General features: G+C 39.2%; 1 long non-coding RNA gene across 1 annotated transcript; it reads left to right on the plus strand.

Annotated features, from left to right (window-relative positions):
- Positions 1-8,297: 8,297 nt before the first annotated feature.
- Positions 8,298-60,715, plus strand: LOC116960013. Its single transcript, XR_004406142.2, has 3 exons — positions 8,298-8,359; positions 58,719-58,785; positions 60,630-60,715. It is a non-coding gene; the product is annotated as an uncharacterized LOC116960013 (long non-coding RNA).
- Positions 60,716-61,475: the final 760 nt, after the last annotated feature.

A 61,475-nucleotide genomic window follows, 5' to 3' on the forward strand; every position in this document is an offset into this window, starting at 1 on the left:
GGAGAGGAGAGGAGAGGAGAGGAGAGGAGAGGAGAGGGAGGGGAGGGGAGGGGAGGGGAGGGGAGGGGAGAGGAGAGGAGAGGAGAGGAGAGGAGAGGAGAGGAGAGGAGAGGAGAGGAGAGGAGAAGGGAAGGGAAGGGAAGGGAAGGGAAGGGAAGGGAAGGGAAGGGAAGGGAAGGGAAGGGAAGGGAAGGGAAGGGAAGGGAAGGGAAGGGAAGGGAAGGGAAGGGAAGGGAAGGGAAGGGAAGGGAAGGGAAGGGAAGGGAAGGGAAGGGAAGGGAAGGGAAGGGAAGGGAAGGGAAGGGAAGGGAAGGGAAGGGAAGAGAAAGAAGAATAATTTCAGTTGTAAGGTACCTACAATGATCATCTAGTCCAACTGCCTGATCACTTCATGACTGACCAAATGTTAAAGCATATTATGAGGGACATTGTCCAAATGCCTCTTAAGCACTGACAGGCATGATGCAGTCTGACACCCCAGGATGTGATTTGCCCTTTTGGCTGCTGGAGTACACTGTTAATTCATGTTAAACTTGTCATCAACCATCACCCTCAGATCCTGCTCTGCAGGACTGCTCTCCAGCCACTCGTCTCCCAGTTTATATTTGTGTTTGGTATTACTGGTATCTATCCCGGGTGCAGAATCCAACATTTGCTCTTGTTAAATTTCATACAAGCCGATTGGATTTCATCTATGGAAACTGGTTGGAAACACAGACATGAGAACCATATGAATTTAAAACTGATACCAAAACAATTCATCCTCACTTAATTTTTCACCTATATCAGGGAAAAGATAAGATCACCAACAAAAATAGTTTTCAGCTACAAAACAGATTTACATCTTCCAGCCAGTGGGAAATCCTGTTAAATTTCAGGGATTGCTTATGTTTTCTTTCTCCTGTCAGTCAGCTCAGAAGTAAAAATGAGAGGTGGTAGAGCTGTTCAATACACTCAGTTTCTTCAGTCTTGGCTAGATGGCTTGAGTGCACTGTGGTGCCAGGTCATCCCCAAAGCAAACACAGAAAAAACTCCTCCAAATCTGCTCCCTTGGGCAGACAAGCCCAAGTAACTCAGCCTGGCTGAACAGACTATATGTTCACCTCATACTAAATTCTGAAATGGACACTTCAAAAAAGATCAAAGGGGTCTAAGTCTAGATAATCTGTTTACAAAGTGTTTTGGTTAAAAAATGGCTTATAAATAAAATAACAGAAATAAGTGTTCTGTTTTAATAACTTGTTCCCCTTATTTGATGTTCAAGACATAAAATATAATGGCACAATTTAAATTAATATAACATTAATGAGAATATAGAACTAAAATAATTAACAATAACAGTAATGACAATAGAACTGCCCTGGGAAAATTCTAATTTGCTCCACTGGACTATGTCCTTCCAGTTCATTGACTTCTAGATAAGATTCCAGAAGGAAATATGATAAAAACATAAAAAGTTATATCAAAATATTTTGGTTAACACCACTCATAGAAAAATCACGTTTAGTGGGAGAAAAAAAATAGTAATTAGTACTTAGATGTGAAGCAGAAGCTAAACTATAAGTCAAGTGTAAATGTGTTTCCTTTTTTATCCATTGCAATAACAGAGAAATGAGTCTAAACCTGGAAAACTTTTGAAATGTTACGTGGTGTAACTGCTGTGACCAGCAAATCTCAGATGGGAAGCCAAATCTTTTTGCTACTTAATCCCCCTCCCACAGCCAGCGTCTGGGCAGCGAGTGGAAGGAGCCAAAAGCTGATCTGTCATTCTGTGAGTGTGCCCACCCCAGCTGTGAACCCAAGGTGGGTGTCTGCAGTCGGTCCAGAGACAGGCACCCTGTGATGTTCCTATGGCAAGGAACTCCTGCTGTGGGTGTCGTGGAGGTTTTATCCATCAGGTGAGAGAGTGCTGTGATCAGGTAGGCATCAAAAGCAGAGCTGGAGCGAGATGCAGGAAGCTTTCTGCCCAGGAGTGAGTTTCATTCTGTACCTGCATCTGATCAGGTAAGCTTCACGGATATTTCTCATGTGAATTTGTGTGAGTAATTCTCAAATACTGAGGATGCTGTGGATGGAAACCACAAAATCAACAACCAAACAAACCAGACGACAACAGGGTCTATGTATGATCAAAACAAATCCACTGAAAATAAAGGCAATATAACTATATACATATTTAAAAGATAATTTGCCTGTTTCTAGTCACTCTCATGTCTACATGTGCAACGAGTAGCTAACAGCCTACAGACTATTCAGACTTTCCTTCCTTGTATCCACCACACCCTTAAAATGACAGCTGAATGGGGCCAATCCCAGCCTTGTAATGCAGTATATATATTATCCAATTCAAAAGAAATCCTACAGTGATTTTGAAGAGAAAAGACCAGCTCACTGAGGAGAATGGTGCCATGCCTCTCTGAGTCCCATAGCACAGGCAATGCTTCCTAGTGGTAGTGGCTGCAAGGTAGAAAATAACATAGCCCAACCAGGACTCCAGCTGCTTTGTAATAATTAAGTTGCCTATTTCTTCTCAGTTATTTAATGAAAAACTACACGTTCATATGTCTTTTGCCACACTCCTCATTCCTAATTGTACTCTCCGGATCTGGTTATTAATTTGAGGAAGATACAATTATCCAGCAATGCAGGGGTCCTGCAATTTCTTTAAAAATCAATTTTATTAGAAAACAATAAAGTTAAACTGATGATTCTGAGGGGGGATGGGGGGCGGGGTGGGTGAGGAGAAACCAAGAAACCCCAATCAAACAAACAAAAAAACAAACACACACACAAAAAAAAAAAAAACAACCAACCAACCAAACAAAACCCAAGCAGAGCTAATTATTGTTAGCAGTGCTATGTCTGTACCTTTTCAGTAGTTTGGATTAGCTGAGAGAGGAGAGTTGGGGCAACGTAAAAATAATGACAAGATAGACCTGGAGTCAGAGACTTTAATTGAACAGCAACAGTAATTGGCAAAGTAGGTAAATTGTCTCCTTATGGTAACACAGTAATGAAGCTGCAACACGGCCTTTCTGTCCGACAGAAGTTAAGTTTACATCCAGGCACGAACAGGTCGCGTCACCCATCTCAAACATGTGGATTGCATCTTTGCTGGGCTCGCTGAGATGTGTGACTGCTTGGAGCAAGTTTTCATGTTAAACAACAGCCCTGTCCCCCACAGGACACACCTTCTGCAGGATTTTCCTGGCTGTTTACAAAGGCTGATATAAACTGTGTCTTCTATATATTTGCTTTTAATCCATCAGAAGTCAGTAGTTAATTCTGACTACGGTGCTTTTACTGTGGAAGTAGACAGCCTGCCTGCAGTAGAGAACAAAATTGAAGTTTAACAAGGGCGGTTGAGGAGGCTCAGCCACGCACAGGAAGCCACATGGACCCTTTGCAAAGCAAACATTGGTATTGCTAAGTTAGCAGCATCTTCCATGCACATGGCACACCTGCTGGTGTAGTGTTATCCATGCGGTCAAACATAAAGTTAACAATTCTGAGATGTAATTTCCTCTTTGACTAGTAAATTCCCTTCTGTGACTCATTCATACCAGGTCCTTGTCTGTGTATCTCAGAGGCTTTTGAGGGTTGGGCAACCATGACAAGAATAACTAGCCTAGTGCTGGCTTCCTCCTTTAGCAACCAGCTATCACTTAGAATACGTCCAGGTTCAACCCTCAGGAAATTTAGAGACATGCGACTGTCTTCAAACTCAATGAAACTGTGCATATGAGTCAGAATTTAGCCCCCTGACTCCTGTATATTCCTTTGAAACTGTTTTCCCCGTCTAAATGTACATAAATGTTGTATAAAATTCCACGTGCTTTCTGAAACCCCGCTTCTGTGTCCACTTCTGAGGCCTCCTGTCTGATATTTATCAGGCTAGATTGTACACATAGACACAAGCCTGATCCTCTCTATGGGATGCCTTCACAATCATCAAAGCAGATAACACCCGTAATTTCCATTTATTCCTCGGAGTGGTAATTAACACTGTTCTGATAGGGGAAGAAGAAAATACCACTCTTCTGGGTTGCCTTGAAACTCTTGCTGAGAAAAGGTAAATTTGTTTACTCCCAGTCTGCCTGACCACGGCAGCCAAGGAAGGGTCAAAGACATTATCAAGAAATGATCACTCCTTTTCAGATTCCATGTCCAGATAACTCACAAGGTTTGATGGCCTTTATACTTTTTTTGTAGATAAATAGTCCAAGCCACCAGGTGTTCATTACTGGTTTTGACTTATAGTACTATAAAAAAGTAATAAAAAAGTACCAGCGGTATGATTTAAAAATGTATTTATTGACACAGCATAAAAACATATGAAGAACTACATCTCTTCTATGTCCACAGCCATGGCTAAATACAAGCAACAGTCTCTGTCTCTCTCTACCTCAAACACCCATGAGAATGGAGGAGATTTTCTTCTTACTCTGAAAGTCAACAATTCTGGTTATTTTCAGATCACATTGGCAAGAATTCAAAAATAGGCCCTCACAGGGAATAGGTTTTGCAAAATAAAGTTCAGCAAGGTGCAGGGTGAAATTTAACTTAGCTTTTTAATTGTCATAATCAAATAAAAGTTATGCTCTTGGGCTTTCTCCTTGTAACTATATGCGCATACAGTACCAGATAATTTTTTGCAGCTCCTGAACTGTCAAATGTCTACTAATTGTTTGATTTGTACAGAGTATCTGTGTACACTGTTCAGATAGAGTTGTGGGTATTCATCGCCTTTGCAAACCCAGCCAGATGTTTCAAAGGATCAGTCCAGTCATGTCTAATGGAGAGTACTCCCAAACAATTACCTCCCATCAAGTTGTTATACTTCAACCATTCAACTGAAACCCTCTCAAATTAAGGGAATATTTGTGTCTCAAAGTGGACATTACATATAGTACAAGAGAGAACAAATATAGCTGAGACACTAAAATACTTAAACTGAGAGTATGTATTCATTTTTCCCAACTCTTGGTTTGGGGGATATGTGTAGAAAAAAGGTGCTGTCCAGTATGAAGTGAAACACAAGTTGCATTTCTTTATCATTAATAAGAAATGTAATTTTTAAAATGTACAAATATTGATTTAAGCAGTTCTAGTACCAAAATAATTGAAGCTAGGGGACATTGCTTTAATTTACACACAGGTCCATTTTCATCACTCTGGTTGTGTCAGATGGGTGTGAATTATACTTGTGTATTCCTTAAAGCTGACACGACATGCTAGAGCTCTGCACAGTGGATGCAGAAAAGACCGCAGAGGGTCAAGGAAGCTAATCTTTCCGAGGGAAAGTCCCTTTGAATATTCCAGAGGAAGTGGGCTCAGATTTGGATGATTTAGGAGAGCCTGATTATAACAGCTTAATTCATCTGCTGTGATGTTAGCCATTTGGACCTTGTCAGAGAAGGGGATTAAGAGTCTGTTTCTACATTTTCCAAATGCCACAGAAAGAGGTGAGGCTCCAGTAAGGCCTCTAATCTAGGGTGGCACCATGCTACAAAGGGAAAAAATAAACCTTTTTCTGCAGCTCTTTGAAGGTGTTAAGAGGTTTCAAACACTAGAGGATAAAATGGGTCAGTGGGCAGGGTTGAGAGAAGGTGATCAGTGGTGGAAATTAAAGCACTTCATCATGTAATTCTAAAATTTATTATATTAATAATATCGCCATACTGCAGCTCCCAGCTGCAATGCAACTGAAGCTGGCAAAGGGCAGCAGTAGATATCATGTGTTATCCTAGAGTAGTGTGGAGAGGAGGGAATTTTGGCTAAGTCAATAGGCACATTCTACTGCAGAAATGTTCAGAGATGTTCATCAGACAAAGCAAATGGACCTCAGTTACTGCAGACTTGTCTGAGAGTAACTATGCATTCAGTTTATCTGATCTGGGAGGAAAAGTGCCTGTGACAAGCCTGGCAACATTGCAAAATGTGGTGAAGGAGCCTGGCTTGGCAAACTTGCATTCATACCTCCTGTTTGTGTGCTTTTGCTTATCAGTCTGATTTTTAGTGTTATGAGACACGTCCTTGCAAGAAGTATTACTTCATAACCTGTGCTAAGCCACAGCTGAGCAATGTTGATGCTTGTGTCTTCAGCTGATAAATTTTGGGAATACTTGAGAACGGGCTTGCAAAGCTCATTAAACTGGTGGACAAAGGCTGGGCTAATGCTCCATGAAGTCAGTGGAAGTGGAGCAAGTCTTGGAGTCCCAAATGCCTGGGAACCTCTCCCTGTTACATAGGCATCGTTAACTTCGAGAGGCACTAGAGCATTTTTCACTGGGATATTCCCCTTTTACATATATTTTGCTTCTTCTTTCATATGAGAATAAACTTGCGTATGCTATCATGCTACATCCAAATGTTCCAAGTTCCTTAAAAGAATATTACCTCACTTACAATGCATAGACCATAGTAAGAGTACTGTTACTTGTGCTATTAAGGTAGGCTTTTCTGCTGTTTTTCATGTTGTGGTAGTGTCCAAGACAGTAAGGCAATCCTAAAGGTTTTCTTCCTTTTCCTCTTGGCAGGAAACCATGTGATCAGGACATAACAATTTTTAAACTCATATTAAACATTCCTAGACTGTTAAAAGTGTCACTGAAGTGCTGTAGGCTAATTTATATGAAAATTATATCTTCCACACTTAAGCGAGCCTCTGGTCGACAGTGTGATAGCTAAGGAGTGGGTGAGAGCCAGTGATGGAGTTTTAGATTTCCAGAAGGCTGGACTAATTGAGGCAGCAGTGAAGTAAATGAAGGACCAGGTCACTTGCAAAGAAGAATTCACAGAGAAAGAAGGAAAATAATTCTTTGCTGTCATTCCAAGAAAGCTAACAACTCACACCAGTCAGAATGGGAGCTTCTCCTAGTGACAGAGTCATGATGGCCAGCTAGGGGAATTTATTCACAGAACCGTGAGCAGATTCAAAGATGCTATTTAATTGTCTTTTTATGACCCATGGGATCATGAGGACAGGTAACTTTACTACACTAGAAATTCATACTCATTATTTATCTACTTAATATGGAAACAAGCAGTAATTTTTCTATTTAATTTAAAATGCAAACAAAACAATATATTTAAATTATTAAAAATGTTTAAAAGTTTTCAGTATTCAATGTTGTTAATGTTTAACTGAGTTTATAGATTAATTTTTTACTCTGCGGTTTGAGGGATACCTCTAGCAAAATAAGACAATTCAGATTTAATTTAAAAATAAAGCCTATATTATTTGAAGATTCAACATTGGTCCTTAAGAGTGTTTTGGTCTTAACCTGCTACATATTGACAATGAGAAACATGCAAAATTAATGGCATGGAAATAAGAAGCAAACATTTCAGCCAATTGGACTAGAAATCCTTAAAAACTGATACCATCAATAACATTAATCTGTGGTCTGCATGACACTCACCTTAGGGAAGTTATTAATACATTTAGTGTAGGTGGTGTGTTGAAAATGACTTGCAGAGTTACAGGGTTATATATTACATCCTTTACCATAACTTCTTTTAAAATAAAGGCAAAATATTTGTAATACATTCATTTCCATGACAGTCTGAAATACATACAAGCTTTCTCTCTTTTTTAAAGTACTATTTTGCAAGACTTCACATTAATCAATGACTGCGTTATCATTTCCCAATAAAGCAATAAAACATACTGAAAGTTGAGCTTGTACTGTACAAAGAGATCACATGAAGTAGTTTATTTTTTTTATCAAATCTGCCTCTTGAAATGGAAAATGTAAACATACCCTTTCAGTGGTGATTGGTGTTAGTGAGGTCTTTTTATGGCCATCACCTGACATGTTGTTTTTGTTGTTGAGTATAGGCTTGCATCATAAACCTGCCTTTTTCTCCCTATTCTTCACCATGTCTCCTGTAACTGTGTGCTAAAACGGCAGAAGTCAGAACCAAAACAAGATTCTTTGTCCAGAGAACTGCTCATTGCTAGAAGCAATACAGTTTTCCCCATTACGTCCCAGCACATTGCCCTGGACAGATTTGCTAGAGGAGCAAAGGCCAGAGGCAAGGCCTATTAAGAAAATTAAGTGTTTTCTGCTGGTTGCAGTGGTTTTCATTAAGCCAGAATTAAATAAATACTGCAGGCTCTGAGTGCATTCCTTCCTTGATTCTGTTCAGAAGCCACTCAATGGTGCAGTTGCCGATGCTAGTGACATGGGCACACCTGTCTGCTTTTGGTCTCCTTTTTAACAGCTAATAGGAAACAAATGGGCCAAGCCTACAACAGAGCCACGGTGACAGTAGTGTTCTGCTTTGACCAGGAGCCTCTTCCACAACTACAGGGTCTTCTGTGCCTCGCAGTCGTGGACCTGCAAAGCACCAGGTAGGTCCTATATAAGTCATCCAAGTCCAAACTGCAGAGCATTTCAAAGATTTGAAGGCTGGGGCTGTGAGGAGTGATAACAGCTCATTTATGCTGAACAATATGTGAATTTGCTGTCAGTTGTCTGGCTTCTTTTCTTAAAAATAAAAAAGGAAAAATATACATTTCTCTTTTTCTCCATTAGGATAAGTATATATGGTCCATGAAAATGGAAATATGTTAATGAAACATGTCAAAAGACCAACCATTCTATAACAAGATTTTAGCATCAGCTGAAAATGGAGCTTACTCAGGGAGACAATTGTAAGTCCTCAGATATATCTTATTAATTAACAGGAGAACATCATTGCCAGCGTCTCTGAATAATTTATCCACTCTATTAACTATTTTGATCCTAAAATTTTTGTAGATATTCATCCTCTGTGAGTGATTGCAGGAAGAATATTGATGCTTTAATAGTGATATCGATCAATTTTATAGAGCTCAACAGTGATTCTTAGCATCAACTCATAAAACTGGTAGAACAGAGTGATGAATAAGGACTTGTAAATTCAAAGAGCTGCACAGATATTGGCTAATCAGTGCAACATCATGGTGGATCACTAAGCCAATATGTTATTATACTGATGGGAATATTAAAATAGAGTGACTTTCCATATCTTGAAAATCAGAGCTCATGACTTCCCACTTTGTTCTCATTCTTTTCCCTGCCATGCTGCCTCTGCTTGATGTGCACTGATATTCAGTGATAACAGCCAAGAACTGCTGAGTACCTGCAGTAATTTGAGGGATGTCCACCATCTCTGAATCTCCCGCAGACCCTGCAGGGTTTAAGCTCTCAGATGCTAACAGTCATCCCCAACTGAGGAACTGAGACAATGGACAGCAGATTATGTTGGTGCTCCCCAGGCACACTCACACACATGTGCATCGCTTTGTTGCTCTCTCCCATATCCAACTCGCCTCACTTTTGATACAGAGGGAAGAGATGAGCATTGCACTGAAGCTGGAAGGACGGATATTGAGAGAGGAGACAGCAGCATGTCTCCTCATGGAGGTGCAGGAAAAGCCCTCCTTCTTGTTTCACTGCCCCCAGCCCGTGTGAAGGAGCGATAGGGTTCTGAGGGCTGGACCAACAAACGGCCAAGGGCTCTGGGCCCTGCAGGGCATGCACCCCCAGACCTGTCACAGACTGCTTTTATTTAAATAAGTGCTCTGCCAACTTGTCCCTACAGATCCGACATCCAAAAATCAGACTAAAAATAACATTAGGATAATATTCTTACTCATGAAAGCGCCTTCTTCATCACTGCTTATATTTTTATCTTTTACCTACATTTTATGTTTTCTTCTCTTTCATGTACCATTAATTTTCAGTGATGAAAGAGATTCTGCCTTCACTGTTCCTCCCCAGTTGGGACTGGATGTAGCAAAACTGAACCTATCATGAATACCACTGCAATCTGAAATAAACAGAACCATCCTGGAAGGAGTAGGCCTGTGTAGCAAGGCTGATAGAAAATTTTATTTTCAAACCAAAAGTTATTTTGTTTTTCTAGAACAGTAATTAAAAAAAAAAAAAAGAATCCACAGGATTAGAGTGTTTGAGATTAAAAGTCTCAATATTCAACGAAAAATATAAGGTCCTTCCATGTCCCATGTCTAGATTCCATTCACAACAATGTCCAGGACATTGCTTGCTTTCTCGCTCTACCTCAAGAGGTACTGCAGGTTTTGTCCAGGGAGAATTCCAGGCACTAATTGTGTGTGATGGCTTGACATTGAAATGCATCTAACTGTGGAAAAGACTAATATACAAAATGAAGGCCTGAACCATTGTCTCTTTAGGTGACCAGAAACCTTTAGGCTGGCTTTAGTAGACATTAAATCAGATCCTGTGGGATCCAGCCTATACAGAAAAATCTGCTTCGCTCTGAGATGTGGAAGCTTTAGATTCCACAATCTTTCTTTGAAGTAGATTCAATAACTCAAGGTGTTGTAACTGTTATGTTTATGCTAATGGGTGGTCTAATTAGCCAATAAACGACATCATTGCTGATGCAAGACAATAAATGTGAAGCCACAAAGGAAGTGACATTTGTAAAGATGCTATTTATACCCATATTCTGATGGCAGATACTTCTGTCCTGTGAAAGTTTTTTTACTTGAATGGAGAACCAGTTTATCCATAACCACTAATCATTAGTAGTTATGTTGGTGTTTCAGTTTCCCAAAACATACTTCAGTACTACTTTAAGCCAGAGGACGGGAATAGGATCTCCTGTTTTAAAATAGGGGAACCATGCCCAAAACTGGCAGTGAAATGAAATGCAGTGAGAGGTTTTCTCAGTGGCCTGCTACATCATACCTCGTTCTAGTTCCGGAGCTTTTCTCAGCTGAAGCTCTTTTTAAAGAACCCAGTTCTGATAAAGATTCTTTAACCCAGTTCTGTAGAAGAGCTACAGCATGGCAGTGAGCTAGACTGAGCTGTAGAAATCCTACAGGCAAAATATTTGCATATAAAACATACAGTCCTGTGCTAGACAATACAGATTTTGGTAGCATGAGTTTTTAAAATAATAGAAAATTTGTTAAGGAGGTCATCTAATCCATCCCTTGCCTCACATTCAAGTTAGATTATTATTAATAAGTGGAATCACTATGCATTAATAACTCAGATAACAGAATCTTTATGCCACTCATTTATTTTCTTTGTGCTTCTCATATTTTTGCAGCCACAGTTGCACTTGGGGAACTACAAAGCCAAAGTGCTATACATTCCTTTAAAAAGATAGGAAGCATTTATCTCCAATAACTTATTTTTTCCTTTATTGTAGTTATAAAATAAGATACAAATTTAAATATGCTCATCGTGCACATTGTACCATCCTACAAGTGCAAATGCAGTATGTAAAAGCACATCAAAAGAGTTTCACTGAAGTGGCAAATTCTCTACTCAAAATGTAATGCGGATTATTTTAACGTGGTCCATTTGTCCCTGTGTTTTATGGTATAACCTTTACTGCCTGATAACATCCAATTTCTTTCTAAATGATGTTTGATTCATTGCTACACAGAACAGCATTTTGTTTCCATTCAGCAGTTAATTTTTGGTTAAAGAAGGGCTGTAACAGGGAGCGTTAAGCAACTTTTACAGTAATTATCGCTGCCAGCCCAGCCTCTAGGAAGGGGTTGCAGTTTGAACAATTTTGGAGGTTGGCATTGTAAAAGTAAGTGCTGGGAGGAGAAATCAGTATGCAGACTGCAGGTGATGTGGGTGAAGCAAAATGGAAGGTGCATAGTTACAATAGACTTCCTAATTGCCCTGTATCACTATCCTCATTCCACATAGCTATCACTCCCTTAATTGCCTTGGCAATTGTACTAGGCGTTGGTTACATAAAAAAAGACTGGTTAAAACATAAAGGGTACACTCACATTGCTTCTCTCAACACTTTCTCATATCTTTAAAAATGTATGATTTGTTTTAAAGGCTCTATTTACTTGCTTTATCAGTAAGTGGAGGTGGAGGCTTAATACCTGTCATGCCTCCCAGGGCTCTTATACACAACAAAATAAGTCTGCTTCTATTCTTATTCATTTCCTTTTGTCTTTCAGATAACTTTGCTCTTTGCAGTAGATATAAAATGAACCTGATAGGTGGACCACAGAAAATGGGATGACATTGTTCAGTGTCCCTCTACGTAGTGATACTCATGACCAAGATGTTATCTTGTCAGCTGACAGCTTCTTAACATATGCTAAGCATATACAAGCTATATTGCAAATCCTGAGGGAGGATCAGGGAAACAAAACAAAACAAAAAGGAAGAAAAAAAAGAAGACACCTAGAAAAGAGAAAAAAAATACTAATAAAAATCAAGCATCATGCAATAGATAGTAATGTCCTTTACTGTGAAATGGTGTGTCAGTTCCTACTCTCAGGATCCACCAAATAATACTATTCTAATAATCTGTCAGATCTAATCAGAAGGAGCCAGTCAGCCTACCAAAATGTTTTGTGCAGCTGGGGGCTTCATGTCAGGACCAATCAGGCACTACTGTCTCAGTCACTTTATCATATATGTTTTAAATAAAGCAAATAAACTCTGTGCCTAAGGGATTTTTGAAGATTCTTTTCCTGCTCTTTTTTTTTTTTTTTTTTTTTTTGGTAATAATTTGGATCTGCTAGCCAAAAGTTCTGCTTTTCTTCAATAATCTGAGCAGTTTTAGTGAGGTAAAAAAGCAAATGAGAATTAAAGGAATGATAAGACTCCTTCTTAAAAAGTTTTGGATTGTTTTGGTTTTTTCTCCAGTGCAGTAGAACTCATTTTCATGGCTAGGGTGATACAACTCATTTGCACAGATTTCTTTCCCTATGTTTTTTGAAAAAACACTATAGAGTAAGTATAAATCAAATGTAATGTGTTTAAAATATATGATCCAAAACTTGTACTTCACATAAGGCTACAAAATACACCTTGATTTGTGCTAAGGGTATGGTGGCCATTTTTATAAAAAACGAGTATAAGAGTGAAATACAAAGTTCTGCCCAGAATGATAATAATTTTCCCTCAGTGAAAAGGCATCTTAGGGCCAGGATGCACGTAGACTTTCTAGGAGGGCATACTGAAGGGCATTGGCTGATGTAATTGCTGCATTACTGGTACCCTACACAGGTTCTTGGCTCTGAAAGAATCTAGCTGAAGTTTAAGCTCAATTCAGCTTTCTCTGAACATCCTAGATATCCAAAGGACTAGAAATGTTAATAACTCTACTGATAAACTGTCAAAAAAGCATAACTTAAAATAATGACTGGATAAAATAGGGCACGAAGCAGGGACAGGGGAAAGTATAAGTAGCAGAAAAATAAATTTTATTCTGTTCTTGTTTGCAGACTTCTACCTCTCCTGAAGAACAGTTTCTGTACTATTATAAGCTACATCATGTCTGTTCTTATTCTTGCTTCCATTTTAGGAGGCTGACTGCTGAAGTCTCCCCAATAAATATACTTTTGTCTGGAGCATCTCTTCCTTATAGTTTTGAGTCATAGTATGAAGATTTTGCCTAAAAACTGTTGGTGGAGAACCAGTTCATTGGCAAGAGAAGAAGGAATAATTTATAACAGTTAATTAAATTAGTTTCTTCCAACTTTTTCCTTCATTTATAAATTACAGAGTACTCAAACATATAATTGTTTTTATTCTTTTCAATGATTTTGGTAAACAATTTCTAGTGAAAAGTTAATTTAGGAATAGTTCACTTCGAGTATCTGAACAGAAAAACAAAACTGCACTCACTCCAGATTAGTTATTTAGCCACAGAAATGTCAGGGAATTATTCACATTCCTGAGCTTCAAAATTGTCCTTTTTAAAAACACTCCATCACAGTAGCTGTCCTCCTCTAAGTACTCTGTGAAGATTGTAAGCATATTAAACTGATAACAGACTGATGAATATTTATAATTAGGTATTTTTCTTTTCTTCAACAACTGTCTGTAGAAGGTTCAGGAGAAATGCCCAGGATAAGTGTCAGTCTGCAAAAAACGTATTAAATAGCCCTGTCTCCTGTAGATAAAACATCACTTACTTTCTGAAACTGTTTCCTAAAGAGTCTAGAAGATATCAAGAGCAGGTCTACCTGAATATTTAGCCTTCAGGCCTTTGTCCCCAGTCTGAACCTTGTACCACCATCCTTTCACAGGTCGTGGATCAGGCTGAGATGTTTTGTTTTTTTTTTTTTTTTTGTTTAGGCACACTGGGAAGCTCTTGTTCCCTGGAGGGCCAAAGGTCTCCTTGGCTAGCTGATGAATTTTCTTTCTATAAAATCTGTCTGGATGGACTGGTACTGGGTCTCAATGGAGACTGAGGCAGAAAATCAAATGTTCCCCAACAAAATACCTGTAGGAGTTTAAGTGGGTACCTCAGCTATTCTTTTGCCACCTCACTGAACCAACCTTACAGAAACGATGCGTCTTCTGCCTTGGAGTAGTGCTAAGACATTCATTATTATTCCCTCACCAGCCAGAAAGGTATTAATTCCTCCATGCCCTCACCTTGCCCCTCAGCCCCCTGTTAATCCTGCTCCAGATGTCAGTGAGCAGGTTTTGCTATTATATCCAAGAAGTGTGTTGCAGTGTGTCTGCAGAGACTTCTGCACCTGCCACGTGAATAAACTGAGCCATACACAAACTCAGAAATATAGCTCATTTGGAGCTATTGTGTCACCAAGTGTTCCTCAGATCTATCCCACTTCAGAGAATCTTTGTTCAGCTACATAATGAAAATGGAAGTATTTTATCCTCAATAAATGTGAAAATTTCCCCATTTTTGCAGAAAGCTGACCTTCTAATCTTACATAAGATGAGCCTACCTCCTGCTTGAAAATTATGCCTTCAATTTGACTCTGTCTGTGCAATAAATCTCTCCTAATATTTTATCTGAGGGACCCTTAACCTCCCCTCTTCAAATGCATATTACAAATGTTTCTGTTTATCAGCTTTCTGTCTTTGCGCAAGGCAAAGATCCTTTGACTGCTTTCTTTGATCACTTGGGGGAGATCAGATTTTATCTTTCTAATCCTATACAGATCCTTGTATTTTATATTTCTCTTATATCTCTAGTATCTTTCTCTAAATCAGCACTAAAAACCTCGCCAACCCAATGTCTACTAGGGCTACAATTCCCCATCTCTCCCGAGAGCTCATCTGAATTCTGGGTCGCGGGATTCCCTGTAATAGGACAGCACAAAACAACGGTTAACTCTCTCCAGAATCACAGAGGCTGTTTCCATGACAGTCTAGTAAACAGAAAACATCAATCACAAGGGAAAAGTAGTAAATTACCATTTATCACTGCATAACATTTCCGTTCAGAAAATACTGATATGCTGGAAAAACATCAACTTAATGCTATCTGAAAATTTTTCAGAATTCCTATACAGATGAGGAGCTTAACCTTCAATGGCCTTATTTTCTTTGCAGATTAGATGCCTTTGGAAATTTTTCTGGTTCTTGGAAGAATATAAAAATTATTTCTCTTATTCTGTCAATGATTAAACTCAGACAAAGCAAGGTGAGAGATGTTTTTTCCCTTAAATTCAGGCAGAATGCATAGAGTTTCAAAGTTCAAAGAATTTTCAAAGATGGCTCTTAGTCCCACACCATTTCAAACAATACTGACCTTTTGAAGGTTTGTGATCTGTCTTGAAACAGCTGATGTTAGCATCATGAGGTGTGAGCAGTCTGACAGTGGAGAACACACAGATCTCTCCTACCCAAGTCCATTCCACACAAGCATGTGCTAATTACATTGAGGAGGCTCAGAAAATATATTTATGAAGTCTCATTAAGGATTCTTCGTGGGTCACGAGTCTGAACACTGAGCTCCCCGTGATTTGAGCCCTGCTACAAGCTAAAGTATTGACCTGGGGAAAATGTTTTAAAACCTTTCCTTTCCAGATTGTCCCAGGCAAGTGCTCAAAAATGAGTTATTCCAGGGCAGGATAATGGAGAGAGCCAGTGGGAGTGCTCCCGCCCCAGCCTGGTGCTGAGTGCTCTGAGGCCGAGCTTCCTTAAGACAGAGTTACATATGCTGTTGGAGGATCGCAGCTTATGGTGATCCTGCCTGTCAGGCTCATGTAGTTAACTTGTCATCTTTAATAGTCCCAATGTGGGGATTCCTGAAATAATTACACCAATCTAATTATCTGAAGTCTGAATCATTGCAGATGACGCTTGACTGGTTGGAGTGCAGCACAAACTCTTCTCTCCAACAGCCCATTTATCTGAGATGAGTCAGGAAAGCAGTGATCTCATTACTCTTACAAGCACTATTCTGGGATATGGTTTAGTCACAGGAATTATATATATATATATATATATATATATATATATTTTTTTTTTTACAGAAGGGTTAATATGAAAAACAAAGTCATAGAAAGAGATGTGGTTTTATTCAGGTCCATGCCATCTGAAGAAAAGTCTTTGGGTAAACTTGTCAAAAAGATGTAGATAAAATTAAACTTCTGAGTCATACCCATGGCTTTGGATTCAGGAACTTATCTTCACATACATTCTTCAAGATGTTAAGTGTGGGTACCTTTCTACATCTGATTAGAAACATGTGAATTATTGATTTTTCAGTTCAGTGAATGAACAGCACACACACAAAAGCCAAAAAAAAAAAAAAAACAAAAAACATCAAAAACACTGAGAGTTCCTAATTTCAAAATGGAAATGTATCCACCAGGAAGCATCCATGCAGAAAACTGTGAAATATTGTGGCTAACATCTGAATCCTGCATCACACCGAAGAGACTTGAGTGGGCCAGGTAATAAGACAGACAAAAAGACTTTCCTGCCTGTTCACATACCCAATGCTTACATGCAGATGGTGAACAGTATATCCAACTTCTCCAAGTTAAGTCCCTGTTGGAAAGGTGATGAGAGAGAGCAATGCCTAAGCCAAAGGCTGAGTGAGTAGCAGAGACAGGTATGGTAACAGGCTGCTGTGTTTGTTTTCTTTGGCAGCTGGAAACATTAATTGTGACAGCTGGGTCAGAGACCATTCCTTGGCATGGATAAAGCTGCTGGTTCTGATATGCTGGCAGTACCATGCATCTTCTTATCCCAGTGCTTGGCTTTCTGGATGTTTTCATACAAGCTAACAAGTAGTCCAAAGAAGAATGACAACTCTGTGTTTGTGTGTGTGTGTGTAGGTGTTTGTGCATGTGTGTGGAAGAGGGTAATACGATTTGTCTTCACCCTGCTAATGGAATGACCTCCAAGTTTTACAAAAAGTATTCATGTCTTTAAAGCATTGCTACCATACAAGGAAGCCTTGCAGCTGATACTGTCAGATTTACTAAAGATCAAAGAAGCAGTGAGGTGATTAATTTCTCCTTCCCCAATACTTACCCATATCCTGCAGTATTCTGGTATTTGTGCATCCATCTGGACTGATCCAGATTTGCTTTGTTCTCTCCCACACTCCCTTTGGATTCCACATTACATTACCAAGCATAAGAAAACAAGCAATAAAACAATAAAAACGTGAGAGAAAGAATCAGATAAGAAATTGCACTTTGTGACCAGGTGAATTCCTATTGCTACTGAATGGGCTTCTGACGAATACTGTAGTCACATTAGTAGCTGTTGAGAAACAAAGCTGTGTAGTACTTTAAAAACACTGTATTTTCCACTGTCAGGAACAGCACTCGGTAAACTTGGAATAGTATAATCCACCTAGTGGATGATCCAGGCCATGTTAAGTTCAATAATACAGCTGTACATCACTGTCTTTCCCTAACTGTCTTCTCTTCTTTTTAAAATTTTCAGCTCAGTACAGCTAACTTTTGAAAAGTCCTAATCTAATTTAGGAGAAATTCCTACAACTATCTGGTCTTCAGCAACAGTAAGATTTCCCCCTATGAGATTCCACTGAGGGAAGCCAAGGTGGTCATCAGCCACTCCTCGTCTTATGCAGCACAGCTGCCCAAAAAAACAAAGGTGCAGGTTCCATAAAGCCATTATCTCCAGATTCAAGTCTAGAGAGAAGAAAATCACCATTTTAAAGATTTGGGTTTTTTTTGCTTTCAGCTAATTCTGATACCTACTTAATATCAGGGCAGGCCCGAAACAAGAGCCAAACATAAAATTTGAAGGCTCTAGTGGGCCTGGAATAACTGGAAGAGGCTAAGTCCTAACTGCTAGCCAGTTTTATTAGTTCTCCTGGTAACACAACCAGGGAAGTTGTAGATGTAGTATTTACAAAACATCATCTCCTTTGAATGGACAGCTACATGACCCTGACACTTAATTTAGAGGCAGCAGAATAAAGCAAGGTGTTGAGTTGTCAAATTTCAAAACAGCTACTGTTTCCAGCTTTAATTTTCTGGTGTTCATTCTTGCAGATACCGATATTAACTTCTGTGCTTGTATCTTTATCTTTTTCTTTCATTTTCTTGCAAGGTACTTCTGCAGTTCAGAGATGCATTAATTCAATTTCTTATCAGTCATGTAACTGGAGTCTTGCATAGCATCAGGACTAAATACAGACTCTACTTCTACTTGTCTCTGAAGTCGTAATCTCCATAGTTTTTCAAAAAGCTGGTATTTTAATTTGGAACCTGTCAGTTCCAAAAAAAAGTTTCTCCCAGAAATTTTCACTCGCTCACAGGCTGGATGTTAGGCTGAAGAGCAGACAATTCACGAAAGGCAGATATATCAGGCATTTACAGTGGATATAACGGACTGAGATCCCCAACTCTGTCCTGCATTGTATTTCTACCCCATGCAAGGGGCCTTTCAGGCCGTTGTCTGCTCTCAGTATCTCCCCACAGAACAGTTTCAGTGTGTTACCAAGCGTTTCATTCATGTGTGGCATTCGGTTGGCAACGGAGGGGCTATATCTGAAGTCTTTTGTTTTGCCATTCAGCTATGATGCAGGAGCACAAAGGCTGCATCTCTCCATCAGGGAATGTTGTTGGGCAAGGACAGTAGCTGGAAGACAGATGTAGGAGTAAGTCCAGGGAGCTGGGGATGGTATTTAGCCACTCAATGGCATTTTTCCGTTTGAGTCAAAGGGAACCAATGTCATCTAAGGGCTCTGCCAGCCCACAGTGAGAAAGGAAATGACTTTGTCAAATCTCCTCAAATGAAGAATGAACCTACATCTAAAACATTATCATGGGATCTGGCCGAAACAAACATTTCACCAGCTGATTTTACCCATTTTGCAGCAGCTAACCAGGCTACCAAAATATGTAATTACAAATGTCTGTTGTAATTCTTGCCAGATCATTTCCCATAGCAGGAGTTCAAGCACCAGCAGTTATTCAATGACCTGAAAGCTCTTCAGCACACACCAGCCTTATCTCACATTTCAGTAGCTGTATGGTACACATAGACTGATTTGTTTTCACCCCCTTTGCCTTCAAGCAGCTCAGAGTTGCAATTAGAAGCTCTCGCATGTTTTATCCTTTTTGCACATACCTTATTCTATGTTGGCTTTGAAAGTGGAGGCTGCTGTTCCTAAGCTAGTTTCTATTTTTGACCATAAGTGAGTTCTCTTTGATGAAGTAATTCTTTGCTTTGTGACCTTTCAATGTTTTCTGAATTTCTAGTAGGTCCCCCCTTTCATATGAAAGGGGTTTCAAGACAATATCAATTTACAGAATCTCATTATGTGTTTCAAGAGCTTGTTAAATATTTAGAGACTTGTCCATGCTCCAAGAATGTCACAACCTGCAAACATAAGAGGGATGATATATACTTTTTATCTTGTTAGAAAGATGTCAACTTAAATTATGTTTGCCTTAATCAGAATGGCATGTTGTATAGGTTGTACAGGACAGTGTGGAAATCCACTGTACACTGAGAAAGCTTATATTGTTTATTTGCTGTATGAAAACCAACATCGAGACTATTCTGAAACTCATTGAATTCAATAAAAAAGAGACTCAGGAACATTATGAACTTTTAATTAAAACTTTTTTGGGTTGATTATGGAGAGTATTTCCTGAAAACAAGGTCTTAGTGCTCTGGATGCTGCAATTCTGTTCCTTCACACGACCATTTCCATGTCTCCCTTGAGTATCTGGGTAGGCTAGGGTAGCACCCATGCAAGTATTTGCCTGCATTGCACCTACATTCAAGGGGACTGTGAAAGATAAAACTCTATTGAAATAGTCACCCCACCTAACCTATGCTTCATCAAAAGTAGATGTTCAGCAATCAAGTTGTGTAATCTTGTTTACATTCAGTGGATAGACACAGCTTCAGAGAGTGATTTACCCTATTTATCTAAACACCTACTAAACTCAGGCTGGGAATCTCCTATCCATTAGTGATTCCTGTCTCTCCAGGTGCCCTAAGCTTTTATTTACACAAGATATTCAGCTGATACCTCATTCTTAAGAATTTTAAAGCAAATTGGCATTTTACCTTATTTCCACCTAAAGATGTAGTTTAACCTACAAGACAGAGAAATGATACTACTGTGCAACATAGAGCTGGTAGTCCTCAGGGCTGCAATAACTCACTCCCTTGTTCTATAAATAAGACCAGAGGCAAGACAAGGTAATTTGTCTTTGCATTTGACAAGCACTGGTATTTTGTAACTGGCAGAAGCTACGGAAAACACCATTTGATTTGCATGATGAGCAGCAGTGTTACTGAAGCTAACAAATTCGTTTCAACACAAGTACTCTGAGCTGAACAATACATTCATTAAAAGAACAGTTTCCTGATTAGACAGTGAAGCAAATAGCACTTTTTTTTTTTTCCCGTTTTGCCATCAGAGCCGCTTTACATAAGCAATAACACAGAACAGGGTGTATGTTTATTTGGCTGCTGCTTGTTCTGTGGGTGTACGATGACAGTGTTGCAGCTTTTTGATGCCACAGTAGAGTGGAAGGGGTGATGACACTAGATCTGTGCACCCGCAAGCATACAGTAAACAAGGCTGAGTGATTTTACAGACAAAGCTAATGATACAGGTCGGCTGGATTTTTCACCCTTCCAAATTACTTGACAGGGCAATTTTAGCAGCAAGAACATTACTAGTATTGGAGCAAACATGAGCAGGCTCTGGAAAAAGGAACATTTCACTGGACTGTACCCAGTATCTGCTGTTGCCCTTGCAGCCATGACCTCAGCATTAGGCGATTTTCCCACAGTATCTCTTGTGGAGATTTATCTGCAAATAGACCTGTGTGACTTCCAGATTTCTTACCCCAGACTATAAGAATCCTCACTTCAGCTGGATATCACTTGCTGAAGATTACCTGTGCTCACAGAACACGTGATTCTTGCCTCAGTTTGATGGGATGAAGATGGTGTATCCATCTTTTAATATATTTTATCATAAGGAATGAGAAAGCAAACACAGACTTTATCCACTGAGCTAATTTCTGCATTTCACTAAGCTAATTAAAGATGAAGCAATATAATAACTACATTTATATCACTAATAAAATTAAGTCATTAAATCAATAATTTCAAATTATTAAATCTCCAAATTAATGTAACAGCTAATGAAACAGAATGATGATGTTGACAATTTAAAGAGAATGTTTTGTCTTCAACCTGATTTGCAAAATTTCAGGGAGCAGTTTTCTTATTATCTGAAAAATCAACAAGTATTCTTGCATACACAATATGCTGACTTAATTGATAGAGTAGAAAAAAATAATACAATCTGTTCTTTACAGGATAGAAATATTAATTCTAGTTTGTGTGCAAAATAAGTGACTTGATGCAAATACTCGAGAACCAGTATTTCTTTCAAAATTGCCACGGATCACCAAATTCAAGTGGTGAAAGAAAATCTCAGTTGCTAAAATCTGTCGGCTTTCCATCCACACTAATATCCACTTATTTCAAACTAGTCTCTCAAAGCAAGACATTGTTTAAAAAGGTTATTGAAAATGGGTAAACGTGTGAAAATTTACTGCTCCGAATTTACATGATCAGGAAGGGAAAGCGTCAGATAACAGGTGAATTAGCTTTTCTTGCACAGAAACCTCAGAATAAGATGTTTATTTGGAAGGACAAAGAAAGATTGCAAAAGGAAGCAAAGCATGGAATGGGGAAGAAGAAAATAAAGAGATAGAGACTTCAGAGAGATAGAGACATTCTGTATAAAACCACCAAAGAAGGGAACAAAATAGAAGGAAAAGAGAAATGGTAGCAGCAAATAGAAAGGAAAAATATCCAGTGGAATTAAAGGCCCACAATGGTTTTTTTTTGTTTGTTTTTTTTTTTTCTTAATTAAAAAAATGAAATTAAAAAAGGATAAAAGGTGGTTGGAAAAGGAAAACTGTACCATTGCCTCACCAAAAGAAAGAAAAAAAACTAAAATAATAATGAGGCAGAAACATTATAGACTAATAGGAAAAGAGTAAAGAAGTACTAAAGAGGTGTCTGCACTTTACTGAATCTCGCGTTTCCTTGTGGATGTCCTTTGCTTTGTTGTTCCCAGTGTTGACCCAGGAACTGTCATCACCATCACCACAGGTTTTCAGCAAGCCTTATGGCACAGAGGCAGCTTCAGTGGTCTGGCAGTGGGACAGCATTGTGTAATTATTTAAAAAGAAATGGCGTGACCTGAGCAATTATAGATCTGCATAGACTGAAATGAATCATTGATGAAATAGTGGAATGACTAGTAAGGGATCCTGATTGATAAAGAAATCAAAGAGTTTACAGAAATAAAAATTCATCAAGCTGACAGGATGTTTTGACAGCTCTATAAAGTTAGACAGCAAAAGCAAAAATGTTGATGTAACATACTAAGGCTGAAGGAAAACGTTTATCTTGCTATCTGATGACTTCTTGATTAATCAGTTGGAATAGTATAAAATCAACAGGCTAGACTGTAAATGAATCAAAAACTTAAATAATAGTTATAAAGCATTCTCAGAAACAAGAAATCTTGCTGAGCTGTTGTCTCTACTGTGATCCCATAGGGCTTGGCTCTTATCTGAGTTCATTTAACACTTTTTCTGATGTTTAAACAAATTAATCTTCTGTCATAATCTTGAATGATACCTGTAAATCATATTAATAAATCTTTCAGGTGATATAAGATGAAAAAAAAAAAAAAAAAAGTAAAATAATGCCCAAAAGAAGTCAATGATAGGAAATACTGGGATACAAAATTTACCATGAGGAGGCAAAAAATTAAAAGAAACAAAATTTCTTAGAATATATCCAAGTATAAAATCATACTTCTCTTAAAAGTAGGATACAAGATATAACTGCAGAATAGAAGACCTTATCATAGGAAACACTGCTAAAGACTTGAGGTTTATGATGGAGAATAACAGTTCCCAATGTGAGAAGAGTGGTCAAAATTATTACCATCATCTTTAAATGTACAACAGGAGAAGTGCTGAATAGGAGAATTTACATTCTCTCCTTCAATCAGCACTGAAGTGACTGTTTTGTTGGAGTACCACATCTTGTTATGGCCCATCCTTTAAAATGGGAATTTAAGAGGTTGTAGAGGGTTCAGAGAATATTGAGAAAAATTAATGTTAGAAGCATGTCTTGAGAGTTTAATCGATTTAGATCACCAAAAAACGGTTATGGGTGAGTTGTTTGCAGTCTATATACTGAAGGTACAGATCAAAATTAATAGCCATGTGGGATTCCTATTCATTGTTTTTCCTTCTGTTTCATCCAAAAGCGAGGAACGTTTTCTTTTTTGTAATAGGGAATATTCAGGCAAGAACAAAAATGGTATTTTTAACAACAGAAGCATTCAGTCACTGTAGCAATGTATCCAGGCAGGTAATACATTCTGCATCACTGAAAATGTATATAGGAATATTTGATTCTTTCCTCAAAGATGTATTCTAGCTCAAGGACAGCTAGTGGATGTGAAGTGGGAATTAATAAAGGGCAATCCAGTGGTCTGTGTTAGGAGGAGGTCAGACTTGCAGATTGTGATGTGCTTTCCTGGCCCTGACATCTATTAAACTCACATAAGCACATACTCTGGAAAAACTTGACATTGCCATTAATGCCTCTCTGTTAAAAGAAGTCAGATGATACAGGATTGTAACTGTGTAATACATGTATAGTGCTATAGATTAAGGAAGTGCAGTAAAAATCTGATAGAAAAGTAAATAGTAAAAAAGGACCTGCAGTCTCCTTGTCCTTGAAGCTATCAAGTCATTTTAAAATATTAAAAAAAAAAAAAAAAAAAAAAAAAAAAAGTTTAAAGGCAAAGACAGTTATCAAACCTTGAGTACTAAACAAGTGCTGACATTGAGGACCAAGTTCTGGGGGTGCAGCATGGACCTCATCCCCCAGACAGGCTCCAATGGTCCGGGTATCTGTCAAAGTATCCTAAAGATTGGATCCCACTTTGTTAGAGCTTCCACATCCACTCAAAACCGAGGGTAAGGCCAACACACATTTAAAATTTCAATGAGTAAGTACGTCTGGAAACAAAGGTTCAGCATCAACATTTATGCTACAAGGAGAAAAATAGGAAACATATTTATATGGCATGAATAATTATACTCTGCATCACTGGCTCTGGAGCTTTGTTTTGAGACTTGGGGGGGAAACCTTCAAAACTTGTAATGACTTTGCAACTAGGGCGAGAGGGAGGTCTGCATGTACCTGACACTGGGAGGTAGTGCTGCTCTGCGGGGCTGCTTGCCTTCTGTCAGTGAGGAGCAAGGATAAAGTATTCCCTGTGTTTGTATCCCTGGGTGTCAGGGGTCCCAAGCTCTCTCTGGGTATACTTTGATATATTGAAATGAATAGCAACATTTTGCTTTGATTATTTTTCTCCTTGTAGCATGTATGCGTGTGGCATGTCTCCCTCTCTCCTTCCCAGACAATTTCAGTGTTACTGATCAACTACTGGCTTTTATTTTCAATCAGGATCTGGCATCATTACAATGATTTTGGATTTTCACTGAATACTGTGGGCTCAAGTGATAAGCCTTCCTGCCTTCCCTGCCTGCCCTCTCCGGGGAAGGAGGCAATAACTATCTCTTCACCAGGCACAAACTGACTATTTTTAAGAAGCACAAGGGTTGTCTTGGGGTCATAGCCTATCAGGGAAGAGGGGCTTGGCTTCAATCGTTAAATGACCTCCTCTGCTTGTGTCTTCTTCTGTTCTCTCCCTTCACCCTAAAGATGTGACTCCAGCCTGCACAGCATCCAGCAGACTGGAGAGGCAGTCAGACAGCAAGCAGAAATTGTGCTAATGCATCCTGCAGAGACACCGTATTCTGTCTGTGATTGGTGTCACGTTGTTTACTGAAGGTACCAAAAAACCCCACAACACTTCTCTGTCTTCTGCAATGATGTTCTGTTCTGCTGTCTGTTAGCATGGCGTAGCAAGATGTCTTTTAAAAGGCTGCAGGAGGAAGAAAGAATGATATGCAAGCTTTTCCCAGAGAATGTAAAGCCATTTGTATCATTATTTAGGCACTGCCATTAGAAGTTGTTCACTTACAAAATTATTAACTTCAAAGAAGCCTTAACATGGCATAAAAGTTCCTGTAGTCAGCAAAAGTGATATCCATATATATTCCACCTTTTGATCTCATAACTGACAGCTTCTGCTAAGATTTTGTGGCATGTGATACTAGAAGTGGGGAACATTGCCTGACTGAGGAAGGTATATGCACTGATGTGCTTTAGCTCCTAGAAGTCCCTATGTGATCTAGCAAAACCAACTCTGTTCATGAGCTAAATTCAACTTGAAGTTGTGAAAGAGCAGCTATCTCTCTGGCCCACTAACATCATGTGAGGGACACTTGACTAATGCCACATAAAATAAATTTTAGCATTGCTAGTGCTTCATTAAGAGGTCCCACTCTTAGTAGATGCCATTCCTCATTTATGTCCAGTCACTGGTGTCTCCACAGGCATAAGACTAGCAAGGTATTTCAGCATGAAAAGATCAAAAAGAAATGCTGTTCAGAAACAAGCCACCTTTTCTCCTGGCTGGCCCATCAGCGGAGCTGCACCCCACTTCAGCATGTATCTCCCCTTGCTAGTACTGGCGTGCAAACACATACAAAGGATGAAGGGACAATCTGACTTATGGCAGCAGGCAGAGTATTTTATTTTATTCTTTTTTTCTGCATTGAACAAATTTTGAAACAATTAAAAAGAAAACTTTCAGTTCACTGCTGTGAATCAGACAGACCAGGTTCAGGAAACCAGACCCCTAGTAGCCCAACTAAGTGCCACATTCACTTGGTTATAAAATTATTATTTCTCCAAATCAATGAATGTTAAATCAATGATTAAAATGTAACTGATTCAGCAAGAAAGGCTGAAAGGGACACTCTGTAGTCTTGTAGTTTTGTCAGTTGCTTGAAAGTGGGAGAATTGCAGGTCTTGAAAATAAATCATTAAAACTCAGGAGAACAGTCTAAATAATAGACTGCTGGCATTTATATCTCGAGTCTCTCACTGATATTTTTTACTAGAAACATTATCTTCAACCATAGCAATCCTTTCCTGAGGACACTTTCATTGTAATAGTCACATTCTTACACAGGATTTTAATTGAATCAAATCAGCATTTTCTGACAAAAAGCACTCTGTCAGAAAATGCTGACCCATTTTTTCTAAGAATATTTATTTTAGGGTTGAGATTAAAGCCTTTTCTGTCAAGAGGAACATCCTAGAAAATAAACTTCTAGTGGAAATCAGGTGAATCCAGAATCCCGCTAGCTTTAAAGAAACCTATAAAGCCTATTTTTGAAAAGGACCCAGCATCTCCATTATACTGCACTGAAACTATTTTCTACCAAAGAAACAACTACTAAGCAAACCAAATAAATACAGAGTAACATTAAAGGTTTACTAGATTTGTCTGAAAAATTGCTAATGCCATCTATTCTTTGTAAGTGAACAGGTTTTTATATCTTTCTTTAGGACGCTGTTAGTTCCTCCCCTTAAATCTGAGGAGCCTGGAGCCACAGAGCTCCTGTTTAGACTCTTCAGAAATCTTTCGAGGGAGCTGCTCTGAGGTCACTGTCTTTCCAGAGCTGAGTCTGGTCCTGACAGGATAAATGGCCAGCCTCCTCAGCTGAGCATGACAGTTCTGTCTTATGTAAAAATCGCATTTCAGAATTTACTGAAGAACAGAAATGGCAGTTTTCATAAAAACTTTAAAAAGCCATCAAGTTCTTCACAGTGCTGGTGACTTTGTGTAAATCGTCAGTAAAGCTGCTGCTTAATGTACCTTTGCTCTCGAGCCTAGAGCAGTATGAGTTTAAATGAACATCCGAAGAGGGGAAATTTCTGCTCACCATTTGTCCCATCTATGCAGATACCTGTGAATATGTGAGGCTTTTGGTAGATGCTGTGCAATAGGCATCTCCTGCATGCACCCACCGGTCGCTGCCTGCATTGTGGTTCAGGGAACGTCAGAGATAATTCTTCTTAACCGTCACAGCCGAACTGGAATTCAGCCCAGATGCTGGAGAAAGCTCCGGGTTTATCAAATAATCTATAAATAATTTGTTCAAACGCTGCCACGTCATGCAGGCACAATAGGACGTGGGAGAGCTTCTCTTTGCCACCTGTGTAACAGCGATTTCTCACACAATGCACTGATTGCGCAGCGTTTGAGGAGTGCTCTCGGGAAATGTCACTTGCTCTGCTTAAATCCAAAAGATGAAGTGCTGGAATTGCCCATGTTCTTTCTACGGCAGACTCTCCATTACCGTGTCCCTCTTTCCCCAGCAAAGGGGCCTTACACTCCCCAGTGATCCCAGCATAAGCAGCATAAAGAAAGACTTTCTGTTGCAGAATACTGTGCTGAATGCTGAGCCTAAACGCTATCACTAGGGCTAACCATTCTGTCACACTTTGCAGCTCTGCTGCCTAGTGAATTAATCAAAGGGTAAAGGGCCAGGAAATCTTCATATGTAACCTCAATTCTTCTACTATTTCACTGTGCAAGTTTCAGCAAGCAACTTATTTCATGTTTTTACTGCGCTGTCTATTAAATAGGGCTGACAGTACTTACCTGTCTTCAAGACATGTGGTGAGGTTAATTAGCTGATGTTTGTGCAGTGTTTTGACAAATTAAAAGCGCTATTTAAAGTCTAAGTGTTATTATTAGAATGTGTTAAAAATTCTGAAAAAAAATCCGTTTTCACTGGAAAATACAATTTTGTTGAAACATTTTCCCTGCGAAGCTATTCTTTTTCTTCTAGAGGATATAACAAAGCACAAGAACGTGGCCCTTTGCCTCTGTGAGGGAAAAAAAGGGGAGAAATTCAGTGGTATGAGCTACAAAACTGGTTTCCTCCCTGCAGACCCTGCCAGTCTGCTCCCTGGCTGACATGGGGATCTGATCTCGCATCACACCCATGACCACAGGTATTCCTACAAATTTTTGATTTGTTGATGCATCTGTAGCTTATCATTTTATTGTCCTAGTGTGGAAATGGAACAAAAAGCAAAGTAAGTTATAAATGGATTTTCCACTGATACAAAGTTCAATATAACTTTGCCTTTGGCTGCCTTAAGTGGCTAATAATAGAAATGAGCTACTTCTCACATTTATTTTCCAAAACCTAGAGGCAAAAGTTGAATTCCCTTATGCTCCTCCTACCCTCACACTTTCTATTTTTTATCTGCTGCAGTGACACTGGAGAGGAATTAGAATATTTGGTGTGACAGGACAACACCATAAAGTCTTCTGACTGATGAAAAGTTTGACTTCTGGCTATTCTTTTTAGTTTTACAGATGTTAAAAGGATCCCTGATTATATTCTGACTTCACATAGCTCTAACAGTTATAGAAAGGTTTTTGGGGATTCGTTTTTTAGTTCATGTTTTGATTTTTAGTGAAAAGCCTCACTGGAATAGAAGTAGAAATAGGGAGAAATTAAATTAAAAACTTTAAGAATGTTTCTCTGCTTCCCAAACAACTCTAACTTAGCTTTTCTGACATATAAACATTCAAATGAAAGAAAAATCTGTTTTGAGCAAGGGTTTGCTTCCAGGTTTCCTTTTCCATAACAAATACATTTTCAAGTGGATACAGGGAACAAATCAATCATAGTTATCTTTATAGCAACCTTTATGGATTTAAAGAAACTTTTATTTCCCTCCAGCCTCAAAATTCTGTTTCCTGAGTCAAACACACCTGATCCTTTCTGTTTTTTCTCACAGGCTATGGCTGCTGAACTGCTTATAAGATTTGTCGAACTCCTCAAGAATCCCTCATTTGTCTACAGTTTTTGTAATAATGATGCCCCAAAGAGGACATTATATTCTAGCTGAGGCCTCTGCAGTACTGACAGGAGTCCATTAATTATTTTTTTATTTATGCATCTCAGAATGATGGTTCCTTTCTCTACCACAGCATCATTTTGTTGACTCCGTTTAGTTTGGGATTCATTATAAGCCCTGTATTATTTTTTTTCTTTCTCAACAGGCTTCCTCCATTTCTACCTGTGTGTTAGTCATTCTTGAATACTGAGCCCTTTTTTTTGTTGAACTTGTATGCTGTTTAAACTAATATCTCAAGATAACTTTGAATTTAAATTCCATCCTCTCAGGTGTTGACAACCTCTTGCAGCTTGTCATTCACCCCCAATTTTGTAAGCATGCTGTCTGTTTAGTTATGCAACTTAATAAAAATATAGAATTCAGACTACTTACACTTGTCCTTTCAACTCCCAAGTAACAAGTCCTCTCAGTTTGGCTGTAAAGCACTTATCATAACTCTGATATTGATAACCATTTTCAAACTGTTCTGTGTCCATCTGATGCAACATGTTATAGCCTTGTCATTTGGATCGTACTCTCTAGAATGTTGGCATAAAGACAGCATTTTGAGCTTTTTTTTAATTTTTTTTTTCCCAAAGAAACATGACTTCTACAATTTCTTATATAAAACATTCTTCTGTTAATTATTTTTCATTATCTAGCACACCTATTTGAGTTTTTCTTGAGGCTGAATTTCTAGGGAGAGTCTATAATTCAACTTTAGGATAAAGGAAACATTCCTTACTACTTCTATTATCAATAGTATTCCCATCACTCTGAGATCAAGGGGTTACAAAAATTGACATTTGGAAGAGACATTGAGTTAAATCTTGCTTTTGGTCAATCTCAAAGTCTTTGCTCCCCCTTGGTTTTAAAATTTGTTTTACAGGTGTATTTAAGACCAGTAAAAATATGTCTACAGATAAATTATATTGCACTCTGTTTCATCTGTCAGGATAGACATAGACAAGCCATATGAAAGCAGTATTTTAAAACATCCCTTAGACTAAGGGTTTATTCTTCACCACTCCTCAACTTGTGCAGTCATCTGCATCTTTGCAAAGATACTCTATGTACCTATTCTAATCCAGCAACATTTCATTTTCAGTTTGCACCCACTGAGACAAATCCTTAGCTGGGGAATATTGGTAATGCTTTATTGCCTTCGGCAGAATAAAACCTCTGTTTTAAAGTGGCTGAGGATGCTCTGGCCGACTTCCTTTAAGTATTGAAAATAGCACCTACATCCTTGCTTGCTGGGGCCAGCACCCACCTCTACCCTAATAGGTTATCTTATTGTACAATCTTAGTAGTGAAAGCAAAGGACCGAGTCATTTCTGATCACTGCTTTACATAAAAGGGAGCAAAGGAGGACACTCCCTTTTTCAGTCCTAATTGCAGTGTACATCACCTGGTTTACCGCCTCTAGCTGAATCTCCTAATTACCAAAAATGTTTTAATCATTATGTACTTTTGAAGTGAACATAATATTATGACAGCTGTTTCCAATACAATGAGCAGCAGCTGAACTGCATAACCACTGCATGGAGCAAATCCCTTCAATGACTATTCCTTTCATCATTCAGCTCTATCCTTTATATCATGACTAGCTCAGGAGATTTTTCCCCTCTGCCAGCTGCTGTCCTTCAGTTCCAGGAGGCGATTGCTGGTGGGATTTGCAGACAGGTCCAGTCACCTTCATACAATTGACTGGTTTATTAATGCTGCTGGTGGGGGAATGCACGGAGGTGAGGGGTGAGATTTGCCATGTTGGAGAGAAAAGTGCTGCTGCTGTTACCCCGAGGAGATCTTGGTTTTCTTGGAGAGCTGTGTTCAAACTCGCAGGCAAATAAGGGAAAGGTGCCTCTCTAAAGAGAGACAAAGCTCATGACTGCACTTGAGCACTGATTTCCATATTGCTAGTGTTCAGGGCAACAGCTGTGGTTTATAACTTTAAAAAAATTACAAAGGAGTGATGCACGCCTCCTTGTGTCAAGATCTATTACATGATACATCTATTTTTGAAACTCCACTCCTGCAATTGCTGACCCTATCAATACCTATGTGTTTCTTTATAAGCATTACTAATTGTAACTGGGGCATCTCTCATGACCAGAAAGGCACAAAAATGTGGGAGCTGTTATTACAGAGCTGTTCATGGTGTGTAATCTGCGTGGATGAGGTAAAGAACTTTTGATTTTTTCCCTTAAATTGAAACTAAAGAATTTGTTTAATTGGCAAAATTATACTTCTGGCAGAAATCCAGTCTCTTAATTGAGAAGTAAGAAAGGTACAGCTTGATACAGCAGAGAAACTGAACATATTGTGTACTGGGGGTGTTCAACTTTACACCTGTAAATAGAACTACTGAAACCAATCCTGCTGTTGACCTATCTACTGTGTAGACACTCAGGGACTTGTTTCATTTCTTAGAAATGGTTATATGAAGGATTAGTAGAAACTGCTTAGTCACTTGCTTTATATCTAGAAGTTAAGTCTGCATGTGCAGCACCTTTGCAAGCCTCCTTATTCTGATTTCCTGATGTGGAATTGCTCCTTTTGTTTCTCTATAGCCTGAGAACAATGAGTACAATGCACAGAATATCACTCTAACTACTGCTGACACTGTCTGCAACATATTTTATGCTTGTACTTGAACTAGAAGCCCAGAGTCAAAACAGCTAATCTGGAAGATTGTTCCCCTGTAGATTTTACCAGGCAGTGTTTTACAGAGATGTCGCTGAAAGGTCAAATATCACATAATTCTGCTCTGGACCTGCCATTGAGTCGTTTTCACTTCTACTGAGTGCTTGTTCTGATTTAAGGGCTGCAAAGTCATTGTGGTTTGGCTGTCAGTGAACTAAAAAACATGTTAAACATCATATTTGTATTACTTTTCTGAGGTCAGTACAATGTCTTCAAGCAGATGGAAGGGAAAAGAGCACAGTGACTCTCTGGCTTCACCCCTTTCCAAACACCTGGGGCAGGAAAATACCCTTGGCATTTCCACAGCAAAGGGAAGATGGTTTTCCCAAACCCCTGTGCAGCAAAAACCTCTTCTTGTGTTTGTGTCTTTTACAAGATTAAAAAAAACCCTCATGATTTGAGCTCAATCTCCCCAGAAAACTAGAGCAAGCAATGAAGAAAAGTAGCAAATTTTGAAAAAGGAGATAGCTTTACCCTTAATAAAAGAGAGAAAATTGATTTACTTCGTATTTGCCACAGGCTAAGACTGTATGTGCAATTGGGTCCTGTGCTTCAGGTGACACATGATAACTTGATAACCCACTGCAATTCAGCAGCATATGGGAGTGAAAGGGAAGGGGGCAAGCAGCGCTAGGAGCATGTGGAGGTCCCAGAAACTTGGGCTGAACTGGAATTTGGTGCTATTGAGATTAATAATAAAAATCCCAGTGACCTATCTGCAGCCAGGATTTCCTTCTGGGTATCCAAACTCAACGACCTGTTAGCCAAGGAGATGAACTTAATGTTCATGTTCACACTTTGAGAATGTTTATCTTTTGAAATGATGGCACTGACTGGATGTGTTGACATGCTGGCTTCCTCCTGACACCGGGCCAGTGCCCAGGACCCGTCTTCAAGTGCATTACCTACAGCCTGAAAGATCTCCCCTTACACTATTCCAGTATCTCTAAATTTTACCGACATTCACTAAGCCCTGCAAAGTAACTCTGAGAGCATTAGGGCTTTGGATTGTCCCTTTAGAAGATGAATAAGGTAAGAAACAGAAGTGTCCTGAGTCAGACAGCAAATAAGTTGTCTGCAAAGCCTAGGATAGAAATCAGGTCTGGGAAGTCTTGCTACCCCCTTCCTTGATCTTGCTACATTTTCACATTCTGAAAAAAACACCCCTTGAAGCTGTATGTGGAAATATTTTCATTTGCACTATATTGGTCAGATAGCAATGTAAACGAAAAAGTTCTTGCAGAGAACGATATTAGACTATTAGGGAACAACTCAGAGAGGTAATTTTGCCTAGGAATATTTATAGAGACTTTTCTTATTATTATTTCTGCAGCAGATTCTTGATATTCCCAGTCACTTTATTTTCTTCCCTCCACCAGATACTCAGCAGCTCATGACCCAGGTGCATCATTGCAGACCCCCAAGGGTAGACAAGCAAAACTGTTTCTGAATCAGTTCATTTTGTAACTGCTTGAAAAATGTGTAATAACTATCCGAGCGAATCAGTGCTTGATATCTACTGCTTGCTGAACGAAGTGCAACTATAGACTTAAGCCCCTTGGAACATCAACACAGAATCTCACTGACTGGGTGTAGCGGTCTTGCAGCTGATCCACCTGTGTATTTTCTCATAACTGCTTTGATGGACCCCTTTTAGGGGAAACTGACTCTCTCAAAACGAATCCTAAGGAGGGCAATATTGTCTGGAAAAGCTCTGGAAAAAATCTGTGTGCATTTGTTAAATTCTCACTGCTTTTTACAAGAATACAATAGTTATATTTTGTTAAGTGATCTCTTACTACAGTAAAATCTACTCTTACTTTTAAATTAATTTACAACTATTATTGGTCTGGTACAAAATCATTCCAATACATCTTCACATTTTGTTTTCTGTCGCTTTCTCAGAATAATCATTAGATTTGAATGAACGATATGCAGAAGGACCAAACAGGCAACATGTGAACCCTAGAAGGCAGAGAACAGTAGGGATAGCATTTACAGGCAGAAGCAAGCTGTTAGGAATTGAAGACCTGATTTTCCCACAGGCGCTCATGCTCTTCAGCTCCTCTTGACTTCAGCTAAGGTCGTGGGTGTTCGGTGTTTCTGAAACCCATCCTCACACATATATAGGCTGGGGACTGCAGTACTAGCTCAGCTCAGAATAGATCTCGGGAGGTCTGACTCATGGTCTCTTGCTCTGATTGCTAGATGTTGCAGAGTTTGCACAGAAATTAATATTGTTATTCAGGAAGGGTGTATTTAGCTGTATATATAGATCCATGTCCTCAACTACTGTAAATTGCAGTAATTCCATTGACTTCCACCAGCTGAGAATCTTGTTTTTACATTTTAGTAACTATTCACATGAACTTTTGACTAATTTAACAGAAACTAGACTTGCTTTATTGGTTTATGATTCCTTCTTCCATCATTGCTAACTGTCCAGCCACAGTAACCATGTATAAATAGATACACTATCATGCTTGCTAATTAATAGCTGTCTTCTGAAATGATTTCACAGGTATGATCACAATCCTATCTTGATAACACAGCTAACAATTCTCACCAGCAAGTAATGAGTGTATGAGCAAGGGTGATTAGCTCCCAGACAGTGGCTATGAAGCTCTTCTGAGCTGTCACTACCAACAATTTGAGAACAACTCTTTTAATCTGAAATTATTTTTGAACTGGAAGTTTTGAAAGAGCAAGAACTTCTGTTAGCCCGCTTGTTTGTATTTCCCATCGTACTAAAAAATTACAGTTATTAATAGTTCATAATAAAATATGGTTGTTTCTCCTTTTAATTGGATGCTTTCTGGCATGATTCCCATTTCAAAGTAAAAATCCAATTGCATATTTTCTCTAAGACAATAGCTAGGTTGTTTTGTGCAATGTGAAAACAAATGCTTGCTAATAGTATAATGCAGATCACTGTTGCATGCTTCGTTTGTGCTCATGTTAGTCCAGGCAACTTGAAATAAAAGACAAAATCTTGATAGCTCTCTGCAGCAAATACAAGCATAAGAAACTGCTCTGCAAGCAAATTCTGATTAACAAATTACTGCCACTTCTTCCCTCTTCCTTAGATGTACATCTTCAGCACAGATTGCATGGAGAGCAGATAAACCAGCTGCATAAGAAATGTCACGCTCACTCCAAAGAGGCCAAATGTTGAAGTGAGGCCACTTCCATCCTACGTGAAAATATGGCCCAAGGAACCAGTATTGTTTCCACAGGGTGTGATTCACTGTTGTTGACTTTCCCTTTTTCATGTCAGCCTCAGTGTACAAGTCTATCCTTCCTTTTATTTTTTCTTTTTCCTATACCTTACAACAGAAAGTCAAGATGTACTCTACTGCCAGTTGCTCTGAGAACTGCACTTAAAGATTGTTGTAGTTACAACAAAGTTAAAGCTGGAGTACAAAGATCTGCTTCTTTATTGCAGATGGAAGAACTGGCTTGGAAAAAAATAAAGAACAGATTGATTTCTATGTCATAACTCAAACCAAATCCAAATTCTGATGCTGATGAAAGCTAAAACATATAACTTTTAAATCTTCCTAGACATGACCAAAAATAAATTCCTGCCAATTATTTTCTGACTAGCCAAAAACATTTGTATGTCTTTGTGTTAAGACTAGTCCTTTGAACTTCTGCTACTGGCTGTTTTTCTTCATGTTTGCGATTCCTGATGAAGGAATGTAAAGGTTTTTAAATCTATCTGGACAATTAAAAGTTCGTTTAAGCAAAATTTTACAGCCACTCTGTGTTCTTCCAACCTTTTACTGAGTTGTTTTATCCACAAGGTTTGGTTAAGCAGCCTCACATTTTTTAGCATTAATCAGAAGCAAACATCCGTGCCTTCTTGCAATTCAGGCTACAATCAATTTTGAAGCAAAGAATGGGATCTAGGTGCCTGGGTAAGGCCCTTGGGCTTCAGCTACCACTCTAGAAAGGACAGTCTCGCATAGGTTTTGTGTCGTGTCTGTCAGCCTTGTGGAGATGTCTCAGATAGCATGCGATGTCCAGGATGGCATGAGAGGCCTGTGTCTGGACACCAGAATTGTTCTCAGGGTGTCTACACATCAGCTGTCACTACTACTCCCTCCAGGGAAGGGCTTGTGATGTTTCATTTTTTCCTCCCCGCATTTAATGCTCTCCACAGTTTCTCGATTGATATGTCCTGATGCTTTTATGACATTTTTTCTTGACCTATAGAATTTTCATTTCAATCCTGGCCTCAAAGGATTGAAAGGCCTCATCTACCGTGAAAGGTCTCTCTGGATTTATTGTTTGACTTGGACAAGCCTTTGCTGGTCACTTCTGCACCTTGATCCTGCAAGACAAAACCTTGCTTCCAGTTGTAACTAGTTTTTGTTTTGATTCATCTCGGGTATAACAAAAAAAAAGAAAAAGTTTGGAGTTCAATCCTTCAGCACTAAGTTAAATGTTCAAGCTCAGTAAATTTGTTCTTTTCTCTTTGCTCATTATGCAGTCAGTGTTCAGCCTAGCACTACCTAACAAGCAGTCTTCAATCCCTTATATAACTCCTGACAACTTTAACTTTAATCAGGGCATTGAGAGATCTGTGGTCTGAGAACAAGGTTAACGTCTGAGCTTTCTTAAACTTAACCCCAGTGGTGACATTGCCTTCCTTTGTGACCTCAGAGAAGTCATTTGGATCGATGAGCCCTTGGATTCATAAGCCTTTGGGTTATAAGAGACAAAGCTAATGGGTAATGGCCCACATGTATCTGTCGAGAGCAAGTGGTGCAGAGAAAATGAGTGATAACTTACTATGACAAGGTACAGATTTTTGTTTAACAGAGAAGCAAAAGATACCTTTGAGTCTGGTAGGCATTTCAGGCAGACAGTCTAGACTGCAGGTACATTTGAAAGTTCATGAACAGCTATACTTCTAGAGTAATTACCAAGTAGGTTTCTGCAGAAATCTGTCCTGAACCTAATACTGATTCCTATTTTTATTCACATGCAGAGAGATGGTATAGAGCGTGTGAATTGGAGGAGGAAAGCAATTAGAGAGAGCTGTGAGCATGTCAGAGGACAGGGGCAAAATTCAGAATCTTTTTGACTAATTAGAGAAAATGATGTGGTTTGTTAGGGACAGATACCATCATCTGCACTTAGGAGTAATTGTCTGCCAAAATGCAGAGTAGGAAATGAGTGGCTGGATAGCAGTGTTTGATTAACCTGGAATACGGAGAGGAACAAAACCTTAACGCCAGTTAACAATGTTGCAAAAAGGGCAAGAACTGTAAGAAAATATGTAAAAAAAGAGTATCTTTTACCAGCCACCTGAGATGTTCTTTCTTCTTTTGGTGCTCGTAAGACATCATTCGGATCACTGTGTTCAGTTTCAGGCACGAGACATAAAAACAAGACTTGTATGGGAATGATCAGCATCTAAATATCATTACTTTTCTAATTGATTGAAGTGACAAAATGCAATAGATAAATATCTTAAAGAATTTAAGTTTTATCTCATATTGAGTAACTCGGAAGCCTTCAACAATTAGCAGATCTTGGAAGAAGGACTGGGAATTCTCCTCTGAATCTGCCCACACTGCATAATAGTCCCTTTGGACTTTACCAAAATATATAATTGAAAAAGTTGGGGAAAAGGGAAAATTCCACTTAAGGAACATTCATGATCCCTTTTTGGTTGAGGCACAGTTGCTCCCCAAAAGGGAAAAGGAGAGAAATAATTTCATTTTTCAACATTTTCTTTTGAAATTTATATTACTTTTTTCATCTAGTGTTTCTTGATTTAAAGTGTTATTCTGGTCTCTGGAACACAGGGACTCTGTGTTTATTGTCTAACTTTAGTTCTAACAGCAAGTTTGAAAGTGAATGAACATACTAAAAAAAAAAAAAAATCTAGCTGTCCGTCACACAAATTCATCTTCAGTCAAGATTAGCTCTTTTATTTCTTTCTGACAAATTATTACTGTTATCACTACAACTGTCATTCTTCATCATGCTTCTTATTTACTTCTTAATTGCCCTGAAATTCAGTATTCAGTGTTTTGAAAGAATTCCTTTTCTTTGGTCATATCTCATCATGTACAGCTATCTTGACCTCTGGGTGATGCATAGAAAATGAAGTTAAGATCTAACCTTAGGAAAACCTATGCTAATGTCATAAGAACCATGCAGTACTAGCAGATATCTAGCAGAAACGTAAGAGTCACCTTCTGTGACCACAAAAATAGGCAAAATGGCTTTAGAAAGAATGTGTAGAGAAATCTTAGAGAAAGGCAACAATAGTACTTATATTGCCTTTGCTGTAAGCATGAGGCTTATACTTTCATTGAAGACCAAGTATTCTAATAATCACAAGGTCCTTGTGTGACTTGTGTGCAAAGAGCAGCAACTGAATGAGGCAGAGAAAGTCTGATGTCAGGCACGAGACCCTCATGTCATTCCCCACAGCACCTCACTGATGAAACCCCTGAGGTGGAACAATAGGAAAACACTGATAAATCTGTATCTTGCTAAGCACTGGAGACTTTCTGTGTGTCACTGACCAACTCCATGTTTTGTGAGATTACAGAATGCAACAGTAGTGTAAAAGGGCAGAAATCTTTGCAGGAATATATGAGGCAAATTTTAATATTTAGGTACTTACTTTCTATGTGTTGTTTAATTTCCTCTGAAAACCTGCTCCAATTCTCTATTGTGATTCTTCTGAGAAAAATCCCCTGAAACTGAGAAACTTTTCAATTTCTCATGGATCCCCTGAACCATGTATTTAAGAAGCTCACTCTAGACCTGATTCAAAGTAATATATGACAAAGTATCTTGATTCTCTGACAGAGGGTATGCAGGGATATAGTACAAATGCATTTTCAGCTCTCCCAGACAAATCAGAACCCCTTTCTTTCGCATTACTGGGATTATAAATTGGTTCTTTTATGCAGTGAATTCAAATAACTGCTGAATACATATAACAAGAAGTGTTAGTAGGTATTAGATAAAGTGGATTCAGGAATTTCTAGATGAGAGATTAATCAAAAGGTTGTGTTGAATATTGCAGAAAAGCTCAAGACCATTATCTCCCAGACAGTGGCTATGAAGCTCTTCTGAGATGACACTACCAACAATTTGAGAACAAATGTTTCAATCTGAAATTATTTTTGAACTGAAAGTTTGCAAAGAGCAAGAACTTCTGTTAGTGCTAACACAGTGAAGATGAAACCAGAATAGCACTAGGTTAGTACACCTTGAAATTTCTAGTGTTGCTGTTGCTCAGCCTCCTTTACTCCTGGCTGATACCGTACTGGATTCAGATGCAGGTGCCTCTGCCTGGTGCTGGTAGTGCAGTGCGGTGCTGGGGTGGTAGGGGTAGCTGCTGCACTGTAAGATGAGCTGTTCAGAGGACATATTAAATTAAGGATTTGTTTGGTTGCCCATGTGGAAATTAAAGATCCCATGGCAAGTTTTAAAAAGAGTGGAAGATAAACCAAGCAATGATTTGCCTTCAGAGCCACTGGACTATTCAAGCATCAAACTCATTACTTTATAAAGCGCGTGGGAATACTTGCACAGTATATGAAACGCACTAATCCAGCCATTTTTTTCTATTTTTATTACCTGGAACTGTGTAGGTTACACAATCTCTCAACTCAGTCACTTTGTTTAGCTTTACTTCTTTCTGAGCAGACTGGAGCCCTGATAGCATAACCAATTCAAAGTCTCTCTGGAGCATGGAGAAGTTTTCAGGTTGAAACAACAGTTTTGCAGACATACTAGTCTCATTTGTCTTTCTGTGTTTGTGATTTGAGAGCAGTGATATCCTCCATAATCACAGCTGCACTCTCAAGACTGTCCTGTTCCACACGCTCCCCCGCAGCTGAAGTGGTGGTGGGTGTTCTACAGCAACTTATGACTAGTTTCAATTGCAGGTTCTGAGTACAAGCCAGGCGACTACGTCTCAGCTTAATTTTCTATTGATTTTACTTCAGGGGACCTACCCAAGAGAGGTTAAAGTCTCATAACTGAAATAAGATGATCTTGACCCTACCCTTTAAGAAAATAAATTCTTTATTTTCTTATTCAACTCCCATTTTCTGGGGAAGGAAAGCTAGTCACTCTTCATTATTTTTGTCCATCAATTTTATATTCATTTATTTTTAATTTCTGTTAAGATGACATTGTTACCAGAGGACTATTTCCAGACTATCAATGTGTTTCACTTTCACAATTTATGACTTTGTACTGGATGTATAAGATGTATATAAAAGGTACATGAAAGAGCAACTCACAAACTGATAAACAAAACCTGTGGTTGTACTGAAAATGAGGGTAGCAATGAGTTACAGCTAAGAAATGGAGGCAGGTTGTATCCCATGGACCTTTGATGTCTCTAGTAAGCTGAAATAACTCTTGAGGGCCAGAGACAAAATGTGGCAGCACACTTGCACTCTCTGGTGCAGGGATCAAACCATAAAGGCAGGATATTAACTGTTTCAGGACACAGGTTGAAAGACAGGCTTGTCTGAGGAAGCAAACGCCAGAGCAGGTTGTGAAAATTCCTGAACTCTGATCCTCATAAAGTCCACTCTGCTTTTGTGGATTGCTTTCAACTTGGAATCTACTGTGGTTTTAGAATGTCAGTGATTTTATTCTCCATCTCCTAAATTATGGAGATAGCTCTTGAGCAACTCTGGGACAAGTTTCAGTTTTCCCATGCACTCCTTGAATTTTAACCTACAGAGGAATATGTAACCATTCTAAATTATGCAACATTAAAGCGCTTGACAATTTTCATAATAGAAAAACATAGGAGTTGAACAAAAATATCCATAAAAGTTAATTAAATAAAGAAAAATATTAAAATGAGAAGACTTAATGAATAAAATCATCAGGATGAGGGAAGCAGGTTGCCCACTATGTGGAGATAAACCTCTTTAGAAGGCAAAAAAAATTAATGAGCTATGGGGAAAGAGTTTCCTTCTTAGACAGGATGGAGAGATAACTACTGTACTTTCCTCTAGGTCAGATCTTTTTGAACATAAATCAGAAAAGCTTCTTTGGCTCTAGCTGAACTACAATTATTTACTACAACTGACAATCTGTTCCTAATGTTTTTTGAAGTGATCCGACTATAACTTATGAAACAAAATTAAATGATAGGTTGTATCTATGTACAATTTTATGAGTTTCACATTTTGTGAAACTTTCTTGTCTGAAAGATGCAGCTGAAGGATCCCCAGCAATAACTGTGTGCCCTCAGGATTGTCTAAATAGTTTCCATCATGTAAGAAATGACATGAAACTGTTTAACCTATTGGACTAACCCAGAAAGACATATCTGGATATTTTAGGACTGAAGGCATCAGTCCTAACCATTGATTTTGGTAGATTTAGATGGGATTTACACTGCTGAATGGGGAGCTGGAGTCACTGGCATCCAAGAAAATAAAGAGCAGATGAAAGCAGTGCCCTTTACACAAAACCTAAAGTGTATTGCAGAGAAATAAAGGTATTGTTAATGTGTAGCTCCATGTGAACACTTACTGAAATGGCTGAAGGCATGTGGCAGAAGTGACCTGTATTGTAAGCTGAGAGAAGAAATTTCAGGGGACTCTCACCCTTGAATATCATTTGGGTCCAAAGAAGTTTGACAAAGCTTGGATCCCACTGTACTCTGTATGAGAAGAATGCCTGCAGAGTAAATGTAAGAAGGCAGTTGCTGTTATGCTCATTAAAATTGCTCATGTTGTAGCATAGTCAAAGAAATAATAAGATTTCTTGATGTGTGTTTATTTCCCACTGGTACAGTATGTTGTATTATGATAGCTTTGCAGTTGCAGTGTGCTTGTTCTGGTTGAAGGAGCACATTCATTATAAACCCTTCTTTTCAGATGCTTATAAATTTCTGGAAAAGATTAATCCTTTGGCCTGACATTTCCTTTGTTCCTATCAGACAAAAGGTGCTGATTGTTTCATTCTTTTTCTTCTGTATTTGTTAAAACAGATTGGTTGCTTTGGGGTTAACAAGCTAATAAAAAACCATGCAGCTTGCCATCACATATTTACATAATACTTTTACCCATAGATAACCCCAGATTTACCGTATTTTAATGTATTATTTTTCAAGTGGACATAATCATCAGGACAAGCTGTCTGGGGAAATCTGAAGAAAAATTGAAACAAAGCTTGTAGTGATCAGAAATTTCTCATGTAAAATGTCATGTAAACTTGATCTGGGATTCAACCAGTTTCAGTCTTTGTTTCAAGTCATAAACATGACGTTTCCATTTTTACAGAGGACAAATTTTGTTGACTTAAATGAAATGAGCATTTAGCTTATAATCCCTTCTAGATAGTTTTCCTGAGTAACTGAAGCGAGATTTTTGAGACTCCATATGGCTTTCAAGATTCGGCTCTGTTGGCTATTATTCATCAGCCTTCACTTGCTCCACTGTTAAATTCCTGATATCCAATATATGCTTTGTGTGCCTGCCACCGCTGTTGTGTCTGAAGCATCGCTCTCTGAAACACAACAGCAGTTGTTTAAGAGGTGTCATTTAGTCTGTCCTAATATTAGCCACTCTTGACCTTCTGCACACAGCCATCCTTCCCGTGAAGCCCCGCTAGGATGTTTAGATGAAAGCGTGATTATCATAGCTTTCATTCCAATCAACTTTTTCATGCTTCAGGGCTCTGCATCCCGCAGCACACCACAGCCTACGCTGTACGTGCGTGCCTGCCTCAGACTTGAGCTGGGCACTCAGCAGCAAAAGGGAAGGAGAAAAAAGCCTGGCAGATCTATGTGGTCCACCATATCAATTTAAGGCTAATCTGCCAATTTCCCTCTGCTGCTGCTATGAACTGAGAGATGTTTATTAAAGCTGGTGGAATTAGGTAGGTTGAAGACCAGCAGAGAGACTGAAGACCAGACCAAACAACATCTGGACCCCAGTTTTAAAAGTTTCCGTGTTTTTCCCTTGGAAAAGCAGGGATGTATACAGTCCAGATTACCCTGTCCTTGAAATTTCAAATAGCAAATTTCAAATGCCTTGTACATTCTACTTGCTCATGAGATCCTAGGGGAGAGATTTCTATTCAAATACCTACAGCCATGTCTGTTTAAAGACATTAGACATTTATCTTTCAACATGGGTTTCTGAACTGCACTTCTATCTAAATGTGCTAGCTCTCTTGTTTCTTGAAACGTGCTGAAGAATAACTATCACATTTTTTTTCATAAATTCAGGGGTACTTCTACATCTGGGATGAACCATCATAGCTTTTCTGAAGTGAAAGGGACTATGATAATTTACAGCAGCTATAAATGTCAGTAGTATCTTTCAAAACTATGTTCCCTGGCCCAGATTTACAGTTACCTTGGGAACAATTATTCTGTATTGTATATTTAGATTCTCATTGTCACATCTTTTCAGGTACTGAATCCCAGCAGTCACTCCCTCTGTAAAATCCCTAGTATGTAACATGATGGCAGACATGTCCCACAGCATAGTTCACGAACAACAGAATAAGAGGAAATTACACAATCATTTAGAGAAAGTGGTAAGAAGGGTCTGGTGTATAAAGAGAGAACCAGCACAATTAAAGAAAGTAGATATTCCACTATTGGTTTTAGTGTGAACAGGAACATACTCCTTGTTGTGAAAGATCTAAGGACTTAATGACATGATCAATACAACAGTACGAAAGGAGACAGAGACAAGTCAGAATAAAACAGAGAATGATGTGCTGTAGGGAAATAATATAGTGGAAGCAATAAACTCCTCAAGGAAGGAATATGGGGAAATGGTAATGAATCAGAATATTAATTTCAAAGAGTAACTTTGAGAAAGCTTCTTATGTTTATGAAGTCCAGGAATCTGAAAATAGTGTATGTATGTTTGCAAGGTACATGGAAATTCACCTGCAGGATTGTGTCTAACAAAGAGAAGGATTGTGTCTAACAAAGAGGGAGACAGGCCATACAGCAAATGCAACATACAACATTCTTCTAGTGCAGAACAATAATGAAATATCCACTGTCCAGGGCTGCATGACTGGGAGCTAAGACTTTTGAGCCTTTTGGGCTCTTCAGTTGACTAAACCTCTAATTGTACCTTACAGACATGTAACAGCATTCTGAATTTAATCAAGCCACTTGTGCTGTACCATAATGTTCCACCATGAGACAGATAGGTATTAAATAGTTGGGAGTTACTGATCTTACATCTTTTAGAATTAGAAAGTATTCCCATAAAATTGCACCCATGTTTCCTGTGTGGAACTTTGATGTTTCTGTATGGCAACTGCATCCTCACAGCCTTGTTACTTGAGTTATCTGGATCAAGGATACCTCAAGTGTCCTACATATACTTGTCATGGTTTGAGCCTGGTCAGCAGCCGAACATCACACAGCTGCTCACTCCCCCTTCTCTTCCGGCAATGAGAAGGGACAAATGAGCCAGACTTGGGATTTGAGATAGGACTGGGAGGGGCAAATCACCCATAATGGTCACGGGCAAAAGGCAGACTTGTTAGGGGAAGAAAAAAAAGAACATATATTTATTAAAGACAATAACAACACTTAACAGAGTAGGACAGTGAGAAGAACCTTCCCCTCATCCTTCCCTTCTTCCCGGGCTCAGCTCTGCTCCTGATATTTCTACCTCCACCCCTCAGCTGCACAGGGGCAGGGAATGGGGGTTGCAGTCAGTGCTGCTGCTTCTTCCATCTTCAGTGGGGGGAGCTGCTGGAACTTCTTCCCCCTGCTCCATCGTGGTCCCCCTCTCACAGGAGACAGTCCTCCACAAACTTTCTCCGACATGAGTCCCTCCCACAGGCTGCAGCATTCCCCACACTGCTCCGGCGTGGATCACCAACTTTCTCCGACTAGATTCCCTCCCACGGCTGCAGCCCTTCCCGAGCTGCTCCAGCGTGGGACACCCCCACATGCTGCAATCCTCCCAGCACTGAATTACAGCAGTGGGGCTACCTTTTCCCTCAAGACCCTGACCTTCTTCAGGCACAGCACCTTGATCAACCATGCAAACCACAGGCCATAAATCAGTGTCTGCTCTACCGTAGATCTTCATAGGTGGCGGGGGGGGCCGCCCTGCCGTCTCCCCATGGGATACAGGGGGGTCTCTGCTCTGGCACACCTCCCCCCTCCTTTCTTCCTCCGTTCCTCCACTGACCTTGGTGTTCACGCAGCTGCAGCAACTCCTCCTCACAAGTCCAACTGCACGTCACCATGTCCCTTCTTAAATACGTTATCGCAGAGGCACAGCTGATTGGCTCAGTTTTGGTGCAGAGGTGGAGCTGACTTGGAGCTGGGTGAGAGCTTCGAGAAGCTTCTTACAGGGGGCCGCCCCTATAGCCCCCTCCTCTGCTACCAAAAAACCCCACCACTCACTCAAACCCAGGACAATACTGCAGATATATTAAATTATTCCACTAAAGAAAGAGCCTGAAAGCTCAAAGGAAGTAAATATATTGCCACAAGTATAACACATTTTTAATATGGTTAATGGTTAGATTGTAGTTGTACCATTGCCCAGAGAAGTAGGGGACAAAGATGGTGAAGCTGGCATATTCAAATCCTATCCTAGAAATCAGTTTTAAGTATCCCTGGCCTATAATATGTGACTGCCACGTTTTTTTCCCAATATTATTAAATTTTATTTCTGTTCTTAATTGTTCTCTTTTTTTCAAATGTATGGGAGTAGCTTCTCTTCTTTGACAAAATTATGCCTGGTGTACATCTATCAAACTTTCAGAGGAAATTAGCTTGATGATAGGGCCTTCTAGACATGGGAAAATGTGTTTGGAACCTGAATTTTGAGGTTTTATATCCCTGTTTTAAATGCAGTGGAAGTTAGAGCTAACTTATCTGACACCAGAGTGGTGCAGCTTTAGATGCATATCAGGCGTCTGGACTGATATGTCTCAGTTTTAATACAGATTTTCAGAGCAGACCTGATATCATCACTAAACTTGCAGTATCAATTTTCTTTGTGGGTGGTGTAGAAGTGGTTCTAGTTCCTTGCTAACTTCTGATTAGGGTGAGTTATGCTTGTAAAGCTCTTTATAGATCAAATGAGCTACATGAGCTTCACAAGGGCTAAGGTAATGTTCCTTGACTGTGGATCTCCTCAGGAACTGGAGGAGTATGATCAAAACATCTCCTCTTTGCCTTGGTAGTAATTTTTGGTGCTGAAGCAGACAGATAAGAAATGGACTTTGCCCTCTCTCCAGATCCCATTTGACTCTAGAGGTTTGGGATTAAAAAAATAGTCTAGAACTGGTATTTACAAAAAGTGTCTCGTGGACTCTGTGATTCTGTTTTCAATATGTCATTGTCAAATGCTGCTCACCCCCCCAGCCTCCCCTGAGGACACTGATAGGTATGTCTCTGCACTTGAAAGGACGATGCTGTGGGTTTTGTCGTTAAGAAAAACAGTCCATAACCTTTCCAACTGTCCTATTTTTTTGAAGTGGTACAGGATAGATCTTCCACATCTGTGATGATTGTGACAAGCTAAGGAGGGTCAGGCAGCACCAGGCAGTGATTTGCTGTAATATAAGAAAGTTGGATGCTTACGGTTCAAAACTGATTATATTATAGATCCTTTCTTGTCGTGGTTTAAACCCGACTGGCAGCCAAACACCTGGCAGCTGCTCACTCACCCTCCCTTGCCTGGGGGATGGGGGAGAGAATTAGAAGGGTAAAGGGAGACTTGTGGGTTGAGATAAAAACAGTTTAATAATTGTAATAAAATAAAACAATAACAATAAGAGAAAGTACAAATGGGCAATGCACAATGCAATTGCGTGCCACCTGTTGACTGATAGCCAGTCCGTTCCCAGCTAGCAATCCTGAAATACCAAGATCCCACAACTGCAATCCCAGAAGCTAGAGAGAACCCCCTCCTTCTCGGCTGCCCCTCCTTTATACACTGAGCCTGACGTTCCATGATATGGAATATTCCACTGGCCAATGTGGGCCCGGTGCTCTGGCCATGCTCCCTCCCAGCTTCTTGTGCACCTGCACATGGGCAGGACATGGGGAGTTGGAGAGTCCTTGACCTCTCAGCAACAGCTGAAAACATCAGTGGATTATCAGCGTTCTTCTCACACCGAATCCCATACTGAATCCAAAGCACATCACTATTCTAGCTACTGGAAAGAAGAATTAACTCTATCCCAGACAAAACCAGGACATTTCTACACACACCTCATTTACATAACTGAATCGTGAAGCATCTTTATGCTATAGAAAGCTATCATAGAAGACCACAAGAACTTATTTTTTTTCCCTAGATAGCTTGCTTTCTCTTTCTCTCTCCTTATTTGAAGCTCTGAAATTAGATGTGGACAAGAGTGCCATTTCCTAAACTGCCTTTTGGAGGTGCAGTACCAGGAATGTCACTCTTTGTTTCTTTACTTTCCCTTTTTTGCCTGCCAGTAATTCTTCCTCTTCATAAGTTCCTTTTTCATCTTTGCTTTCTTAACGCACCCCTTGATCAAAAAAAAAAAACCTTAGTATTCTTCCCCTTGCTATGCAAGCGAATATCTTGCTTGGTTAATCATTTATCTGCAGACTTCCTGTCACAACACCTTTTTGGTTATTTATCCTCTCATAGCACTTTTATGAGATTTTATGTATCTTTCCAAGCATGAAATAAGTACATGCATTTCCAGGAAATATATTTTACAGACCAGTGGGACAGATACTCTCACTGGGGTTAACAGCTCTGTTCCATTTTTGACTCACTATTTGCATCGTACCAGAGACAGCTGGTTTTCATTGCCACATTTAGATCTTCTTTTGTTGCTATTATTTTTTAATGACAGTAACATGAATTTTTAAATTCACTGAAAATCGTGTGAGAATAGTCATTTTAACTTAAAATCCTAATCTTCTTGAATATATGGTTGCATATCCTTGTTTTAGTAGAACAGTACTTGAAGAATTTAGTGAAGCTAAGCACTTTTTAGAAGAGTTTTTGTGATAAACGGATCAAATACTCCTCTATTTGCCATGCAAGAAAATGCATCTGGGAATTTTTCTTCAAAATACATTCAAAACTTTTTAAGATATTTTTAATAAACTACATGTCAGGATTTTCAAATCAATTGCCTAAAAAAAAAAAAAAAAAAAACAAAAAACAAAACAAACAAACAAAAAAAAAAAAACAAACAAACAAACAAAAAAAAAAAAGACAGAATGTATCCTGAATGTCTCCTCCAGTACGAGCAAAGCAATGATGGAGCATTCAATTTAATATAATAATTGGACTTTTGTCTGTTGCAAATTTCAAATTATCATTCTGGAAAATAAGAATTTGTTCTTCAAACAGAAAAACCAGTAAAAAGGAGGCTTCCCATCAGAGAAGAATTTGAAACTTAGTTTGAGACAAATTTTTAACTCCCAGAAAAACCTCTATATTTGTGCTCGTGAGTGCCAAAATAAATGACCAAATTACTGAATAACAGCTGTCTTAATTTATATCGAGTGCATATACTCAAAAGTAGGGGTAATCTGTGTTAGTTTAGCATGTGTTGTTTGTACCCTCTAAGAGACTGACAGTCAAATGCTGTTTGAAGAAGTAGTAACTTACTTGTGTTCCTCACAAGGAGAAAGCTGTGGATTGAAATATTTTTTTTTCTTTTTTTTTTGTCTGTTCTACTCATCACCTGCATGAATTCTGGTGAAGTTACCACAGACAGTTATATTTCTGTAGCATATGGAGAAGAATATAAGACTTTTTTATCATGTAACTGGGCCAAAAAAGCTGCCTGTTGACCTTATGCTACTTAAACAAATAGACACTCAGTCATCAAAGTCCATAATCCTGGAAAGCACCTTTTTTTCAATGTTTAAGCATATTCTTAACTTTCAATATAAGCTTAAGCCCTACTTCTGTAAATAGGATAAGAGCATGTCCTCAGATGTTTTCCTGAATGAGGGTTTTATCTCAGCTAACTTTGTCATCATAAATGCTTTTCCTAAGATAGGACAAATTTCCTGTTGGAGATTTTCTTAGTCTTTATTGAGGCCAAACTATTAAACTACACAAAGCAACTAACTTGCATTTATCACTAAATAGAACTGACTCTTAGGGACTTTAATAAAATTTTCAACACCATACTGCTGCCAAAAAAAAAAAAAAAAAAAATAAAAAAAGAGAAAAAAAAAAAAGAAAAGCTTACAACCAACTTGAAACATTAGTGGATACATCAGTAAGCATCAGTGCATTTCTCAATGTTTGTCATATTACATTCAGGCATACACAGCACCCTATTAAATCAGGGATTATATCCCACTAGAGGCTCAGCTAATGATCTTTCATCTTTCAATGACCCTTAGAGATGTTTAGCCAGACCTTTAAATTGTGTGAACAGAAATCAAGAGAGTTGTGGCAGTTCACACCTCTTGGTTATCCAGACCATGGTAGCAATGCTGTAATTCTTCAAATGCATGTTTTTAAGTACATGGCTTCTTTATTTGCTCATTCAGAAGTCTTTGGTGACTGCCAGACACCTTGGTGTGTTCTCATTTGATTTCTACAGCAGCACACCAATTTGCTTGGGGCATTACAGAAATCAGAAGGAAAAAGAAGCAGCTCTGCACAAAGCAAACTCACACGTGTCACACAGTTTGTTCTCTCTATTGACTTGAATTTCTCCCAGGGCTTGCTGCGATGGCCAGAGCGTGTGTTGAGCCGGGGCTGGCTGGGCTGTGCTAGCAAGGCTATTGTTAATTATTGTGCAAGTGTTTCTAGATTCCCTATGCTCCTGGCTCCCGTCGACACTGTGAAACATGTCCAAATATAGATAAATTGATTTCAGCCTTAAACCACAAGACAGAAATTTCTGTGAACTTTGCATAAAAGGCACCAAATTGTTATTTCTGTTACTTATCGGCTCTTTTTTTCTTTAATCCTGCTGTCTTCCCCTCATTTCAGTGTTGTTAACACCTTGCTCCTTTTAATTCACTTCTGGGCCCTTCTGGTTATTAATTTTGAGTTAATTTAATACAATAATTTGGATTTGATTATCTGAGAGGCTATTACCTATGAAAGTCTCCATGGTAAAGAGCAGAAAAGTTCAAGTTTAAAATGGGTTTGAATGAAGCACTACAGAATTGCTTTAGAGAAAATTGGAGTCCTTCCTAAAACTTTTACTTACTGCTAGTTCCACATGTAACTGAGCTTTTCCAAAAAGATCCAAATTTTATGTATGTATGCACATGTGCATTCATTTGTGTATGCATACTCACAAACTTGTAGGCTTCTCACAATGACAAAATCAATGCCCTTGGTATTTCCAGCTGGGATCAAAACTAGAACTGCCAGGCATCTTTGAGCAGATTGGTGAGATTTCAGGTCAGGTTTACAAACCAGAGATTTATACATTTGGAATATTTATTTAATTACATTAAAAGCACTAACTGTCAACAAAGCTGTAGAAGGTCACAAACATTTCCAGTCTACAGTTCAGGACTTTACAGTAGGCTATGAAGGTACACGTGAAGTTCAATTTTTGTTTCAGAGACATCATAGTTTATTCTCTGCAGATGATTCAGTGATGGTTATATCTAGAGCCTGGAGGGATTTGAGTAGGAGCATACTCCAGAACCAGAAAAGAGTGATGTAGCTGATGCCTTTTTGGAAAGACAGAAAAATAGAGTGACCAAGAGTTGCATTCTGCATATTTCTGCAACAAAGGGAGGAGGGACAAGGAATAAAAAAAAATAGCTCGAAAGTCAGAAATACAGACATCTACACAAAGTCTGACTCTAAAAGCTTTACCACCTAGTGAGTGTTGATTAAGTCCTCACCTGCATGACATTCACTTAGAGTAAAATTAAATATTGCATTAATTACTTTTCCAAGTTCACTACCAGGTGGCGCTGCCAAGGCAACTCAGTCCTGCCTGGCGATGTGCGCGCCAGCCTCCCGTTTTGGATCTCCCCCAGCGAGCACCTATCCACTGTGCTGCACTTAAGTTGCCGCTCAGTGAAAAAGAAACGGTTTGAGCTTCAGTGGCCCAGCCTGCAGTGATTGCCGATACGTGATTCTGCGATGCTTGCAGGGCTGAAGGCGAGCAGTGAGACGCGCAGAAGGCCCTGTGAGACGCCGGCACCTCTTTCCGTGCACCCACCCAGGCAGCCGCCGGGACTGCCCAAACCCCCCACGGCTTGGACACAGCCCGTACCCGCAGCTGGCACCGGAGTTTGGACCAGCCAGGGCAGACCAGGGAGCAGATTTGCCCTCCCACTGCAAGCCAGGATTCCCAGCCACCTTGGCAGATTTAGGGCCTCTGATGCAACTGCTCTTTGCCCCTCCTTGCCCCGCCGCTATCCAGCACACAGAAATCACCATTAATGCCCTGGGAAACTGCTCCTTCCCAGTTCCTGCTGTCTGAACAAGCTCTTTGCAACTTTCTGGTTAGTCAGCTTCTGCCTCAGACCATACCCACTGTATCAGCTGTCTTTCTGACACACCTAAACTTTGTAGCATTTTGTTCCTGCTTCTACTATTTATGCAATTGTTTTTATATTTTTACAAAAAGTCCTTCTACTAAATGCCAATCTACAGCTATTTTTTTAAATACCTCTGCACAATAGTTATGTGCTGCTGTCTCCCCATGAGATGTTTTTTGCTTTTATTAATATTTGATTGCATTTTTGATACAGTTACTCATCTCACAGACGCTCAGACCTCTGTTTGATTTCAATGGGACTTTACCTGGACTAAAGTGGGGACAATGCCACTTAGCTCTTTTGAAAACAACTTTAATCTGGGACTGGGAAAGTCTTTTTCAAAGCTCAATACTTCTTTTTTTACAAAACTACTGTGAATGAAGCTTTGCATGACTAGGCCCTCCTCTGTGACAATGTCCACGGTAAAATGGTTCTGTTAAATAAAAACCCATGAAAAGATATTTCAAAATTCAAGGTTATGAGAAGAAGCACAAAGAGGCTATAAATCATAAACAAAGCTTGTCTACATATACACAACCCCACAAGATTAAAATAACTCTCTCTGACTTTGTTTTTTTTCCTGTATATGACCCAGGACTGTCTAAATGACATAGATGGTTCTCAAAGCTACTGAAGTGTCTGTCCTCCACCAGAGATAACCATTCATATCACAGAATTAGAAGTAAGCCCTATAAAAACTATGGCATTTCCTTTCCTAATACAAGAGGGTATGTTTTTTGATTTGGTTTGTTTTTTAACCTTTGGTGCTAACCAAAAAAGCATGGAACTGATGTACAATTCAGTGGCTGCTTTGTTTTTCCAGTTTATAAATGTTTTGGGGCTGTAATTTTTGTCGTCTGGAACTATTTCTATTTCCTATCTATTCAACGGATGTAAATGGCAAAAACTGCTCATGACAAGAGCCACCAAAACTGCGTGCCCAAAGTCACTGTAATTCCTCTAATAGCTTCCCTCCCCAAAAGTATGAGACAGTCGTACAGTGTGTGCGCAGTGGTGGATTTGTAGTCATTATCTCCCAAATGTGTTTGTTAACAGTTAGATTCTGGGCAAGCGACCCAATATGCTTGTGTATCAGTTTATACTCTGGCTCAAGAACTACTGACGAGTGTCATAAAAATATTATCCTAATTCATCTGAGAGAGCCATATTTTTTGCAATTTCATTTTCCATAATACCTTAAAGCCACCATTTTCACTTATGTGCTTATTTGGGAGCTTGCAAGGTTTGGAAGCAGAATGCTGAGTATGGGTAAGATCAATATGTAGTTTTTCTAGCATAGCAGCGTTGCATTTCTGTAACTGATGGTATCGCTGTGTTTGAGCCTCCAGTAAATGGAAATCACCCTGTAGCCTAGTAAACAATTTAAGATTATACTCCACTGTAAAGTCTGCCAGGGAATTAATTCCACAAGCAATTCACTGATGCCTGAAGAAAGCAGGTATGATCATATAAATATATATACAAAGGCTTACTGAAACTAAACTGGATTAATTCTATGAAGGCCATGAGATTAGTTCCAAAGATAGAAGCTTTTTTTTGATAGATAGGAGGGAGGCTGTTTTGAGGTTTTTGGCAGTAACTACATAAAAGCTAAAGGTATTACCCTAGGTTTAAGCACGTGAAAACAGTTTCAGAATCAGTGTATTTCATATCAGCCTTATCTGAGACCCAGATAATAAGATATGTTTAAGGAAATTTTGATTAGTTTTGTCTTAATATGAAAAAGTTTCATACGTATAAATAAGAATATGGAATGAATATTTGACTGTCTTTCATAGCAATTAGTGAGACTTGAGGCAGTAACTCCGCAGTAAGAATTATCAGCCATGTTTCTTTTCAAATCACCTGGGGGGTTTTGATAATATTGACTGACATTACAAGACTTTTTTGCATTTACTATTTAGAGGTAGCCCTCCCACTATAACAAGATGTAAAACCTCTTTCAAGACATCCTTAATTATTCTTTTGTAATAACTGTAACTGCCCAGAAACTATAATTGCATGCATACGCCTCTGATACACGTACATACATGTGCATGCAAGTACATATACTTGTATACACACACTCATGAACTCGTGCATTCACTAGGAGTAGTGTGTGCAAGTGATTTATGACAGATAAGCACTTAAGTAATACTCAAATTTCTACAGGAAAATTTGAAATTACTTCCATTTCTTTGTGCTAACATGCATCTCATAAAAGACAGAGAGAATTATTAACAATAATGACATGAATTGTTAGGCATGTGCCTAGAGATATTTCATTTTTATTTCCTGGTAGAATAGCATGGAGAATTCTAGCTTTGCAGCAAAAGTGAGAGCAGACTATTAGGTCACTGTTTAATAACTAACAGCCTGCCTCCCTCTCTAAGGAAGACTACAGAATAATAATAACCTGCAGACTGACTCTATTCCTAGTAAATTATTCTTATTATTTTTTAACTTACAGTAAACCATAGAACTGAAACTCCTTGGAATTCATTGCTCTGCAGCTGAAAATGTCAACTTTTTGAGAAAACAAACAAGCACGTAGATTTGGGATAGAAAAACAGTGTTGTATTTCAAGTCTTAGATTGTAAAAAAAAAAAAAAATCCATTTTTAATATTTTGTAAATATTGTTTTGATTAATTTCTCCTATTTCTGCAGCAATTTGCTTCAACTGAACTTCACAAAATATCTAATACAAGGTGTGGGGGGGTGTCCTCTGTACTGCAGGCACTTTGCAAACACATGGTGAGAAAGAATCCCTTCTCTAAGATGCTTTCAGTCCCAGCTGGAATTTCTGAAGAGAGTTGGTTTCCATATCCACAGCCATTCAGTAGCTTCTGTCATCTTTTTATTTAAACTCCTTTGGAAATTTCAGCCCAGATTTCTATCAGAGATAAAGAAAGGAAGTACAACAGGTTGGGAATTGAGGCATAAAGGTACCCGATTAGGAGATTCTCTCTAACTGAGGAAGAACATTTAACTGCATGCCGGAGTGATTTCCTTGTAGTTTAGGGAGATTTAACATGTTGTTTCCAAAAGCAGTTCTTTCTCCTCATTTTCAGATAACCCATCACAGTTTCATCTAATAGTGTTCTCTGGAGTATTTTTGAAGCAAACTGCCTGGTCTGCATGGACTATATCCAGAAGCTCCACTTCAGGAGTTCACCAAATGCAGCCTGCTCCCACAGGGACACGAGGGTCCAAAACAGGACCTCGTCCTTTGGACCTCAAACAATTTCTTCATTTGTGACTTTCAGTCCAGGATTTCAGACTAAATATAGTCTGAAGTAAAAATCTCAAAGTGCAAACGGTGGGCATGTAGGGAGCTCAGCAGGGTCTATGTCAGCCTCCTACTTTGCTCCTGTTGCACCAGATTATTGGTAACACAGACACGGGCCCATGACTGACCCCAGGCTTTGGTGAAATCCCACTGGTGCCCTGACTGAATTCTCACCTGAGCAGCTAAACCCTTCCCAAACAAGCATCTGTGAAAATAATGATTCAGCGTGGCATCTATCAGGTGTCCAGCATTAAGTAAACAAGTAGAATCATTGATCAAATTATTTAAAAGTGTTTAAGTGTTTTGCTGACCAGAGGTAAACCGAGATGAAGGCCTCTTGAAAATCGCTCTGTTTGCTTTGGCTGTGGAGCTGAACTTTTTGGAAATCTGGCTGCTCTTAACTTGATTGTTCTCATCAGGCTACTGTCTCTTGAGTTCAGAGTTCGTTACTTAACCACAAACACATTTCTTTTGTCATGGTACAAGTTCTTGTTCATCTCCTTTCCTATTACAAGTAACTATGGCACAGTCATTCCCTAAGCAGAGTATTTCCTTGAAGGGACCATGCTGATTGAGTCTCATATGAATTGCTTAAAATTACATGGAAAATGAAACAAATTTCTGCTCTCCAGGATAAAATATGAGGGGATATAAAGGGAACGGAGCAAGACAATATATCTTGCCTATCATATTTTGGGGGTTAAATTTCCTTAAATACTTTATGGTATTAAGCTAATAGGCTTAACAGTGGGAAAAATTGTTTATGAAACAGACAGTTCCTTCTTTATATTTATTTTTAAAGACTGACCAGAGTATTTTTGTGGTATTTATAAAATCAGTAAGCAAGGATGGAATTTCCTGAAATGAAATAATAATTCTGATTTTTTAATAGATAATTTTGTGCTATTCTATTATGTTCTTTTGTGTCTTAGCCATTGTCACTTAAAATGACTAGAAGTTGCTTTGGGTAGTAAGAGGACAATTAAATAAATTATACCAGTGGCTATTTCATCTTATGGATCCCAAGTGAAGATGAACTACCATGTGAAATGATACCACTGAAATGGATTGAGCCAGTTGCAGAGCACTGGGGAGCCAGAAACAGGGGCGAGAGAAACTGAGTAGTTGTCATGTGACTGTCAGGTCTCAGTTAGAAGACTCCAAAAGGTCTAGTCCAAAACACCTTGGACTCTACCCTGTATTTCAAATATCTGTAAAAACACATACATGCTTTTTACTACATCCAGGGAATCAGAAAGTTCTGCCTGTATTTAATGTAAAACGTTCTTTGTGAATCGGTTTTCAGCTACATAACTTTGTAGCTAATTTCTCTGCCTTTTATTGCAGAGGTAGAGTGTTCAAAACCCAAGGGGTTTTTGTTTATTAGGAATGCCTCATATCTATTATTCTTGCAGTTTCAAATAGATAGCTTCATTTCCAACACATAATTAATTTTGAAATCCAAAGGTACTCTCCATATTTTACAAAAATATTTAATCTTTCTTTTATTTAAGCAAGTACTCACTGTAGTTATAAGTTTTATAAGTTCACAAAATTTAAAGAAAACAAATAATTGCTGCATTGTATCAGGCACATCTGCATGAACAGTTGTCACAGAGGTCAACCAAAGGAGCTGGCTGGACACATACATATGACTACCTAACAGATATTTCATATTGCCAAGAAGGAAACAGTAACTTTCTCAATTTGAGGAAAAAAGCCAGCCCTTTTCCTGTAATACCCTATGCATGTCCCACTTGTCAGAGGACTAATCCAAACCCCACGGTGACATTGATGGAAAACTTCAAACGGCATTCGAAGGGCTTTAAATCAGGCCTTAATACTCTCAGTGAGGGCCCTGGGAAGGCTCCTATCAATCAGTTTGTGACTGTGAGCTTGTTTATCCCTTCCTGTTATGTTGTGGACTATCAGCTTTAAAATTACTGAGGAAACTAATTAGAGAATCTTATTCCTTCTCCATCCAGCAGGACTGAAAACTGAGAGTGAGTGGCTCTGTGGCCAGAAGAGATGGATGGAGTTTGCTTGAACTTGATGCCTCCTTCTTTGTTTCTCCTGCAAAAGAATAAAGTGCCTTTTTCTTCCTCACTCTTTTTTACAATACCTTGGTTGCACGAGAGAGGGGTAAAGGGTAAAATTGTCACAGTTCAGGATAGTGAGTCTTGAGCAAATGAACTCTAAATCAGTCCAGATGATGAGGAAAGTGCACGTATTCCTGGTCTGGAGTCAGCACAGGCCCACAGTCCAGGTCAGCTGCAGTGGCCAAGTGAGTATTTCACTGTTTTTCCTCTGTTTTACTATACTTGCCATTCTCCTGCAGGAGTGAGAGAAGGTGTCTTTGTCCTGCATCACTCTCAGAAGACTGTAGGTCACTTTGGGCTGTGGAGAGGGTGCCCAGCATCCTTAGGATCCCATCAGGAATTATAGTGTATTTAGAGCTGTCCTCACTTATGCCAGGCCTTATTTTCAACTTCCAAATTCCTAGAGTGACAAGAAGTCATTGAGTGCAGTCTTAACACAGATGGCTTTACTTGGCACAGGTCAGAGACAGAGAGAGATGCAGATCCAGTATACCTATATCCAATACTGGATATAGATTTCAAAAATACCTTTTGGAAAACATATTGATTCCATCCCTCCTTCAAAGTCACAGAAGAGAGATCATAAAGCCTATGCAGGTGAAACCCACAGAGGAACCCTCTCAGAAGAGACACTCACATCACAGAGAAACATATCTCCAAAACAGGGAGCTGAAAGTGTTTGTTCTTGAATTGAGGTGTGGCAGAGAGAACAGATAAGATAGGATATGTGCTTTACTAATGTGGTATCATTTTCATTCACCTTAATTCTGCTGCAATGTGACAGCCCCTCCAAATACACCTTTCAAAAGACACATTCACAGGTTCTAGCAAGTTCATAAGCAAAGTAAAGGACTAATTTTTACAGGACAATACCCATTTTCCTGCTGCATAGCTTGCTGTAAGGGAACCCACTCCTGGGCAGTGAAAGGCAGCTCATCTCACTGCTCTGTGTCTTGGCTTTCCCATTCTCCACACATGGTAAAATGAGATCAAAGCTTCCTACTTTTTGTGTCCCTCTAAGATCTCCTGATGACAAATGCTTTAGAATAAGTAGGATTTGACAAGAATTTCAGTGGTCACCCCCTCCATTTCAATGCTTACAGCTAGAGCTGCAAAAGAACAAAATAAGCTGAGGGAGATAATTAATAAAAAGTTACTATTAATCTGTATTTATGCTTAAATGGGAGCTAATATCTTAATGTTAGTTTTTAGTCACAGTGCTGTCCTCTGTTACTGCTTGTGCCAGTGATGTCTCTTGTAACCTCTTCCCTGTAGGTGTTTTAACTTCTATCAGAGTAAGTATCTTTAACCTGTAAGTAATGCCTGTAACAGCATGGGCTGTTCTGAAAGCAGAGAGAGAGATAAGGAATGGATGCGTTTGTTAAAAAAAGCAGTTTGCTGTATAAGCTTTGTGCTTTAAAGTCCACTTGAGAAAAAACTTCTTACATTTTTCCTGAAATGTAAGCTTTGTACAGTCCACTAGTCTTCAGCTGATATGCACAAAAGAGAAAGAGATGTAGGAAACTAAGCCTGCAGAAACTGAGCCTGTTTGCTCCTTCCTACTGATGTTTGAGTGCATTGGCCAGTTTCAAAGTAAATTTAGCAAGAGGGGAAAGGCTTCACAAATTTTTGGTTTCTGTAGGTTTGAGGAAAAAAAAACAAAAAACAAAAAACATGCAAGTGGAGGAAAAGACCCCAATAAATATCCCTAGCTGAAAGGAAGGTTGAAGAGTGATCTCAGCACAAATTAGGCATTAATGAATCTACATCATGATATGGATGCATCAGTCTTGAGAAAAACTTGTAGCAGAGAAACAGCACAAGCGTGAGACGAACATCTGAAGGAAATTAGGTTTCATTCATTCTATTGCTTACAAAATTGTTTTTACCCATGCACAGCTAACAACAGGTGCATTTCGAAGACACAGCATTTCCATCTACAGTACAGTTTAACATCAGAAGGAAGCAGCAATATCATTTTATCCTCCCCAGTTCACCCCAATCTTTCTTTCAGCTTGGAGACTGCATCTCAGATGTCTGTCAGCTGACACCCCTCTTAAACATGATGGAGGTGACCTTGGGTGAGTCACTTAACTTATTTTTTCCATTTTAAAAACTGATATAATAATAATAATCTAATATGTACTTCACAGGGGTGGGAGGCTTAATTAATGTTTATGAAGTGCTTCAAGATGAGATCTGAGGATGAAAGCACTATGCAAGTGCAAAGTATTATTATTTTTTATTATAGCTTACAGCTATATAATTGATGAAATATTCCAAACCTAATCCCACACAGACTCACTACTGTACTATAAACCCTGATTATCTTCATGCACAGATAGCTGATACTTACCTTGGCCCGATGACATTAACTGCATCAGTGGTCTCCTTTTGTTATTGTTTCTATGGCCCAATTCCTGACCTACTCCTCCACTGTCTTATTTGGCTTTAAATTCAAATTATTTGCTTCAGTCACCAATGAATGCCAGCAAAGGCTGGGTTTGGTATTAAATCACTTTTTTAGGTGTCAGCTAACAGAGTGGTTGTGTTTAATCATTAGAATTATTTGGGCCCATATAAATCATTTAACCATTCCTGAAAGCTGTGGGGCTGTGCCAATACAAATGAGTGGAGGGTCTAGGCAACTTCACTTTTACCATCGTGTCTGCACGGGAGAGAGGGGCAGTGGTCCCACTTTATCTGGGGAAGAGAGGATGAATGCAGTGGACAAGGCAAATATGTCCCTGCAAAGTTCCTGAGACCTAAGTAACGGAAAAGAGTGAATTAAGGGGCAGCACCATTAACTTCAGGAGTTAACAATAGAGAGCAGCGCAGCAACTCCTCGACTTAAACCAGTGAAACTAAGACCAGAATTGAGCCTTGTCCTCTGTATGAACACAGCAGCCTGCTCAGAAATAGTGTGGGGATCTCTAATACAGAGCTCACAGATCAGCCGTGCAAACACCTTGAGTGGGGATACTTAAGAAGGGTTTCCTCAAGGGAAATAAAGATATGGAGAAAGATAGGCAATGACAGGCTAATCAAGGTTGTGAGGGAAGGCAAACTTGAAGGCAGAGGGTGGTAAAATAACAGCCCCTCTTGACCTTTTATCCAGTTTGCTTTGACACTGAAGAGCTTTCCCAGAGATTTATCTTAAGGCAGTAGCAAACACAAACCTGTGAGGAAACTCCCCAGTGGCAAGCTGAGTTCCTGACCTGTGCCTGGTGGCTTTGCTGGCTTATGGGTTCCAGTTGCTCTGTGTGAGCCTTGTGCTGTACAGGAATGTCACAGCAACTACAGAGCAGAGCACTTCAAGGGGAGACACCTCCAGGCATGCTGACATTGGCTGAGTAATTCCTTCCAGCAGAAAGGAAGAGGAAAGTGCTCTTAAAAAGCCAAATCCTTTCTGTGCTAGCGGACCTGTAAGAAAAGTCAGATTTTGCAGCGAAAATGTGACACACTCAGCTCTTGCCAAGCGTGACAATGAGGTTTCACAATGGGTGTTGGTCCTCCTGGGTTGGCATTGTATCGACATGCCTACAGCAGGACTGCACTAGAGGTGAGGGTAGACAAGCCCAGCTAGAAAAGCCCAGGCTTCACGGGGCTGCTGCCAGATTGCTGGCACGTCTGGGTTAGCTCTCCTGAAGTTGTCACAATGTCCCTATGCTGCTGCCCACCAGTGGCCACCAGTACCAGACAGCAGTGTAGAGAAAGCCATATATAACACTGTGGTCCTCTGACTTCTAAGCACAAGCAGAGCAGCAAATTAAAGAGAGCGTGACAAGAGCCCCTGGGTGTCCCTTTCATTGAGAGATTCTGAAACATAGTCCAAGTGCTGACAGCACCCCTATTGCAAGTGAGAGTAAGTTTCTTTAAGGGTCACAATAATTTATACATCGTCTTTTTCCTACCACTTCTGCAGGTGAAGAAAAGATTATCTCCCTGCTGAGAACATACAAACCAAACAAGTTTTGCAATATTTGGAAAGACAAGTTTACAGATTTTTGCAGCCAAATATAGGTAATCACAGGGTCTGGGTTTGCTTTTTTTTTTTAAAAAAAAACCTTTCGTGTCTATTTAATTAGTCTCAAATTTTACCTGGGGTCGTGTCACAAGGATTTACAGTTTTCCTTGGTGCCCTTTGTTCTCAGTATTCTGGAGGCTCCCAGGCACTTTATTTCAGCTGCCCAAATGTTGGCTGAAAGGGAGTGAGGAAGGAAAAGGTAGTTCTTTGTAATCTCCAACAGCAAGCAGTCTTCATACCCTAAAAGACCCTCAAACCTGACTGAAGGAAACAAAAAATCTGAGTATATACAGACTGTCTTCCTCAACACTAGCAATGCACAAAGGGGACAAGAGTTAACTAGGGGGGGCTTAATGAGCAACTTGTTTCCAGTTGGAAAGCCAGTTTGGAAATCTGTGTCTTGCTGTAACACTTATTAAGAAGAACTTATTAACAAAGGTCTGCCCTGAGATCAGGGAGGGCAGCAAAACGTAATGTCTCACAAAACAATTCTAACTGCATGGGTACTTTTCCCATTTACTCTTTTCTCTTGCCCTTTTCACTGATCTCCTGCCAGTCTCATAGATACTCAATTATTTCGAAGTTAAACAGATGCAGAGAAGGCTACAAATGGGTGCTGCATATCTGCTAGGCAGAAAACTGAGAGCTTAAAGAAGCCATGATAAATCTTTCTCCATTCCACATGCCCTCTCATCCAATAGGATTTAAAATGAGTGTCATTCAATGTCCCTTTGTTCCACAGAC

Source organism: Tyto alba, unplaced genomic scaffold (assembly GCF_018691265.1).
Source record: "Tyto alba isolate M040663 unplaced genomic scaffold, T.alba_DEE_v4.0 Super-Scaffold_21, whole genome shotgun sequence".
NCBI lineage: Eukaryota > Metazoa > Chordata > Aves > Strigiformes > Tytonidae > Tyto > Tyto alba.